The sequence below is a fragment of the Coregonus clupeaformis genome, chromosome 26 (assembly GCF_020615455.1).
Source record: "Coregonus clupeaformis isolate EN_2021a chromosome 26, ASM2061545v1, whole genome shotgun sequence".
Taxonomy (NCBI): domain Eukaryota; kingdom Metazoa; phylum Chordata; class Actinopteri; order Salmoniformes; family Salmonidae; genus Coregonus; species Coregonus clupeaformis.
In genome coordinates, this window is record NC_059217.1 from 50,676,157 (window position 1) to 50,743,925 (window position 67,769).

The 67,769-nt window shown below is 43.6% G+C and overlaps 8 protein-coding genes, 1 long non-coding RNA gene and 1 pseudogene across 16 annotated transcripts; 5 read left to right on the forward strand and 5 right to left on the reverse strand.

Moving 5' to 3' along the window:
* Positions 1-1,343: 1,343 nt before the first annotated feature.
* LOC121548269 lies at positions 1,344-6,468 on the reverse strand (annotated as a pseudogene).
* A 2,571-nt stretch (positions 6,469-9,039) lies between these two features.
* Positions 9,040-10,053, reverse strand: LOC121540913. 2 transcript variants are annotated; one of them, XR_006657480.1, is made up of 3 exons: positions 9,911-10,053; positions 9,385-9,499; positions 9,040-9,247 (listed from the first exon to the last, which is right to left on the reverse strand). It is a non-coding gene; the product is annotated as an uncharacterized LOC121540913 (long non-coding RNA). The 2 variants fall into 2 exon arrangements; XR_005995565.2 differs by having other exon boundaries at positions 9,385-9,555.
* A 10-nt stretch (positions 10,054-10,063) lies between these two features.
* Positions 10,064-14,013, forward strand: dnaaf1 (dynein axonemal assembly factor 1). Its single transcript, XM_045207653.1, is given in 11 exon segments — positions 10,064-10,582; positions 10,695-10,833; positions 10,930-11,021; positions 11,187-11,408; positions 11,504-11,670; positions 11,870-11,991; positions 12,111-12,277; positions 12,390-12,973; positions 12,975-13,196; positions 13,426-13,491; positions 13,780-14,013. Coding segments are annotated over 11 exon segments (2,142 nt in total). The 5' UTR covers positions 10,064-10,455.
* Positions 14,014-15,499: 1,486 nt separating this feature from the next.
* Positions 15,500-20,173, reverse strand: nrn1lb (neuritin 1-like b). 2 transcript variants are annotated; one of them, XM_045207930.1, is made up of 4 exons: positions 19,887-20,173; positions 18,783-18,930; positions 18,069-18,440; positions 15,500-16,463 (listed from the first exon to the last, which is right to left on the reverse strand). In XM_045207930.1, the coding sequence occupies exons 1-3, from the start codon at positions 19,939-19,941 to the stop codon at positions 18,131-18,133; spliced, it is 513 nt and encodes a 170-aa protein (XP_045063865.1). In that variant the 5' UTR covers positions 19,942-20,173; the 3' UTR covers positions 15,500-16,463; positions 18,069-18,130. The 2 variants fall into 2 exon arrangements, with proteins under 2 accessions (XP_045063865.1, XP_041705989.1); XM_041850055.2 differs by having other exon boundaries at positions 15,500-16,459; positions 18,065-18,440.
* Positions 20,174-24,432: 4,259 nt separating this feature from the next.
* thap11 (THAP domain containing 11) lies at positions 24,433-26,319 on the reverse strand. Its single transcript, XM_041850052.2, has one exon. The coding sequence runs from the start codon at positions 26,070-26,072 to the stop codon at positions 25,260-25,262; it is 813 nt and encodes a 270-aa protein (XP_041705986.2). The 5' UTR covers positions 26,073-26,319; the 3' UTR covers positions 24,433-25,259.
* On the forward strand, positions 25,970-31,801 carry LOC121540908 (centromere protein T). 3 transcript variants are annotated; one of them, XM_041850048.2, is made up of 9 exons: positions 25,970-26,058; positions 26,883-26,986; positions 27,151-27,280; positions 28,048-28,204; positions 28,339-28,432; positions 28,552-28,691; positions 31,161-31,227; positions 31,327-31,479; positions 31,710-31,801. In XM_041850048.2, the coding sequence occupies exons 2-8, from the start codon at positions 26,898-26,900 to the stop codon at positions 31,409-31,411; spliced, it is 762 nt and encodes a 253-aa protein (XP_041705982.2). In that variant the 5' UTR covers positions 25,970-26,058; positions 26,883-26,897; the 3' UTR covers positions 31,412-31,479; positions 31,710-31,801. The 3 variants fall into 3 exon arrangements, with proteins under 3 accessions (XP_041705982.2, XP_041705985.2, XP_041705983.2); XM_041850051.2 differs by lacking the exon at positions 25,970-26,058 and adding an exon at positions 26,417-26,506; XM_041850049.2 differs by lacking the exon at positions 25,970-26,058 and adding an exon at positions 26,529-26,614.
* A 732-nt stretch (positions 31,802-32,533) lies between these two features.
* On the forward strand, positions 32,534-34,771 carry LOC123481965 (centromere protein T-like). The gene is made up of 6 exons (XM_045207931.1): positions 32,534-32,750; positions 32,963-33,304; positions 33,570-33,669; positions 33,780-33,947; positions 34,187-34,291; positions 34,406-34,771. Exons 1-6 carry the CDS (start codon positions 32,534-32,536, stop codon positions 34,536-34,538), a joined length of 1,065 nt encoding a protein of 354 aa, XP_045063866.1. The 3' UTR covers positions 34,539-34,771.
* Positions 34,772-36,991: 2,220 nt separating this feature from the next.
* On the forward strand, positions 36,992-44,627 carry gfod2 (glucose-fructose oxidoreductase domain containing 2). 4 transcript variants are annotated; one of them, XM_045207932.1, is made up of 4 exons: positions 36,992-37,336; positions 41,000-41,144; positions 41,427-41,799; positions 42,680-44,627. In XM_045207932.1, exons 3-4 carry the CDS (start codon positions 41,547-41,549, stop codon positions 43,600-43,602), a joined length of 1,176 nt encoding a protein of 391 aa, XP_045063867.1. In that variant the 5' UTR covers positions 36,992-37,336; positions 41,000-41,144; positions 41,427-41,546; the 3' UTR covers positions 43,603-44,627. The 4 variants fall into 4 exon arrangements, with proteins under 4 accessions (XP_045063867.1, XP_041715626.2, XP_041715627.2 ...); XM_041859692.2 differs by lacking the exon at positions 41,000-41,144; XM_041859693.2 differs by lacking the exon at positions 41,000-41,144 and having other exon boundaries at positions 36,992-37,278.
* Positions 44,628-48,621: 3,994 nt separating this feature from the next.
* Positions 48,622-55,049, forward strand: LOC121540905 (zinc finger BED domain-containing protein). Its single transcript, XM_041850044.2, has 3 exons — positions 48,622-48,909; positions 53,818-54,282; positions 54,408-55,049. Exons 1-3 carry the CDS (start codon positions 48,666-48,668, stop codon positions 54,845-54,847), a joined length of 1,149 nt encoding a protein of 382 aa, XP_041705978.1. The 5' UTR covers positions 48,622-48,665; the 3' UTR covers positions 54,848-55,049.
* Positions 55,050-55,134: 85 nt separating this feature from the next.
* On the reverse strand, positions 55,135-57,073 carry LOC121548277 (adhesion G-protein coupled receptor G2-like). Its single transcript, XM_041859696.2, has 4 exons — positions 56,627-57,073; positions 56,440-56,509; positions 56,080-56,360; positions 55,135-55,752 (listed from the first exon to the last, which is right to left on the reverse strand). Exons 1-4 carry the CDS (start codon positions 56,883-56,885, stop codon positions 55,565-55,567), a joined length of 798 nt encoding a protein of 265 aa, XP_041715630.2. The 5' UTR covers positions 56,886-57,073; the 3' UTR covers positions 55,135-55,564.
* Positions 57,074-67,769: the final 10,696 nt, after the last annotated feature.

Sequence of the window (67,769 nt, forward strand, 5' to 3'; positions counted from 1 at the left end):
CTCTCAGTCACTCCCTGCCAGTAAAGATCTGGGGGGAAATGCACAAACCCCAATCTCCTCTCCCTCTGTTTGAGCCATAGTAATCATTACCATATTCTACCGTCAGCTTGCGAGCTATCAGAGCTGTGTGTGTGTGTGTGTGTGTGTGCGTGATCTTGTGCTGCCACTGTCACATTAAATAAATGCTTGAAGGTCAGTTCCATTGTCTTCCTGTTTAATTTACATAATAATATCCAGTAATTACTCAATTGTCTTCTAATAGTGCCAATTTATTGAATTTAAGGAATTTAATTTGCCAAGGGCAAATAAGGAGGCAGATATAATGATGTTACACTGTTGTGAATGTGTATAAGGTATAAAGGCTGTGTCTGTGTCTGTCTGTGTGTGTGTCTGTGTCTGTGTGTGTGTGTCTGTCTGTGTGTGTTGTCAGCAGCCTGATCTGTGGTTTCGGCCTATGTCTCTCTATGCATAGATACAGTATATCCCTCATTTCCCCACTCTGTCACATAACTCATTCACTCACCGACTCACACCTACTCACACACATGCTTCACACTCTGCTATAACTCCTGAGTCTGATGTTGGTTAACACTATAACAGTCAAATTCAGCATCTCCGCTGTCAGGCTCTACACCGCACCATAACTGATAGACTGCTACTCACAGTTGGGATAGAGGGAGGTCAGTGTGGAGGGAGAGCGGGAGAGAAGGAAAGATGCAGAGCAAAAAAATAGAAATACGGTACAGAGGGAGAGAAAACGGAAGTGTTTCCATATGTTCTGTCATTCTGAGGTGCAGTCTTTATTTACAATATTGTGGAAGAACTCATTGTGGAAGAAACTCATTGTGGAAGAACTCATTGTCTTCCTACCTTCATCCCTATGCAACACTGCCCCCTGCCACAGCTCTGCAACATGACACACTGCATGCTGACTGAACTGTAGCTGCATATCTGTTGTGATTAGTTGTGATGGCCATAAAGGAAGAATCATTTACGAATACACATACATGTCCATGCATACATAAATACATAGATCAATTTCCCTATCCAAACCTCCAAACATACTATAGATGCATTCATTTTGTGCTTTTACAGTTGCAGTAAAATCCATAAATAAGTGAAGTACTTCTTTCAAACTATTTCAGAAAACATAAAATCTGATAAACAAGGACATATATGCTCCATACTGCATACATTTGGGATACAAGCAAATAAAATATAATTAGGTTATGTGCCTCACATGCAGTGTTGATATAGCAGCACTACATCAATATGTTATTCTAGACTTCTGACTCCCATAAACCTCAAGTTTAAAAACATGATGAACCTCAAACAGAACCCAGGTACAATCATAATGATGTTGTTGTAATGATAATGATGCTGGTAAAGCTGATAGTGCTGGTGACTTTGGTGGTTCTGATGGTGATGATTATCAGAATTTGTGGAAGATCTCCATGATGGCAATGGTAGTGCTCTGTCCAAAAATGAAGGCTCCAACAATTACAGTAATCACACCCCCACACAGTGCACACCACCCTGCAGACAGGGAGAGAGAGGGAGAGAGAGACAGAGGAGAAAGAGATGGGTGCAATCAGGTCCATTCATGAATGTCTACAATAGTAATGCAATAGTATGCAATTTATTGGACCACAACTTCAGTTAACTCATGTTTTGTGGGCAGTTTGTGATTCAATTCAACACCACCAGGTGATCTCATAACTTCAAACTACTCCACTCACCTGACTATGGGCGACACAGGCTCTGACTGCATAGTGAATACCAGGCAAAGCCCTGCAACACACATCTCAATGTTAGTTGACACAAGTTTACACAAACACAGGATCAGCTCAACACAGGAACGCTTGTGATTCACAAACAACCTCAGACACACGCCTACATACACACACACACACACACACACACTTTGTTTCATACCAGGGAAGATAAAGATGAAGAAGGCACTGATTCCTCCAATAACGCTGATGACCTCACTCATGTCAGGGACAAACATGGCGATGAGGAGGGTGACTGTGATCCAGATGACAGTCAGAATCACTCTGCAGCGGTTCTCAAAAGAGCGTGTGACCCCACCGCGCCGGCGGCGACGAATACGCAACATCAGGTCCAGAATGACAGACCTGTGAAATTAACATAAATGTCCACACACAGACTCAGTTACATGGTAACACACAGAAACAACTGCCTGTATTGTCCAAGTGGGGCCCTACCTTCCCAACAGAAGTATAATTGGATAGATGGTGATGATTGAGATTCCAAATAGCAGTCTGGCAATGATCATGACCACATCATTTCCAGGATATGACATCAGAATATCAGCCGCCACTGTGCGCCCAAATGTCAGGAAGCCAAAGATGCCTGAGAACAGAGAAAGGGATATGACTGACAGCCTGCCTTGCCTGGAAGAGAATGCATGGCCAATAGCCAAGTGTCTAAACGCCATCTCCCACAATGCACTAAACAGCTGGACATCAGGTCCTGTTTGAATACTTCCTTGCATCCTTGTCATGCATACTTGAATATTTAAATCCATCCTTGTTTCTTGAGGTATTCACTGCTCAACGCTAAAACTATCCAACTGCTTTCACCAATCCAACCACTGATCAGTGATTACTTCAAGGAAGGAGGGATCATTCCATGGTTGACATGCCAGCTCACCTGTAAGGGTGTAGATGAGCAGGCAGAAGAACATAGAGATCACGGAGATGATCACCCAATGGGAGAGCTTCTTGTTCTCCATGCTGCTGTAGATGGCTATACAGGCCTCATGGCACTGCAACACACAAACACACATTCATATACATACTAATAATACACAAACACACATTCATATACATACTAATAATACACAAACACACATTCATATACATACTAATAATACACAAACACACATTCATATACATACTAATAATACACAAACACACATTCATATACATACTAATAATACAAAAACACACATTCATATACATACTAATAATACACAAACAGAGTATAGGTGTTGTGGCAGTGTAACACACACACACAAGCAAATGCATAACCCTATAGTACAGATACTAACTGCCTCCAGACTTCAAACAGTTAAAAGCTTGTTCTGTACCTGGAAGCCAAAACAGATGGTGGGGACGACGCTGAACATTGAAGCCCATGAATCTATTCTAGAAAACACAGAAGACAGAGAATAACAGATAATCACACACAACATATGCACAAGCATACTCATACTTGCCGAAGAAACACGTGCACACAAACACACATGCGCATACATACACATACTCACACAACCCAACTCACACACTCACTGACCCTTCACTGTGCTCTGGGGTAATGACGGCCGAATGTTCATCCATCATGTAGTATTTGACGATGACAGCCACACAGAGATATGTAGCAGCCAGAGTGCCCAGCACACTGAGTGATACAGAGAGAGACAAAGAGTCAAAGAAAGAGAGGGGAAATAGGGAGTATAAATAACCATGTAGTATCCCAATTTCAAACACACACACACATGCACAACACATACTACACAGGCAAACACCCGCGCTCCAACCGACACACCTGGTGTATTTCTGGATGCCAATCTCTTTGGGGATGGAGAGAGGGAGGATGAAGATGAGGCACATGATGAAGAGGTGGAAGCGTTGGTCTGTATACCAGTGGTACGGCATCTCGCCCTCAAAGGACCCCGTCACCGTCTCATACAGAGACACACACACTGGAACACACACAGGAAACAACAGGATGAAAACACCTAATGGAAAACCCTCATAGACGCACGTTAAAACATATTCAGGACGTTGGTGGTTCTATCGGTATACCAGATAACCGCATCCATTTATATCTGTGGCTACAGGGCCATTGTGGGAATGGCGTGATGCTGTGCCAATGCTGGCCGGGACGTTATCACTCACGTTTGTCCAGCTGGTCCTGCACCACCACCAGGAAGGCCACAGAGATCATGAAGAGGTTGAAGCAGAAGCAGACCTCACACAGCTGGCCGATGGCTCCCCCACACACCTCTCGCACCACGTCCTGATAGGTGTTCTTTCTGCTGATGGACGAGGCATAGCCCAGGATGATCAATCCGCTGATCAGGAACACCAGTGACACCTGGGGGTGGGGGTCGGGGTGAAAGAGAGTGTTTTGCAGTACAGATATCGTTATGTCTGAGCATGTAAATGGTTCCAGCGCTATTCTCCCTTCCTCCCTGAATTGAATCCCTAAAATTGTTTGGATAGGTGATAGAAGTTTGACAGGGAGCTCACACTTGGCAGTTTAAATGCAAAACATGTTCCCCATCAATGATACAGTGAGAAGGAAACCACTAGAATAATTGTGTGTCATAACCCTGATGGATTAAATCATCCACCAATCAGACACATACAGAAAGAAGCACACATGCACACAAACACACACACGCAGGCCTTCGTTGTGGGTCCTGCTGCTATTACAGTATACATGCATGGGCGCCTGCCCGGCTCTTGACCCATGAGCCCTTCATTAGAGTTAGCCTGTGAAAAGATGCATCTCATTCACACCAAGGAGAGGAAATTCAACAAAGCATGCCTAGGCCATGGGTGTATGCCGCCACACACAGGCAAACACACACAGGGGCAGACTGGGACCAGAAATCAGTCCTGGCATTTCTAACACACCAGATCATTATTTTCCTTGAGGCCCACACACTGGTCCATTTCTTTCCTTGAGGCCTCCACACCGGCCCATTTTTTCCTTGAGGCACCCATTATTAGTCAGTTAATTTTACGCAAAAGAAAAGTAAAACAGGCCCACTGGGCTAAAAATGGACCAGCCCATCTGGCATTTGCCTGATATGCCAGAAGACCAGTCCGCCACTGTGACACACACACACACACAAACTAATATGAGAACATTTCAGTATTTACAGGATGAAGTAAACTCATTTTGACTTTAATGAAGGGTGCAACATGGTGCAAGGGTGCTATGACTTCCACAGATTTCCCATAGTGTATGTTTGATTGAATTGACACCTAGTTACAGCACGTCTTGATTGTGTGGACAAAAAAAGTTTTCTGTTTTATTACTTTCCTTTTTTTTAGAACAATCCCACTATTTTGGTTCTCGATTTATTGATTGCGCTCACCATTTCAACGCTGATGGCTGTATTCACTCCTCCCGCCTTCTCGAAAAGCCCACGGGAAGTTAAGCAGTCCCGCGCCGAGGGCAGATTTGAGCATGATGAAGATGGCACCGAACGAACCGAGCCGTGGGGGATCCGCGTGCGACGCAGACCTCGCCAACAGGCTGATACTCTCACGGGCAAGTTCTTCCATGTTTGGCCACACAGGTCACCGTCCTTGTCCGTCTTTGCAGTACAGTTTGCTGGGGTCGGGATGGCAGATGTTACCGGTGCGCTCCAAAGCGCTTCTGCCTTCAAGCGCGTCGAGCCTCAAATAGCAATAGAGTGTGAGGAGATTAATTTAAATGAAGTGTCGCTGAAGTTTCCAGTCCCATCGAGTCCTCAGCGTTATGGCTTCAGAAAGAAAAAGTCGGCATTCATACATTTTTGCTACATAAACTGTATATATAGGCCTACCCTAGGTGACCGCTCTTTCTGTCCACGAGGCTTCCACGCGCCATAATTACACAAGAGAATCCGAGGTGGACTCAAATAAAACAGCCAACACATTTCACTCTGAGGTGACAAATATGATACCAGGCTGCGACCGTTAATGTGTGTGTGTGTGTGGACTGGGACACCTGACATCCCACTGGGTACAGACTTCAATTCAACGTATATTCCACGTTGGTTAAACGTAATTTCATTGAAATGACGTGGAACCAACGTTGATTCAACCAGTTTGCCTAGTGGGATAATATGTCCTGTTTAGTGGTTATCAGCTCTTTGTCCAGTTCTATGAAAAACGGTGGCTGGCAGCGGCACGTATAGGGAGAGGAGCGCGGTGCATAAAGGTGCATGTGCGTAAAAGTGATACTAGCGACATTCCTCTAGAATTCGGGTTAACTCAGACTACACAGAGGCCCACTGAGAGTAAAATATGCTCAAAGGAATTCGGCACGAGAGTGATTCGTGCCAACAGCAAACAGTATCACCGGAGCACATCATAATGGCCGGAACAGAGTAAATGGAATGTCATCAAACACCTGGAAACCATGTGTTTGATGTATTTGATACCATTCCAGTGATTCCGCTCCAGTCATTACCACGAGCCCGTTCTCCCCAATTAAGGTACCACCAACCTCCTGTGGGTGACGCATGCTGACAGCGCACCTGACAACTGCTTATTTGGATGATCTAGTCTCCCGAAGCTATCCTTGCTAAATGAAATTAGTTGTATGATCAGCAGGTAAAACCTTTGTGATTTACAAGTACAACTTGTCAGTTTTGACAGATGGAAAACCCTCCTTGTTTGTAATGTAAACTTTAGGATCAGGACCAGGTCAGGGGTCATAGGGTCATCTCTCAGGTGCAGCTGACAAATAGCATGCAGCAGAGGGCTGTAAGTCAATAGAGAATACATTATCTCAGGTTCTTCCTCTTTCCCTGTGTTTGGTATGTAATGTACCTGAGAGGAGAAGATGCAGGTGCGGTCTGGATCTTCAAAGTCCACATCCTCCAGGTCAGGGAGATCCTGTGGAGAGTCAGGTGACCATTAGTCAGGGGTCAAGGCTTTAGTGCTCTAAATTAAGGTTAGAGTCAAGAGCTAAATGATAAGAGTCTGAGGCAGTCTGAGTTTTTGGATAAGACGCTGATGGAGAGGGACTTGATAACAACAACAAAACGTTATTACAGTGTAATAATCACTCTATTATAGTGATAGTGACTGGTAATGCTTGGGTGTGGTGGTCGGTCTGACTCACATCAATACGAAGTGGTGGGCGTGGCTCCAGGTGGATGGTCTCCAGGTCCTCTGTCTCCTCTAGCTCGGTCACCATTGGTCCAGGATGGTGCTCTACGACAGGGCTGGGTAGGTTACTTTCTAAATGTAATCTGTAAATTACCTGTCCAAAATTGTAATCAATAACGTAACTTTTGGATTAACCAAACTCAGTAACGTAATCTGATTACTTAACTTTTTGGATTACTTTCCCTTTAAGAGGCATTAGAAGAAGACAGAAAGGATCCATCAAATGCATTTGGTGTGTCATCATTGTGGTCTCTGACTTGTGGTCAGACTCGCTCAGGTGGAACAAATTTAAACGTGTGCCTTTTTCAATGATGAGTTGAATGTCATTGAGAAATAAGAAAGGTGTCATAATGTATTTTTTCACACACATCCTTTCTAAATTTAAAAGTAAACCAAGAAGTAATCATAGAGTTTTTCAAAAGTATCTTCAATCTGATTACAATATTTTTGCTGGCTATGTAAATTATTCCATTTACAGTTGTTTTGTAATCAGATTATATGTAACTGATTACATGTAATTAGTTCCTCTCCAACTCTGCTCTATGATCACCTCAGCTGTCTGAGACTTTGGCTGGCCATGTACTGACCACTCTCTCTAACTTCTCTCTCTTTGTCTGCCTTTTTTGAAGATGCTCTCTCTCGCAATGCTACTGTACCTGTAGACTTCCAGTCATTGTGCCAACACTAGTTAGCATTGGCTCACGAAACTACGGCTACTTCCTTCATACTACATGCAGAGACATAAAAATGGTATCCATGAGTTCATCTGACTCTGGGTAAGTAGAACAAGGGCTTAAATGCCATTATCTCACAGTCTCAGTACTTTATTCTGCTGCTGTGCTTGTTCTCCCTCTGGCTGACCTCCAACCCTCTTGTTGCTAGCTCTCTAGCTGATCTCTGTCCGGATCCTCTCTTTCCGGTTGCAAATGTATAAGAGAGCGTGTGTGTGTGTGTGTGTGTGTGTGTGTGTGTGTGTGTGTTTGACATATACACTACCAGTCAAAAGTTTGGACACACCTACTCATTCAAGGGTTTTTCTTTATTGTAGAACAATAGTGAAGACATCAAAACTATGAAATAACACATATGGAATCATGTAGTAACCAAAAAGTTGTTAAACAAATCAAAATATATTTTATATTTCAGATTCTTCAAATAGCCACCCATTGCCTTGATGACAGCTTTGCAGACTCTTGGCATTCACTCAACCAGCTTCATGAGGTAGTCACCTGGAATGCATTTCAATTAACAGGTGTGCCTTCTTAAAAGTTAATTTGTGGAATTTCTTGCGTTTGAGCCAATCAGTTGTGTTGGAATGGAAGACCCAGAGTTACATCTGCTGCAGAGGATAAGTTCATTAGAGTTAACAGCCTCAGAAATTGCAGCCCAAATAAATGCTTCACAGAGTTTAAGTAACAGACACATCTCAACATCAACTGTTCAGAGGGGACTGTGTGAATCTCTGCATGTGTATTTCCCACCGTAAAGCATGGAGGAGGAGGTGTTATGGTGTGGGGGTGCTTTGCTGGTGACAGTGTCTGTGATTTATTTAGAATTCAAAGCACACTTAACCAGCATGGCTACCACAGCATTCTTCAGCGATACGCCATCCCATCTGGTTTGGGCTTAGTGGGACTATCATTTGTTTTTCAACAGGACAATGACCCAACACACCTCCAGGCTGTGTAAGGGCTATTGTACCTAGAAGGAGAGTGATGGAGTGCTGCATCAGATGACCAGGCCTCCACAATCCCCCGACCTCAACCCAATTGAGATGGTTTGGGATGAGTCGGACCACAGAGCGAAGGAAAAGCAGCCAACAAGTGCTCAGCATATGTGGGAACTCCTTCAAGACTGTTGGAAAAGCATTTCAGGTGAAGCTGGTTGAGAGAATGCCAAGAGTGTGCTAAGCTGTCATCAAGGCAAAGGGTGGCTATTTGAAGAATCTCAAATATAAAATATGGTTACTACATGATTCCATATGTGTTATTTCATAGTTTTGATGTCTTCACTATTATTCTACAATGTAGAAAATAGTCAAAATAAAGAAAATCCCTTGAATGAGTAGGTGTGTCCAAACTTTTGACTGGTACTGTATATCCTACAGTGCATAAAGTTTCACTTTGCATCTTTTATTAAGGTTTGCATTTTTCATTCAACTCTCCTATTTCTGTCTCCAGTGGGATGCAGGTCCCTCGGGATCGGAAGAACCCCTTGTTCACCATCTGCACGCGTGCGTTCTTCTTGTAGGGAGCCTCCAGGGGCTTGTCCACACGCCAGCCTTACATAGACGATGAGAGAACAGGCACCTGCCTACCCCTTTCCTGGTGCAGCAGGACAAAATGGTTCATCAATCATTGACATCAATAATGGCCAGGAGGAGTTCTAAGTGGACTGGCAAAAATGAAGGTACATCTTCAGAAAGATTATGGCCCAGAGAAGAGGCTTTGTAAATACTTACCTCCTTATTAATGTTCAGTGTAAGGTTCACAGCCTTGTCATCACGTAGACACTTTGGGCTCATACCCCTCCCTGAGGTGGAACGCTGCATCATAAACCCTTCCTTGGTCCTCACGCTGTGTATATAAAACACTGTGATTGGCTAATGCCATCATTGGCGGTAGTAGCGTCCCTGGAAGCATATTTTACGACATGATTACTGGTTCAAAACAAGCCCTACCCCGGATGTAGCCTACCACCTCAGTTGCTACATGGCAGCAGTGAGTGATGAGTGAGTCTCGTAGACCTTTGTTGGAAATGTGCTCCCTTTTACATTGGGTTTTGTATTTGGGCCATGTCTTTAGAGCAGGGGCAATAGACCAGCATCTGTTCGTTTAGCCTTTGACCTTTTTGGCACAGAGTTAAGGCTAAGGCACTGACTTTCCCATGTTTACTGCAACTCATATCAGATGAGAATAATACACTGTGGTGCAATTATGTAGGCCTAGGCGGATATTTGATGTCCCATAGCTATGCATTTGATTTACCTCCGGTAATATGCGCTGGAAATAAGAGGAACGGGACACCGCGTCCAGCTCGGTTTGAGTGAAGCTTCGCGTCCGCATGCTCGTGTTGCCCCCTTCTGTCTTGCTAATGTCACTGCACTAGCGTGGAACAACGTGTTGCAACGGTAAGCCAAGATCTAGATGTCTTCATAGAAAGCTAAGCTTTTCAAATAGACCTCTCAGTTAAAAAGGTTCGCGCAACTCTCACTATGACGTCAGTTGTTAAAAAAATATTTTTGTTCTTCAGTTGAACTTCAGGGCTCATCTGTAAAAGAGACCTTGTTCTCAGTATGACAGTATGACAGTATAAATAAAATATGGCTCTGGCTTGCACACCCAATCATGAGAGGAGGGCGGTCGTCTTTTGGTGTTTCACCGTTCCTATGGAAACAGAAAAGCTTTACCGGAAAATAGTTGATAGGGAGTTTATAACAAGTTATTTCAACTGGCTAATACGTAATCAAAAACTGTTAACTAAACAAGTAAAAGTAGTATATAGTAGTAGTAATAACTTAAAACTATCGACGATGCATCCTATACCCCTCGAATCCGGTGAGGTGGAAGAAGAGAGTGGCGGGGACTCCAGGACGACCCTGCAAGCTGGAGATGCAGAAATATTGCTGGACACGATGTCAACAACTTCCAGTAATCATGGTTAGACAGTTCACTAAAAATATAATTTAGCATAATAGTCAGCACGTGGCAACATGTTAAATCAACCCATGTGTCTAGCCATGTCTAAAGTTATCCTCCTCTCTCACTTCAGAGGAGGAGGCCTCCACGGCGAACTGCAGCCCCCTGGCAAACGTTATCGAAGGAGAACGTTCTGTGTCCTCACAGACAGAAGTTGACAAACTCATACAAGCCCAACAACAAGAGAAAAAGGAGAAGGACTCAGGTCCAAGGTCATCTTAAAAGCTAGGACTTGGCTATCAGTAGTCTACTAGCATTCTTGTTAATTCTGTCTAGCATTCTAACTAGTGACGCTTTATGTTCCTCAGAATGACAAAGACATTTCTGAAGGACCACTGCAAGCAAAATAAACTCTACATGACACCTCGATTGAATGACACACTGTATTTGCACTTCAAAGGTGTGTGTGGAACTATTGTTGTTGTTTATGGATGGTTTAGATATATTGTGCATGAATAATTTATAGAAATTCACATAGAATTGTAGGTGGAATACAACTGCACTGTTAGTGTTCTTGTAGTATTCTAATGTTATTTGTTTTATGTTTTGTGTTTTCCCCTCTTAGGCTTCTCCACCATAGAGAATCTGGAGGAGTACACAGGGCTGAAGTGTCTCTGGCTGGAGTGCAATGGGCTGCAGCGCATCCAGAACCTGCAGGCCCAAACAGACCTACGTTGCCTCTTCCTCCACCAGAACCTCATACACAATCTGGAGAACTTAGAACCACTCAGCAAGCTCTGCACCCTCAACGTCTGCAACAACTACATACGCACCATCAAAAACATTGGTGAGTCTGTCCTCACTCTATGTACCACACCTATCAGGCTATCTCAGTGCGTATAAATGTGTCTCCATCAATCTGATTTGTGAGTATTTTCCCAGCCTGCCTGCCTGATCTGGGCACCCTGCAGATAGCCCATAATAAGCTGCAGACAGTGGGAGACGTGGAGCATCTGAGTCAGTGCCTCTCCCTCAGTGTACTGGACATGTCCCACAACCTGCTGGATGACCCAGACATCCTCACTGTGCTGGAGAGAATGCCTGAACTGGTGAGAAGATATGCTCACAACCGGCTCACACAGATGAACGATACTGTATGCTAATGGAGATCATATCATCTTTATTCATTAGTATGCCCATGCTCATGACACACTGACTATAACATGCTAATACTCTTGCTTCATGCTGATAATATACCCAAGCCTGTGTATGTGTGTGATTACACCCTTGTTGTTCCCTCCTCCTCAGCGCGTGCTGAACCTGATGGGAAATGAAGTGATAAAGAAAATCCCATACTACAGGAAGACTATGATCATACGTCTAAAACAGCTCACGTACCTGGATGACCGACCTGTGTTCCCAAAGGACAGGTGCATTACCAGTTGGTCTCTATTTGCCTGTGCATGTCATACTTATGGTTGAATCATTGTGTCGTCTGTGATGTTGGTCTTTGGTTGCTGTATGATTATCATGTGGTTGCGGTATGAAGGGCGTGTGCGGAGGCGTGGGGGACAGCGGGTCCGGAGGGGGAGCGCAGGGAGAGGGAATCGTGGCAAACGCGAGAGAGAAGGAAGATCCAGGAGAGTCTGGACGCTATTGCAAACATCAGAGACCAAGCCAGAGAGAGACTGCGACTCAGAGAGCTGCAAGAGAGAGGTACGCACACACACACTCATATCCACACACACAGACACACACACACACACTTGCACACTCCTACACACACGACGTAGAGAAGGTTTGATAAGGGTGTGTTGACCTTTTCTAGGGGAGTGTGAGACCACCACAACTCCAGAACTTGAGAGCCCCAGTGAAGAGAACCAGAGCCAGAATCAGAGCCCGGGCTGGGAGGAGAGGATCCAGGCGTTTGTGGAGGACAGTCTGGAGGCCCATGAAGAGTTCCTACAGACACAGAGAGAACAGCCAGAAAAGGAGGAGCTATGGAATGAACAGCCACAGAAGGAGCAACAACTAGAAAGAGAGGATCCGAAGAGAGATCAGCTAGAGAGAGAGCACCAAGAGGGAGATCAGCTAGAGAGAGAGCACCAAGAGGGACATCAGCTAGAGAGAGAGCACCAAGAGGGACATCAGCTAGAGAGAGCGCACCAAGAGGGACATCAGCTAGAGAGAGCGCACCAAGAGGGACATCAGCTAGAGAGAGCGCACCAAGAGGGACATCAGCTAGAGAGAGAGCACCAAGAGGGAGATCAGCTAGAGAGAGCGCACCACGAGGGACATCAGCTAGAGAGAGAGCACCAAGAGGGAGATCAGCTAGAGAGAGCACCAAGAGGGAGATCAACTAGAGAGAGAGCACCAAGAGGGAGATCTGCCAGATGGAGAGCAAGCAGCAGAAGAAAGCTTAAAGGAAGAACTGTTAGATGTAAACCAGTCAAAGAGAGAACAACTACAAAGAAGGCAGAAGTTAGAGAGAGAGCAGTCAGTATGTGGCCAGCCACAGTCTCAGACAGCTGGGGTGATTGTAGAGCACGGTCCTGGACCAATGGTGACCGAGCTAGAGGAGACAGAGGACCTGGAGACCATCCACCTGGAGCCACGCCCACCACTTCGTATTGATGTGAGTCAGACTGACCACCACAGCCAAGCATTACCAGTCACTATCACTATAATAGAGTGATTATTACACTGTAATAACGTTTTGTTGTTGTTATCAAGTCCCTCTCCATCAGTGTCTTATCCAAAAGCTCAGACTGCCTCAGACTCTTATCATTTAGCACTTGACTCTAACCTTAATTTAGAGCACTAAAGCCTTGACCCCTGACTAATGGTCACCTGACTCTCCACAGGATCTCCCTGACCTGGAGGATGTGGACGTTGAAGATCCAGACAGCACCTGCATCTTCTCCTCTCAGGTACATTACATACCACACACTAGGCTGTAACTATGATTACCCAAAAGAAAGAATACCTTTAGCATTTATTGTACAATAGTCAGCAGGTATATTCCAAATACACACAATTAGTCTCTCAATTAGTCTCAAATACTAATATTTTATTAGGTCAGCACAGAAGTGTACAGAGTTATTTGGGTCAGCTGTGTTGTGTCTGAATTGACCACCTGTGTTTCCAGCGAGTATTCCGGCCAAAGATAGAGGTAATTTCAGCGGGACAACAACGATGAAGACCCAATCATACATCAGATTGGGACAGTGTGGACCACAAAGACCACACCCACCTCAGATCCATGCTCACATTCACTGTTCAGAGTCTGTGGCAACACGTTAAACAAATCGCCCACCAATCACCTAGTAGCATTGGACCCAGAGGCGGGGGATGCCCCAGAGCAGGTGATATCAGAACCTCAGGGAGAACCCAGACAGAGGCAGAGCCCTGAAGCCAGCAAACCACGTTGTCTCATTGAGGAGCTGGACTAACCCTGCAGAAGGTTGTGATAGCATTAACAACACTAGGTTTATGTGTTTAATCTGGGAAAGCCTTGTTTTGCTGAAGACAGGTACAATGTAAGCACAGAGAGCTGCTATGGAGCACAGAGATAACTGAGTTATTTCGCAGCCACTGGTTTACACCCAACACATTTTCCACTCAAAACAATGTTTTTGGGTTGGGTTTTTTGTTAGTTATTCGTAGCTGTTCTGTTACTGGTTATACTTTATATTCAGTATTCTCAGGCTCAGTGTTCTAAATGAAATGTTAATGAACTGCATTCAAGTCCATTCCAAGATAATCCCAGGCAGATTATAGCCAGGGTTCATAAAATAAAACGTTATAAATACAGTATGGTGAATTTGTCTCATTGCTTGTTACACAAATACTTAAAATATACCACTAGGTGGCACTTAAGTACCAAATGTGCACCTCAGATATGCAATAGACTGGCTCGTTCTTACAGAAAATAAAACATAAAAAAAACAAAAACAAGTTTAGAAAATAGAATAATTTTGTCATACTGGCCCCCCCAGTGGGAATCGAACCCACAACCCTGGCGTTGCAAGCGCCATGCTCTACCAACTGAGCTACACGGACTCTCTCCCGTATCATTTAATCTACCCGGGCCTGAGGGTGAGATAACATGGCCCAGTGCCCAGGTCAAATACTGGTGACAGGGAGACTAGATCATATATTCTAGTAGATTGGGTCTTTAAATAAAGGTACCAAAAAGAGGATTATCCAAAAATATATCCACCTGTCTCCTCATCTCTCTTGTCATACCCACACGCATGAACAAATGGGATTGTCTACTATTCTCTAAATATTTATTTCTGTTCATGACCATGTTCACATCCTAATTCACCATCTCTTCATGTTTCCATTCCTCCTCCCCCCTGCCCTCCCCTACTCTGACACATGGCTAGGATGTGGAGTGTGTGTGTCCTGGGCTGTCAGGAGGGCATGGAGGGATGCTGGGCAGGAACAAAGACAGATTAGATTGATCTGCTCATGACCTTCTGTTATGAAAGGGTTTAAGAGCAAAGATTACAAACACACACATGTACAGGACACACACACATTGCACGTTACATGCTACACCATACATATTCTTGTTAATATATTTTATTACAAATTAACACATGAATTAGCAAATCTCCCTGTCTGGATTAATCAGCTGTGTGTCTGATTTCACATTTTACAATTGAATGAAACAAAGCATGCACCCCTTAAAGCAACTGCTCTAAGCAACCTCACATTAAACTATGAAAACAAACATGTATCTAAGTGAAGTGCAGCTACTGTTATCATTTTTACATTATGATGAAACATAACATAATAAATCCACAGGCACACTGTGTAGTAGTGATGGCTATTCCATGCCCAGTGTCCACACAGGCAATGAAATAATCCATGATTGGGGAATAAAGGGATTTAGTCAGGTAGTGGGGTGAGTAAAATACATTTAACAGTTTTATAGCTCATATCAAAAACACATAAGTGGATATATGTGTAGGGTGGCCCAGCCCCTAGAGTTACTTATCAACTGTATACAAGGATTCCTCTGTGTTGATCTCACCAACCCCCGTTGTTGCACCTCTGGGTAGCAGACGTTCTGTTGTCTTTACAGGTCTGTAGGTCTGATATCTGATCTGAGGTAATTTTACAGTAATGCTTTTGGTCAACAACTCAGATTCTGTATCCAAACAACTCAGACATTATAAAATGTCTTAGATTCATTGTTCTTTCTATTTTTTGTTCCTGAACTGCTGTGGTGAGATACTCTATCTTTCTTTCTTTCTCCCTCTCTCATGAGCTATGTGCCATGGCTCAAGACATAGTTTCTTTGTCTCTCTCTCTCTCTGACCATGCCAACAATAATGCTTGTTAATGCTTTGTAACTTAAGCTTTATGCCTTGTATGTGAATCCATTCATTTTATAAAGTTATTAAATATTACTTGCTTTGATACTCGCTTCTCATAACCATTATTTGATCTTAGCATAATACTTGATTGCACATGGTTTAACTATAGTCTCTTGCATATTGCCATTTATCTTATGGAGTCCCCACTACACATGTTACATATAAAAACAGAGTTCACACAACATGTAGATTAAAGAGCAACTCTATCAGTAATGTCAGTTCTTCACTCTGATAAACGATAGGTGGTATTCAGAAAATTGCACAGAGAGGTTGACATAGAAATGTTATTTTACATAATATGCACAATAATGACGTCCATAACGCTTGGGAGTGTTTTCTTGCGTTTCTGTGTGTGTGTGTGTGTGTGTGTGTGTGTGTGTGTGTGTTTACATACATGTACATTCCTGTGTGTGTATGCATGTTGGAGGAGGTACGCATTTTGGAGTGAGGGGTTGTGTGCTTGCGTGTGTGTTGGAGTAAGGGGGTTTTACAGGTGTGTGTTGGTTAATACAGTGGGGGAAAAAAGTATTTAGTCAGCCACCAATTGTGCACGTTCTCCCACTTAAAAATATGAGAGAGGCCTGTAATTTTCATCATAGGTACACGTCAACTATGACAGACAAAATGAGAAAAAGAAATCCAGAAAATCACATTGTAGGATTTTTAATGAACGTATTTGCAAATTATGGTGGAAAATAAGTATTTGGTCAATAACAAAAGTTTCTCAATACTTTGTTATATACCCTTTGTTGGCAATGACACAGGTCAAACGTTTTCTGTAAGTCTTCACAAGGTTTTCACACACTGTTTCTGGTATTTTGGCCCATTCCTCCATGCAGATCTCCTCTAGAGCAGTGATGTTTTGGGGCTGTCGCTGGGCAACACGGACTTTCAACTCCCTCCAAAGATTTTCTATGGGGTTGAGATCTGGAGACTGGCTAGGCCACTCCAGGACCTTGAAATGCTTCTTACGAAGCCACTCCTTCGTTGCCCGGGTGGTGTGTTTGGGATCATTGTCATGCTGAAGGTCCCAGCCACGTTTCATCTTCAATGCCCTTGCTGATGGAAGGAGGTTTTCACTCAAAATCTCACGATACATGGCCCCATTCATTCTTTCCTTTACACGGATCAGTCGTCCTGGTCCCTTTGCAGAAAAACAGCCCCAAAGCATGATGTTTCCACCCCCATGCTTCACAGTAGGTATGGTGTTCTTTGGATGCAACTCAGCATTCTTTGTCCTCCAAACACGACGAGTTGAGTTTTTACCAAAAAGTTATATTTTGGTTTCATCTGACCATATGACATTCTCCCAATCCTCTTCTGGATCATCCAAATGCACTCTAGCAAACTTCAGACGGGCCTGGACATGTACTGGCTTAAGCAGGGGGGACACGTCTGGCACTGCAGGATTTGAGTCCCTGGCGGCGTAGTGTGTTACTGATAGTAGGCTTTGTTACTTTGGTCCCAGCTCTCTGCAGGTCATTCACTAGGTCCCCCCGTGTGGTTCTGGGATTTTGCTCACCGTTCTTGTGATCATTTTGACCCCACGGGGTGAGATCTTGCGTGGAGCCCCAGATCGAGTGAGATTATCAGTGGTCTTGTATGTCTTCCATTTCCTAATAATTGCTCCCACAGTTGATTTCTTCAAACCAAGATGCTTACCTATTTCAGATTCAGTCTTCCCAGCCTGGTGCAGGTCTACAATTTTGTTTCTGGTGTCCTTTGACAGCTCTTTGGTCTTGGCCATAGTGGAGTTTGGAGTGTGACTGTTTGAGGTTGTGGACAGGTGTCTTTTATACTGATAACAAGTTCAAACAGGTGCAATTAATACAGGTAACGAGTGGAGGACAGAGGAGCCTCTTAAAGAAGAAGTTACAGGTCTGTGAGAGCCAGAAATCTTGCTTGTTTGTAGGTGACCAAATACTTATTTTCCACCATCATTTGCAAATAAATTCATAAAAAATCCTACAATGTGATTTTCTGGATTTTATTTCCTCAATTTGTCTGTCATAGTTGACATGTACCTATGATGAAAATTACAGGCCTCTCTCATCTTTTTAAGTGGGAGAACTTGCACAATTGGTGGCTGACTAAATACTTTTTTCCCCCACTGTACATGCTCAGTCCAGTAAAACACAAGACTCACAGAGAGCCTATAGCAGTCTGAGGGAGATCAGGGCTACATCCTGAGCAGGAGCAGTAAAGAGATGCATGCTGAGAGCAGAAGCGTGGTGTAGGCGGGTCCAAGGTGATGCGTGTGCCCTTTTAGAGTTTCTTGATTGGTCTGGTCTGACGTTGGTGGGCTCTGTGAAGGTGGCACGGGCACTGTATTGGGTGCCAGTGTGGTGCGGCTGGCACACATGTCATAGAGGTTTCCAGAAAACTGTGTCTTCCTGGACTCTTGCCTCAGAGACTCCCACACAGCCGCTGCATCTCCAGGACAACCGGCAAGTGCCGCATTCGCACACACATGGAACGCGTCCCATGACCTGCAAGGGGGCAAATATGACAACATGAGAACTTGAGTGTGGTTTGTGAGGGAGTGTGTTTTTTGAAAGGAAATGAAAGGAAAACTAAGGAAATCTGAAGGTTGTGAATGAGGGACGTGTAAGGGAGTGTGACGTGTGTGTGTGTTTACAGGTGTTGGAGCACATGTTGGGTGACAGAAATGTCAGTCTGATTCTGTATGAGTGACTTGGTCTGAAAATGTGATTTAGTTAGATTCACATTTACAACAGTTATGTGTGTGAGGAGATGGGAGAATATGCGAGGAGAAAAAGCTGGAGTGATTCAGAGTAGGTGTGAAGTTGGAGTGGGAGAGAGAGACTCACCTGCAGACTGTGTCAATGTCCTGTGTGCTCTGCTCTTTCTGTGTGTCACCCAGACTGTCCCCCAGAGTGAGGAGACACTGAGCAAAGCTCTTGTAGATGACGCCACAGGAGCTAGGGAGCGCAGCAGCCCAACACACAGGTGCCAGACCTGATTGAGGGGATGGAGTGAAGAATATCAATGTGAATTACAATAGATAGATAAGCTTCGTTATCCACTGCTGTTAATAGATTACTTTTCTTTTTTTTATTGTCGTCTGGGGATTTTAGCATCGGAACAAGGTTGTTCATCAGCCTGCATTATGTATTACAGAGTTACATCACGTGTGTGTGTGTCTTTGTGTGTGTGTGTGTGTGTGTGTGTGTGTGTGTGTGTGTGTTGTGTGTGTGTGTGTGTGTGTGTGTGTGTGTGTGTGTGTGTGTGTGTGTATAATCAATATGTGTACACACATTGGCAAACATACAAACAAACAACCACATCATCACACACAAACACACACACATTAGCTCTGAGAGAGGGTGGAGAAGGAACATGAAGATTAGTATCACCACAGGGGGAAGGTTGGGGTGAATACAACACACTCTACACATGAATCTCTTGCTCTTGTCTCCTAGCACGACATGCATGATTTCTCTCTCTCTCAACGTAACATTCATATAGCCTTTAATCATATAACCCTCATCCTCAGCACAAACCTCAGTGGGATAGTATTCTCCAGCTGTCCCACAACTGGAGAGACGAGAGTGGGAGGGCACACACACACATAAACATACACACACTGCGCTGTTCGGAACAAGATAGAACAGCATGTATTTCATTAGGATAAGTGCTTCGTAAACACCTCTCTCCTTCATTTCCGATTGGATTCAGAAAGAAATACCTTTTCACCCATACCATTGCTCTCCTCTCCTGACCAACTTACCATTACTCCATACCAAACCCATCACTCCTGCCCTGCTATCTATGCCATCACTTCAGTTTAAACATATTCTTATTTTGAAGCATCACACTGCGCTCACCACACTAAAGTAACATCACTATAACACACACAGATAGAGACACACAGACATACAATACAAAAATAGATAAGGGAAAGGCATCCTTACAGAGGTAAAGAGCAACAGGCTGGAGGAAAGTCACGGTGCAGGCATGGGACCTCATACTCAACTGGCCCAACTGAGCCCAGTGGAGCCCCAGCACACAATTAATGGCTCTGATCTGATGACGTTCACAGCAGTGTTATAATCCTGGACAGAATGTTGGTGTCTTCTCAGAGTGAGGTGTCCTGTCATTCATTTGTTGGATCAGCAGAGCTCAAGAGTAGAGCAGAGCGTACAGGCAGATCGTAGTGAGTGTTCACTGGATTAACAGAGCAATGGGCCGACGTGCTGCATCCAGGGGATGTGTGTGTGTGTAGGGGAGGGGTGGAGGGCAAGCTGTGGAAAGCTTGGGGGCAACGGACCAGGGACGTCACATCATAGCACACTGGATTAGAGCATTCTCATTTCCGACCTCAGTATTAAGGGCATTTAGTGGAGGTTAAAAAAAACACATAGCACAAACTCACAATGCAGAGTGTTTGTCAATAGTTTGGTAGAGAGATAGAAGAGAGAGCGGAGTTTACAGAACATGCATTCTTACATGTAGGTAAAAAAGAGAGGGAAAATACTCCCTAACACAGACCCATACATTACTATTTCTCAATTAACAGAATTTATTCTGGGTTTATTGAGAATTACTCAGTAAATCTGTCCTATCCACCCGCACACACACATGCTGATACAGTTTATGCCTGTGTGGGGCTATGTCTTGTTTTCTAGGGCAGTGAGGTGGGCTGTGCTGTCCTAGGTTAAATAATCAGACGTTTGGGGAGAAGCGGGCAGATGGATGAGATCCCAGTGATGATTAGAGGATCCTGCCCACCTGGGAGAGACGAGCTCCGATTCACAGCATCCTCTGGGAAACTCAGCCCCCAGAGGACGGGGAGGGGGGGCAGGGTTCAGGCAACATTAGTTACTTACCACACACAGATCATGTATGGAGTTTCCCGCTGCCCCCCGTTCAATGCCAGCCCTTCCTGGTTGAGCCTTTGTATTATATTTTACAGATAGTGTTAACAACACACTTCCCACTGTATGCCTCCTGCTCCACCCTCCCTGCCCCACAGATGGCTGGCGCTGGGTGCATTAGTAGATAAGTCCTGTTTCACATCTGTAGACAGCAGGAACGATATCTCAACAGTAATCTACGGCTTAATACAACCATTAACTTCTGAATAATCTGACTGCCTGTCTGCCTCTGGAGATACCTGCTATGCCCCTCTCTCTCTGTGTGTGTGTGTGTGTGTGTGTGTGTGTGTGTGTGTGTGTGTGTGTGTGTGTGTGTGTGTGTGTGTGTGTGTGTGTGTGTGTCGTACCATCAGAATGACAATCAGAATGACAACCGGAAGCAGGGATTGAGATTAGGACACATGAAATGTATTTTTTGTTCTAAAGACATGCAATCCCATACTGGTCCTATACACAATATCCCTGACTATCTGATTGCAGAATAAGGGTCTCAGCATGGCAGGAAGCTGAGAGAGCCACAATCGTCACACTGCTGTTTAATCTCCCACAGTTCAATGGATGGCATCTTTATATAGATTTGAGGGTTGGTTTAGGTAGGTAGGGACACTATGGTTAGATAAAGCATATGTGCTTTATCTCTATGGTTGTTCCGAGAATAGAGAAGAACAATGGCTAACAATGAAAGGCAAGGACAATAGAATATATAGCACCAGAGAACACAGGGGCTAACCAAATCAACAGGGGCAAACAAGGCTAAACAGGCTTAACATAACCAAAAGGAAGAAATGTGCCACAAAAGCGAATGTAATATCCTTACAAATAGAGGCAAATCCACTTGGAACGATGCATGGCAGTGTGGTCACTTACACAAGTCACGCGATGACCACTGAGAGCTTTGGCACGGGATTGTCTGATAGAGGATTTCATGAATTGTTTGTTTTGTAAAAAATATATAATTCACAGACATTCACGTCAAAACACAGTGTTATACTTTAATCTTGTTATACTCTTTAATGACATAGGGTTTCCTCTTGCAAGTACCATGATATGAGAGGCAGCTGAGTCATGCACATCGTTTTTTGGAATTTGATTAATATTATAGAATTAAGAGGCAGTAAGGAAGAGACAGTGAAATTATTAGACATGAGTGGCTACACTACGTAGATACTGTGTGTGGTGAAAGCGAGAGAGAAAGACAGGATAGGGAAAGGGAGAGAGAGTTGTGTAAGTTTGATTGACAGGCCTAGATTAAGTCATTACATAACTCTACTGGGACTGGGAGTAGAGAATAAATCCAGATTGACTCTCTCTCTCTCTCTCTCTCTCTCTCTCTCTCTCTCTCTCTCTCACATAATTTCTGTACCCATGTCAGCTAAAAAGGTACATTATTTCGGTGGCAAACATTTGAAAAATATACATATATACACAAACTGCATAGTCAGTCATCCAGTTTACACACATCATTGATCTTAAAACTCCAAAATAACTAGCAATGCAATGTACACAGAATATTCACACACACCCGTTATACAAACTCTCTAACAAACATACACACATACAGGTTGCCTATCCTGGGAAACAGCTCTGAGCTCTCATGTGAGCCGTGTAAACCCTCAGACAAACCCTTTGCTAACCAGCAGTGGAGCCTCAGAGTGGTCTGGTCAGAAGACTGAGGGTGCATATCAATACTCTTACTTCTCTTACTTGGCCTCCTCGTCTCCTTTCCTCTACACTGTTATAATTTGACATCCCTCATAGTGTTTTTGACTGTCCGGTGCTTTTTAATCCATACCAATTAAGGAGGTGTCCATTAAACCTTTTTATGCTAGTAAAGTATATGTCGGATAAAACATTTAATGACCAGCCTGATGGAAACAGAGCATTTTTCGGGAAACTTTCCAAATGTTGACAAAACTCAATACGCTAGACATAGTGGGATCTTTTTGTGTCGGTAAAATGAATTGTGCGGGATATGTCGATGGAAACTTGGAGTCACGCGATGACATGTTGTGAGGTCCTCCCACTACGATTTGGGAAACCATGCAGTTTATTAGGCTACAGATTAAATAAATTATGAAGAACTTCACAGGGTGGTGAAAGTGCAAGGTGATGAGCTTGATGCGCCTTTCCAATAAATATCGAGGGTCTTGTTACTGTGACATGATAATCGCTGTTTGGCTGCCGTTTGACAAATAATAATAATCTCACCATGTAGGCTATACGTGAGCTCTAACCAACAGCGCTAAAAGCACATAAAGCTATCGCTATATAACGCAACGTAGTTTGTGAGAAAACCATCAGTAGTACGTTGCAAAGCTAATCACATCTCTATGATAAATGGATTTGAATTAGTCTTTGCTAAAGATAAGTCACTCACTAATAGATAGAATCTACCACAAAAGAATACAATAGAAAGTAACAATAAAGATTCTTAGAAATGTGCAGTTTACTGATGCTAAGTGACTCAGGGCTGGGGCGAGAATGCATAAGGTCCCATATAACAGAGGAAGGTAAGATAGTGGACCATGATCGGCCAAGGGAGATGCAGAAAAGGTGACCGATAGGGATGGACACTAGACAGAATGGGAAGGGGAAAGTCCAGTGATATTGATGTCCAAGCTGTATTGTAGTGCCATCTACAGTCTCTGTATAGTGCTGCAGGTCTGGTGAGAGGATTAAAACTTTATTTTGAAAATGAACTCCCCATACCAGATATTCCTTAATGTGAGCTAGTCATTTGATTTGATTTATTAGGATCCCCATTAGCAGACACCAATGGCGACAGTTAGTCTTACTGGGGTCCGACGCATAACGAAAAATACATTTCAGACAAAATACTTTACAATTTACATTTCAAAACATTAACATGTAGTGTGTGTGTGCATCTATCAGTTACACATACCTCAGTACAAACACACAACAAGTAGGTCACATGGGGGAGAGGCATTGTGACATCAGGTGTTGCTTTATTTGTGTTTTGAAACCAGGTTTGCTGTTCACTTGCGCTATATAAGATGGAAGAGAGCTCCATGCACTCATGGCTCTTTATAATACTGTAAGTTTACTTGAATTTGTTCTGGACCTGGGGACTGTGAAAAGACCCCTGGTGGCATAAGTGTGTGTGTCAGTGCTGTGTGTAAGTTCACTATGCAAACAATTTGGAATTTCCAACACGTTTCTTATAAAAACAAGAAGTGATGCAGTCAGTCTTTCCTCAACACTTAGCCAAGAGAGACTGGCATTCATAGTATTAATATTAGCCCTCTGATTACAATGAAGAGCAAGACGTGCAGCTCTGTTCTGGGCCAGCTGCAGCTTAACTAGGTATTTTTTTGCAGCACTTGACCATATATGTTAGGCCAATAATCAAGATAAGATTAAGCCATGAGTCTAGATCCTTATGGTGTTCGCTTTAGTGGATTTCTCTAAGAGAATGTCAGTTTCAATTGAAAAGGTAAATATAAATTATAGACATCAACTACATGATATGATCCAACCTACTGAGCTATACCCAAGAAATGAGTGGATAACTGATATAACACTCATGCATCAATTTAAACAGATAAAGAAACAACTCAGGATATATTATTTCATAATGAAATTTACTTCAAATTGATATGGTTTAAGTTTCAGAACAGTCATCACATGACAGTAATTGCTGTCAGGTCAAAGTTCAACAGTCAGAGGTTAACATAACATCCATGCTTGAGTAGCAACTCTGCAGATACTGTATCAAACCATTTGTGAGGAGAAGGTTGAGACACGCAAGGTCACAGTGAACATTTAGGTGGTGTAAAAGCCTTACAATCAGATGGAGCCATGGATCAAGACAGGTCTCTGGTGGGAAATAGGCACCTCATAAGCACACATACTTCCATGATGCCAAGCACATCTTTCCCACAGTCAGAGTCACAGAGCAACCTTGTTTTGGAGGATGGCCTCTGAACTGAAAAGCTGGTGTTCAATATTCTGCAAGGAGAATTCAACTGCAGACTGACATACAAACACAAACAGCTTAACAACAAAACAATGGCCTAATAATTCCCCCATCCCCCATTTAAAATGTTCTATGTCGAAAGTAGGCTACAGAGTTGCAGCCAGGAGATCCACAAGTACGCATTCGCCAATGTTTTTACACTCCCCTAAAAGGCTGCTTGCACTTAGCAAACACATGGGTGGACTAAATTGGGTAATGTTTTATAGGCAACTATGGGATTTTTACTATCAACTAACTAGCCAAAAATAGCATTAGTAGACGAAAAAGTAGCTATCTCCTCTATTGAAAATAAATTGTCATCGCTTTCGTACAAAAGAGGGTTTGCTCTGTTCTCCACGGACCCGATTCATCTCACGTTAGAGTCTTAGGTCGCGACGGTCTTTAGCTATCCATCCTTTGGGTGGGAATTATTGTCATATTTTCTTTACCGCTGCTCCAGCGCACAGCAAACGGTCCCGCTCGCGCACCTCCTCCTGTAGCTTGGCCTCCGTCACGCGCAGCTGGCGGATGGTTGCGTTCATCTCCTTCATCTTAACTTCCATGAGTGCGATGATGTCCCGCTGCTCGTTCAGCTTCCGAAGCAGTTCGGCCGAGGTGGTCCCGGTGGTCAGCGAGTACGCGTGGTCCAGCGGGTTGCTGACAACGCTGTAGTACTGCTGGACAGCGGCCGCGGCGTCCGCAGGGGTTTCGTCGCCCCCGGCCAGGTCAGTGGAGCTGGAGACGACTGCAGTAAAACAGGTCGCGTCACCCTGCGCGGGTGGATTTACAGGTCCGAGGTATTCGCCGTCCGGGCCGATCTGCACCACGATAGGGCCACCAGTAGCAGCTGTGTCGGTGACTGCATCGCTCTGAGCGTTCTCAGCGGCTATCGAAACAACGTTGGTGATGACAATGCTGCCTGGACTAGGGGCTGGAACAGGAGCCGCCACAGACGCTTTCCTGTTCCTGCCCCTTCGGTTCTTGCGTTCATTCACTCCTCTCAGCGGGAAGAGCGTCGGTACTCGAACGGTATAGGTCTTTCTGCCACCGGGAAAGTGTACGCTACAGACGCGGTGTCCCGTAGTGGGTTGGAAGGTACTAAAACAGCCGCTCACCCCGGCCCGGGAGATGTTCTTGAGCCAAATCTCCCTTTGCGTGGTATCCTTTGGAAATGTGTAGAACCGCAGCGCTCTGTCCCGATGAGAGTTGTTGTAGCAGCCAGGGACACAGCAGGTGAATCCAGGCATGTTTATTACAACGAAAATCTGATGACAAGTTTATCTATTGAAGTTGTATCTAATTTATTTTTGTTTCGTTCTTCCTCGCGTTGTTATCAAGCCGATCGGCCTCGAAAGCGGAACTACACGTCCCGCAATGCTTACAACTTCCTGTTTTGTGTCCTAAGCAGGCAGCCCTCAAAAGATGACATTTTGTTTAGTGTTGCGCACATTTAATATATTTTTTAGACGTATTTGTGTATAATGTCTCAGAAGTGTATTATTTTGATGGATGTTTAACTATTGTATCAATTATTACTTCTTTCCAAGCAAGCGTGAATCGGAACTAAGAACAAATAAACTACAAGTCCCAAAATGCATACCGAATATATTTTCCGCTTCGCAAAAATATCATCTCGCGAGTTTTCACTTGAATTTTAAACGCGGGAGCCAACCGCTAAAAGGTAAACACTAGCTAGCAAGCTTAGGATACTATCATACAATAGCACATTAAAACATTGTTTTTCCACATAAAAAGGCGACACTAATCTAACGTATCATGACACCACTCGGTAAAATTGCTTGATTGTGTCAGTCAGTGTATGATATAGCTAACTTTAGCTTAGCTTGGATAGCTTGCTAGGCTAACTCGTTAGCGAAGTTAACTTTAAACACGTTAGTCGCCTCGCTTACTTACTTTCAGAAGTAGTAAGCTATGTGTTTATTTGCATTAACGCTAGCTAGTAAGTACTAAGCCAGTAGTTAGCTAGCTAGTTAATTGACATGCTGACAGCTTTATTTCCAGAATATCGATGACGTTGACTTCTTCTGTTTCGACAGACTGAACGTTATGCCATGGATTCTGTAGATGAGGACGTGTCTGCTCGGATTCTCCTGCAAAATGTAATTCATACGGAGTCCTCCAGGTCCCCAATTACCCGCAGGTAAATCAACACTGTCGAAAAGTGTCACCCACGGTACCTACTACTATATCAACTAAACTTGCTTTGGCTAGCGGTTGTCTACTGTTAGGTTGACAGGCTCTCGCTTGTCGACTGTGATATCTCAATTTTAGTGGAATAAGCCATGTGTGTTATGTCCTCTCTAGTGCCTCCCAGGCTCAGTTCCAGTCCCCGGGGTCCAGAGTCAGACGTAGTATCAGACTAAGGAGGAGTGATGTTGGGGCCCTTACCCCACAGGAGGCCCTCAAACAGAGCATCAAAAAGAAGCTTCGTGAGGTCAGGTTAAGCCGGGTGTATACTACGTGATTTTGGCCCCAATTTGAGCTGTGCCAGACACGTTTTTGAGATCGGAGACAAAATCCCCATGTCCTTGCCTACTCTGGGCGCGCGGACATTACCTACGATCGTTTAATGTGAACGGGTCAGAGACGCAATATGAGGGCTACCGATCCTGTCTTTGAACAGTCCCAGACGTCCCGATATTTTCAAACATGTTTGATTTTATCTGCACAAACTCTGTGTGTAGTGTGACATATGCAACGAGAATATTTGAGAACTGTGATCAGCAAGATGATGACGTTGTATCGCATCACCCAGAACTCTCGAGCAGGAGCGATGACTACTACTAGTATGCGTTTGTACTTGCTAAAGTGTCAATTTGTTACAGCTCTGACAAGCGCTTTACACACAATGTTATTCAATAAAAATGTATTGGCTAGATATTTCAACTCTGTATGGCAAGTGTGAATCCTCACGTCCAAGTGAATAATCTTACGTCCAAGTGAATAATATTGTAGTGTGTGACCCCCCCCCCATCTTTAGTTTGTGCACCACTATGTTGGCAAGACAAACAACTACAGGAAAGACGGTAGTTTAATGTGTGAGGCTCAGTGATGTTAGGATTTTTAAAGTAATGTAGTGTCCGCCCGGCATTACTTTGGATGTCATTCTTTCTGTCCGTTTGTCTGTGTAGGGCAGAGGGACTGTTTTAAACAAGGCTTGTGTTGTGTTGAGTTCATCAGCATTTGTCTTTTTTCTTACAGAGCACTTCCAGGTCTTCCCTGCCAGTGCCACCCAGTAAGAGGCGGACTATATCAGAGGGAGTCAGGAAGATAAACACGCCTGCACCAGCCACAGCCTCACTTCTCTATGACGATGACATCACACCTAGATACCTACTCAGGGGGATCCTGCAGACAGGTGAGTGTTGTCATGTCACAGTGAGAGAGTGGGGTAATATGTATGTTTATTATATGCTCATCATGGGCACATTATGGCCTGTTGTTCAGTGATCTTTGTCTTGTTGCTTTTCTGTCACCTCTCTGATTGGTCAGAGCCGGAGACATCCCTGCTGGTTCAGGACTGGCCAGTCAGGAAGGAGCCAGAGCTGCCCTCCACAAACTCCGGTCTTCACAGCAACCGCCCAAGGTATGCTGACAGAGATGGACGATATCCTCAGAGGTGCACTCAGGACACACAGCCCTCTGCATTATTGGTGTGGTGATGTGTTTGTGCGTTCACACCTTGTTTTTGTGTGTGTCTACTAGTACAGGGCTGTCTGAGTTGGATCTCCCTGACATGACCACCACAGTAAACCTGTCAAATACGGTGAAGGGACTAAGCAGGAAGCGACCACGTCGGAGTCTCAACATAACAGCATTCAACAGGCAGCTTGAACATGGTGAAGGTAAGGTCAAGGTCGGCACTGTACAGTTTGTGCGCATGGTTAAGTTTGTGTGATATCTGTAACTGGAGCATGTTCTGAACGTGTTAGAGAGGGCGTGATTAAGCATACTGGTTAACTGCTCTATATGAGAAGATATTTTCTGTTCGGCTCATTTTGCCCCACTGACAATCCCACTTTTCATGGTTTCAGGTTTAAATCAAATACAATTTTATTTGTCACATGCGGCAAATACAACGGGTGTAGACTTTACCGTGAAATGTTTGCTTACGAGCCCTTCCCAACGATGCAGAGTTAAAAAAGAATAATGCAAATAGTAACACAAGAGGAATAAAATACACAACAATGGAACTACAGTTGAAGTCGGAAGTTTACATACACTTAGGTTGGAGTCATTAAAACTAGTTTTTCAACCACTCCACAAATTGCTTGTTAACAAACTATCGTTTTGGCAAGTTGGTTAGGACATCTACTTTGTGCATGACACAAGTAATTTTTCCAACAATTGTTTACAGACAGATTATTTCACTTATAATTCACTGTATCACAATTCCAGTTGGTCAGAAGTTTACATACACTAAGTTGACTGTGCCTTTAAACAGCTTAGAAAATTCCAGAAAAGGATGCCATGGCTTTAGAAGCTTCTGATAGGCTAATTGACATCATTTGAGTCAATTGGAGGTGTACCTGTGGATGTATTTCAAGGCCTACCTTCAAACTCAGTGCCTCTTTGCTTGACATCATGGGAAAATCAAAATAAATCAGCCAAGACCTCAGATTTTTTTTTTTGGACTTCCACAAGTCTGGTCATCCTTGGGAGCAATTTCCAAACGCCTGAAGGTACCACGTTCATCTGTACAAACAATAGTACGTAAGTATAAACACCATGGGACCACGCAGCCGTCATACCGCTCAGGAAGGAGGACGCGTTCTGTCTCCTAGAGATTAACGTACTTGGTGCGAAAAATGCAAATCAATCCCAGAACAACAGCAAAATACCTTGTGAAGATGCTGGAGGAAACAGGTACAAAAGTATCTATATCCACAGTAAAACAAGTCCTATATCGACATTACCTGAAAGGCCGCTCAGCAAGGAAGAAGCCACTGCTCCAAAACCGCCTTAAAAAAGCCAGACTACGGTTTGCAACTGCACATGGGGACAAAGATCGTACTTTTTGGAGAAATGTCCTCTGGTCTGATGAAACAAAAATAGAACTGTTTGGCCATAGTGACCATTGTTATGTATGGAGGAAAAGGGGAGTAACTTGCAAGCCGAAGAACACCATCCCAACCGTGAAGCACGGGGGTGGTTTGCTGCAGGAGGGACTGGTACACTTCACAAAATAGATGGCATCATGAGGAAGGAAAATGATGTGGATATATTGAAGCAACATCTCAAGACATCAGTCAGGAAGTTAAAGCTTGGTCGCAAATGGGTCTTCCAAATGGACAATGACCCCAAGCATACTTCCAAAGTTGTGGCAAAATGGCATAAGGACAACAAAGTCAAGGTATTGGAGTGGCCATCACAAAGCCCTGACCTCAATCCTATAGAAAATCTGTGGGCAGAACTGAAAAAGCGTGTGCGAGCAAGGAGGCCTACAAACCTGACTCAGTTACACAAGCTCTGTCAGGAGGAATGGGCCAAAATTCACCCAACTTATTGTGGGAAGCTTGTGGAAGGCTACCCAAAACGTTTGACCCAAGTTAAACAATTTAAAGGCAATGCTACCAAATACTAATTGAGTGTATGTAAACTTCTGACCCACTGGGAATGTGATGAAAGAAATAAAAGCTGAAATAAATCATTCTCTCTACTATTATTCTGACATTTCACATTCTTAAAATAGTGGTGATCATAACTGACCTAAGACAGGGAATTTTTACTAGGATTAAATGTCAGGAATTGTGAAAAACTGAGTTTAAATGTATTTGGCTAAGGTGTATGTAAACTTCTCACTTCAACTGTATATACAGGGAGTACCAGTACCAGATCAATGTGCAGGGGTATGAGGTATTTTAGGTAGATACTGTATGTACATGAATAATAATAATATGCCATTTAGCAGACGCTTTTATCCAAAGCGACTTAGTCATGCGTGCATACATATGGGAAACCCACACCTTAGACAAGCGCCGTGCTCTACCAGCTGAGCTACAGAGGACCAGGCAGGGTAAAATGACTAGGCATCATAATAGATAATAATAATAATAAGAGTAAAATAAAGAACAGAGTAGCAGCAGCATATGATGTGTGTGTGTAGTATTGTGAGTGCATATAGTCACTGCAAGAAAGGATCAATGCAGATAGTCTGTGTAACCATTAATTAACTATTTAGCAGTCTAATGGCTATTTTAGCAGTATTATGGCTTGGGGGTAGAAGCTGTCTTGGAGCATGTTGGTTAAGAGTCTGATTATGGATGTATTCGCTTTCTGATAGAATTTTATGTTTGTGGATTCCTTATTTGCAGACGGAGAGGGTGAAGGTGGCACTGCAACAGAAAAATACCTCTCATCCCAGTCTTCTGCCTCTCCAAGGTAAAGAGCTGCAAATGGGAAACATTTATGCTCTCTCATTGAATTTCAGTAGTGAATGTCAGAAATGTAACTGAGGGTGTTTTCTCACACATTTTGTAGCTCTATCACCCTCTCTCTGAAAACACCCTTTGTGGACGTTCGGACTGAGAAAATGGGGATTTCAAAGGAAGGTAGCAAATCGTAAAAAAATTAGCATTGAGGAGTTTGACAAGGCCCTACAGAATCGACAGGTGGCGATGGGTGGAAACACTGGTAAGCCCCTTCCTCTGCATCCTCTCATCCTATCCCATTTATTCCCCCTTATATCTCTGCTTGTCTTTTGTTCTGTGTATTATATTGTTTGATATGTACTTAAATTATCTGGAACAATATGAGATTGAGACTCTTATTTAAGACCACATTTTGTGTGAATAGTAGAACTTAAACCTAGTTCTTCCACCTATTTCTCTTCCCACGCCCACCTCTCTCTCCCTGTTTTTCAGAGCTGAGTGTTAGGGAGGATCAGCAGGGTCTCAGTGAGACTGTTCGGTCCGAGGGGTTCACCTTGGGACTCAGTGACCTCACCGCCCCTGACATCACCCATGACATAATCACCAGCAACACGGCGCTCTACGCCCTGCCTGTTGACACAGCGACAACCTTCACTATCGCCACGCAGGACAAAGACACCATCACAGGAACACAGATCCAGCGAGAAATGGGAGGAATGAAGGATGAGGAGGAGAATGATATGGAGGAGGTTGGGGAACAAAAGGAGTATGAGATGGAAGTAGACAACAAAGATGGAGAGGATTTGGCTGGAGATGCTGGGCAGAGAGAGGAGTCCAAATCACAGACAGAAGAAGTAGACGAGGTAGCTGACTCCCGGACAGAAGAAGTAGAAAAGGTAGCTGACTCCTGGACAGAAGAGGAAGCGGTAGCTGAATCTCGGACAGAAGAAGAAGGATAGCTGAATCTCAGACAGAAGAAGAGGTAGCTGAATCTCAGACAGAAGAAGAGGTGGCTGAATCTCAGACAGAAGAAGATGTAGCTGAATCTCAGACAGAAGAAGAAGAAGAGATGGTTAAATCTCAGACAGAAGAAGAGGTAGTTGAATCTCAGACAGAAGAGAGGAGATGGCTGAATCTCAGACAGAAGATGTAGCTGAATCTCAGACAGAAGAAGAAGAAGAAGAAGAAGAAGAAGAAGAAGAAATGGTTAAATCTCAGACAGAAGAAGAGGTAGCTGCATCTCAGACAGAAGAAGAGATGGCTGAATCTCAGGCCGAAGAAGAGGTATCTGAATCTCAGACAGAGAAGAAGAAGAGATGGCTGAACCTCAGACAGAAGATGTAGCAGATGATGGGGAGCAGGTATTTGAAGAAGGGCAGGAAAAAGGTTTGACATCACAGAGTTTAGCACACGATGCGATGCACATCAGTCGGAGAGCTTATTGCTCAGAGGGTGGAGTCAAGGTTGCTGGAGTGATGGAAGGAGGGAGGGGCTACAAGAGCATGGGAGCAGAGCTCCATCCTACAGAGACTGGTGAGTCAGGATGGTGATGAGAGCGCGATGTGATAATGAAATATGTGACATTGGCCGACGTGGACAGTATTCCACTTGGCTCAAATACTGCTTGTCAACAAGACTGTTCAGTGTTTTTGAAGTTTGAAAAATAATCTTAGTGGGTCTATTCTATTATTTAATATAGTATTTGTGAGACTGTTTTATTGATGTCTTTGTGTGTGTGTTTGTAGGGTGGGCAGGCAGAAGGTCAGAGGGGGACACTGCTGGTGAGTGGCACAGCGGGCCGGAGGTGGGAGCTAGTGAGAGCGCCAATCCCCGCACAGTAACCCTTAGCAGTGCCCCTCCCTCCCCGTTGCCCCAGGAAGATGAGCTGGAAGGTTTCAGTAGAACAGGCACCAGCCCTGGCAATGAGGAGATGGAGAACTCCATGCCTCCCTTAGAGATTACCCTTGAACCTGAGAACAACGCCCCTCACAGCAGCACGTCATCCCTGCACCCCATCACTGCCCAGAGCCCAGCTGACCATGAGGACTGGGATGATGTGGAAGAGGAGGATGGTATCCAGTGTGAAGGTTAGATCCACAATTGCGCACAATTGGCCCAGCGTCGTCCAGGGTAGGGGAGGGAATGGCCGGCAGGGATGTAGCTCAGTTGGTAGAGCATGGCGTTTGCAACGCCAGGGTTGTGGGTTCGATTCCCATGGGGGGCCAGTATGAAAAAAATATATATAAAAAATAATGTATGCACTCACTAACTGTAAGTCGCTCTGGATAAGAGCGTCTGCTAAATGACTTAAATGTAAATATGCTGTGATGACTAACCCTTTCTTTCCTACAGAGCTGTCTATGAAGACACCTGCGTTTGTCAGAGAGAAGAGGAATGCTCTGCCCATTGACCCCCTGGCCACACCCACTGTTCTCAAAAACCTTCAACCAAGGCAAGTCGCACACAAAGACATGCAATCATTTTAGTAGTAGTACTGTGTGTTTATACGTGTGCTAGCTTGTGCAAGCTTGTGACCTAATCTGTTGTGTTTTGGGGCCTCAGTGTTTCAGCTGGTGCTGCAGCTGCGTTGAAGCCCAAAGCGGTGAGGGGAAAGCGGGCTGGATCAGCCAAGAAGGACCCTGGTCTCCCTAAGAGCTACATCATGAGCGTGTTCAAACACTTCGCCAAGACCAAGGTGTCTACAGATGTCTACCCTGTCCTAAAGGAGATGTAAGAGACTAGACCCATCTTAGGAAAAAGTGCTTATGTTCATTCACTTACACATTAAGTGATATATACATTTAGTGATGTAACTGTCTGTTTTCAGACAGGAAAACATCAGAATGCAACTGTTATTTTATAATTGATGTTAAATTAATTGACGTACGTATTAGTGACAGAATAGAGGACTTACTTAAAGATAATGTATTGATTGATGAATGCATGTATGTATAAAATGGATTTGCCAGAATGGAGCGCTACTTTGACCGACTAGCTGATGACTTGGAGACGTTTGCTGCTCACGCCAAGAGGAAGACCATTGAGGTGGAGGACGTAGAGCTGCTGATGCGGAGGTTTGTGTATAGCTCTGGTTTCATCAGCTGTTTAAGTGTACAGTATGTACTATAATCTCCTTGTCGTGTGTGTGCGGTGCATTCGTCTTTCTCTAACTCTGTTTTTCTCTCCAGACAGGGGTTTGTGACTGATAGCATGCCGGTGAATGTGTTGATAGAGAAATATCTCCCAATGGAATCCCGAAAGCTCCTCATTCCTGTGGCAACAAGTGGTAACTACGTCATTCCCAAACCGAGGAGAAAATGATTGGCCTATATTGAGAATGATCAGCCCAAATCATACTGTTGTGGGCTGATGTTGTATATTTGATTGAATATCTATTAACAGCTGTTCATTTATTATTTGTAGACGCTCATTCAAACACATCCAGGACAAGACCATGTAACCTGGTGTAAATGTGTTGTATTTGTTTGAAGATGGCATTGTGTCTTTTGTTTGTCAAATATCACTGCAATAAAATTGATTTGATTTAATCAGTAGTCTGGTCTAGCGTTGCGTTGGCATTTGTAAGGGCCTTTGGATGAGAAAGGAGACTGGAGTTGAAGCCCTGAGGTTAGCAAGTGCACTTTCTAACCATCAGAGAAACCTGAAAGACACAACCAATACAAGCACTATAGTTTGTAGACACTAATCTAATGCCCTCTGTCCTCATGCTGACCCCCAGTTTTCACAATCGACCCAGCTAATCACATTACAGTCTGAATAAAAAAATAACATTCAAACGGTCGCATTCGATACTCTGTGGTGTAATCATTACGCCGATTCTGTTGCAAAACGTTTAGTAACAAACCCTTTACTCCAAACGGAAAATGCAAACGGACGTTTCTATTGGAAAAATGCAGGTAGGCCCGTTTCGTTCGTTCTGTTTGGTTCTTGGTAAACGGTCAGCTTTCGGGCAGTAGCTCAGTAATCCGTTTGTAGCCCCCCACCGCAGTAAACATAAATATTATTTCGGGGAAGCTCCCAAGCCATCAAGACTCACGCCGTTCGATAGGCAATGGGCTCTCCGCAACACTTCCACCGCCGCGTCTGATGAGAAGCAGTCTGCCTTGTCCAAAGCGGAAAAGTAGCTAGCTAGCTACCGTCGGAGTCTTACAGTGAGCTAAATACCACGCTATATGTAAATTGAGCAAATTTGCTAACGAATTAGATAGGATTACGAGTAGAATCAGGTTTTTAGATACAGAAACTACAGTTATGCTGATGGACTGCCTCTTCTCATTTTGTCTGTATAACGTTAGTTGCATTGTGTCCTGCTACCATGTACCCTAAGGCAAGGAGTCGATAACAATGATGTACATATGTCTATGTTTAATAAAGCTGAATTGCTGATTGTCAGTTGATAAAAATAAAAATAAACTTGAGTTGTCTCTTACCACTAAACTTCCTGGTTTTGAATATATGAAAACATTAATTATCAGCCAATCAGCTGTCCCCTCTGTCTTCCTCTCAGAAGGGCACTTGTTAGACTTGTGTGAGAATAAACTTATTGGAGAGGGGAGGTGAAGGCTCAGTGATTTATGAAAATATTTAGAAAATGATTGTCTAGGATTTATGACTCATCATTACAATTGACTTGTATATAATGTAAAATATTACAATAGCTTTTGGTTGATAGACAAGTCTGAGAGCGCTCACTTGTACATCATCTCAGAGGTAATTCACCTCCGAGAGAGTGCTCTCAATAGGCCTACTTGCAGGGGACTTAGCGAATTGGGGGCCCGTTTAAAAAATGCTGTTGAGGGGCCCCACTAACCCCAAATTGGAGAAGAAAAAAATGATTGTGGGGGGTAGAGGCAGTTTATAAGGTAAAGGTAGAGGAGTGAAAGTATATGCTGTATTTGTTCTTTAATTCCAGAATGGCAATTTAGCTAGCGAGCTTACTGTTCCTAACTAATTTGTCCTGGGATATAAACATTGGGTTGTTGTTTTACCTGAAATGCACAAGGTCCTCTACTCCGACAATTAATCCACAGATAAAAGTGTAAATTGATCTCCTTTCTAGTAATCGCTCCTCCTTCAGGCTTCTTCTTCTTGTTTGGATTTTATATTTCGGTTGGCAACCAACTTTAAGGTGCATTACCACCACCAACTGGACTGGAGTGTGGACCTCAGTTCAACTTTCAATCACCCACGTGGGTACATGCTCCTAAAAACCAATGAGGAGATGGGAGAGGCGGGACCTGCAAAGCGTTAAGCGTCACAAATTGAACCAAGTTCTATTTTAGCGCCTGGCTACGCAGACGCGCGCCAGCGGTGTGGGTGCAATGATTGAATAACATGAATGTGTACATTTACTTTGCAACGCGGGCGGTGTGGTCAGCATGAAGGTTACTGCTCAGTCTGTCAAAGTCGACAGTTTTTTCTTGATTTCATGAAGTGCAATGCGGCATACCAATGAGGCAACTTTAGCTCTATTTTTGTATCTGAAAACAAGCAATTCTACTCGTAAACCATATCTAATTCGTTAGCTACCTTGCTTAATTTACATGTAGCGTGGCATTTAACTCGCTGTCAGTCAATCGTGCTAGCTGGTTGGACGCGGCACTGCTGTAGGCAGACTGCTTCTCCTCAAACGCGGCGGTGAACGCATTGCTGAGAGCCCATTGGCTATCGAACGGCCAATGGCGTGGGTCTTGATGGCTTGGGAGATTCGGCTCCTCCTAGAAACCAGTCCGGGCGTTGCTCAGATGGGCGTGACTGGAATTTTGTCTCTCGGACAACACTGCGCAGACGCATCAGGACAACTTCGTGTAGAAAGACGGATGCTGGGCGAACGCGAATACCTAATTTGAAACCTCGAAAAGTATACTGAAGACAGAATACAGAAGTATGAATAAATTGAGAATACAGAAGTGTGAATAAATTGAGAGTCTTGCTCTGATACCATGAAGTTTTGACCTGAATGTGAATGGTGAGTCTCGCTGCCACGGATTAAACGGCACCGGGAGTCCGACGGAGGCGGGGGACGTCATCACATCAGCAGGTACACGGACATCGCCTCCTAGCACTCGGCGGATCAAAAGTCATCGAGCTAAGCGAAGGTACTGTAGCTGACCACCAAAATATATCCTAGTCACAATAGTGGTTATAAAGAGCTCATCGATTTTCAAAATCCTTATCCAGGACCCCTGGGCTTCTGCCTCCCCAGCCACTGGTTAGTTCATGTTAGCTAACAAGCTAACCTATCTATACTGAACAAAAATAAACGCTACTTTTTCACAGAGTTACAGTTAATATAAGGAAATCAGTCAATTAAAATAAAAGAGGACCTAATCTATGAATTTCACATGACTGGGAATACAGATATGCATCTGTTGGTCACAGATACTTTAAAGAAAAAGGTAGCGGTGTGGATCAGAAAACCAGTCAGTATCTGGTGTGACCACCATTTCCCTCATGCAGCACGACACATCTCCTTCACATAGAGTTGATAAGGCTGGTGATTGTGGCCTGTGGAATGTTGTCCCACTCCTCTTCAATGGCTGTGCGAAGTTGCTGGATATTGGCGGGAACTGGAATACGCTGTCGTACACATCGTTCCAGAGCATCCCAAACATGCTCAATGGGTGACATGTCTGGTGAGTATGTAGGCCATAGAAGAACTGGGACATTTTCAGCTTCCAGGAATTGTGTACAGTTCCTTGCCATTATCATGCTGAAACATGAGGTGATGTCGGCGGATGAATGGCACGACAATGGGCCTCAGGATCTCGTCACGATATCTCTGTGCATTCAAATTGCCATCGATAAAATGCTATTGCGTTTGTTGTCCGTAGTCTATGCCTGCCCATACCATAACCCCATCGCCACCATGGGGCACTCTGTTCACAACGTTGATATCACCAACCCGCTTGCCCACACAACGCCTTACACGTACGGCCAAATTCTCTAAAATGACTTTGGAGGCGGCTTATGGTAGAGAAATGAACATTACATTTTCTGGCAACAGCTCTGGTGGACATTCCTGCAGTCAGCATGCCAATTGCATGCTCCCTCAACTTGAGACATCTGTGGCATTGTTGTGACAACAGAACATTTTAAGTGGCCTTTTATTGTCCCCAGCACAAGGTGCACCTGTGTAATGATCGTGCTGTTTGATCAGCTTCTTGATATGCCACACCTGTCAGGTGGATGGATTATCTTGGAAAAGGATAAATCCTCACTAACAGGGATTTAAACAAATTTGTGCCCAGAATTTGAGAGAAATATGCTTTTTGTGCGTATGAAAGATTTCTGGGATCTTCTATTTCAGCTCATGAAACATGGGACCAACACTTACAAGTTGCGTTTATATTTTTGTTCAGTGTATATATTGTTCTGCCTAGCCCTTGATCATGACTCTCAGTTCCATTACACATAATAAGAGTCATTGGACGAAGGCGTCTTCTGTAGGGGGGAGTTTTGTTAAGATCCCCGTCGCTCGGTCTGAACATTAACATGCATCGCTTGCGGTAAGGTTTTGGAAGCATATGAACCTTATCTTTCATATCAGCGAGAAATAATTTTCAGAAAACAAAAGGTTACATTTATACAGACCTTGATAGGGTTAGTGTTCCCACACTGCCATATCTCCATGTTACAGCGCTTGTTTACGGAAAACAAACTGAAGACAAAAGGCGACCACCTGTGCTAATTAACAATCTAGCATGCTCCGGACACCTGTGTGTAAGCATAACTTGAAGTGTAGTGGAAGTGTAGGATGGAAGCACCCATACAGTGGGGGAAAAAAGTATTTAGTCAGCCACCAATTGTGCATGTTCTCCAACTTAAAAAGATGAGAGAGGCCTGTAATTTTCATCATAGGTACACGTCAACTATGACAGACAAAACGAGAAAAAAAAATCCAGAAAATCACATTGTAGGATTTTTAATGAATTTATTTGCAAATTATGGTGGAAAATAAGTATTTGGTCAATAACAAAAGTTTCTCAATACTTTGTTATATACCCTTTGTTGGCAATGACACAGGTCAAACGTTTTCTGTAAGTCTTCACAAGGTTTTCACACACTGTTGCTGGTATTTTGGCCCATTCCTCCATGCAGATCTCCTCTAGAGCAGTGATGTTTTGGGGCTGTCGCTGGGCAACACGGACTTTCAACTCCCTCCAAAGATTTTCTATGGGGTTGAGATCTGGAGACTGGCTAGGCCACTCCAGGACCTTGAAATGCTTCTTACGAAGCCACTCCTTCGTTGCCCGGGTGGTGTGTTTGGGATCATTGTCATGCTGAAAGACCCAGCCACGTTTCATCTTCAATGCCCTTGCTGATGGAAGGAGGTTTTTCACTCAAAATCTCACGATACATGGCCCCATTCATTCTTTCCTTTACACGGATCAGTCGTCCTGGTCCCTTTGCAGAAAAACAGGCCCAAAGCATGATGTTTCCACACCCCATGCTTCACAGTAGGTATGGTGTTCTTTGGATGCAACTCAGCATTCTTTGTCCTCCAAACACGACGAGTTGAGTTTTTACCAAAAAGTTCAATTTTGGTTTCATCTGACCATATGACATTCTCCCAATCCTCTTCTGGATCATCCAAATGCACTCTAGCAAACTTCAGACGGGCCTGGACATGTACTGGCTTAAGCAGGGGGCAACGGCTTGCACTGCAGGATTTGAGTCCCTGGCGGCGTAGTGTGTTACTGATGGTAGGCTTTGTTACTTTGGTCCCAGCTCTCTGCAGGTCATTCACTAGGTCCCCCCCTGTGGTTCTGGGATTTTTGCTCACCGTTCTTGTGATCATTTTGACCCCACGGGTGTGAGATCTTGCGTGGGAGCCCCAGATCGAGGGAGATTATCAGTGGTCTTGTATGTCTTCCATTTCCTAATAATTGCTCCCACAGTTGATTTCTTCAAACCAAGCTGCTTACCTATTGCAGATTCAGTCTTCCCAGCCTGGTGCAGGTCTACAATTTTGTTTCTGGTGTCCTTTGACAGCTCTTTGGTCTTGGCCATAGTGGAGTTTGGAGTGTGACTGTTTGAGGTTGTGGACAGGTGTCTTTTATACTGATAACAAGTTCAAACAGGTGCCATTAATACAGGTAACGAGTGGAGGACAGAGGAGCCTCTTAAAGAAGAAGTTACAGGTCTGTGAGAGCCAGAAATCTTGCTTGTTTGTAGGTGACCAAATACTTATTTTCCACCATAATTTGCAAATAAATTCATAAAAAATCCTACAATGTGATTTTCTGGATTTTCTTTCCTCAATTCGTCTGTCATAGTTGTTATGTACCTATGATGAAAATTACAGGCCTCTCTCATCTTTTTAAGTGGGAGAAATTGCACAATTGGTGGCTGACTAAATACTTTTTTTCCCCACTGTAGCTGTATGGAACTGTGCAAAACTGCTACAGTAAGTGTATCTTCTTTATTTGAAGGATTGTTTCTCGCTGATGAGAGATAATGGCCATATCGCAAGTGATGATTTGATGTTTCTAAATGGTAAAACACAGCGTCGGGGTTGTAGTTCATACGAAGCAGTCATGGGGGAAGCTAATGGCTGAGAACTGTAGGGAGTTAGAGAGCTATGGTTCTGCTTATCTCACACGTCTTTGCTGTTCTGTTGTGTAAACTACTCGGCTATCAGCCATAAAACCATAGGTATGAATATCGTATTGTTTTCAAGAATAAGTTTAAACTAACCTGATATTGGCGACACTATCTTCGTTCTGGATTCGGCCAAACTTATCTTTTAAAATGTCCAGTTGCAGGTGGTGCGTTTTGAAGTAATCCAACAATGTGTATGCCGCCATCTTGTCTATTTCAAATCTTCTCTCATTGATCGAAACATGAGTGTCATCATGACATGCGACACTTTGGAGTGGACCCATCTGTCTCAATCATAACCAGGTTCGTTGAAAAATCTCTGGCAACGTTTTGTATAGGCAAACCTGTAACTCCCAGTAATGGATACCAAAAATCTTTGGTTAAATCACATCTGGTGTAACAACCTGTAGCTAATGTGTAGATAGTTGGACAGAGGAGCAGCTAGTTGTGGACGTTACTGGTTATATAACAAGTTCATAATCGAGCAATACATGTAAAATTAAAACAACGCTTAGTCTCTTCAATGTATATAATAATAATAATAATAATAATAATAATTCTAAAACATTTTCTCTGTGTTGCCAGGCAACAGCATACAGCAGACGCTCCCTCTGTGAGAGAAGAGTGGTGGGAGTAGGACGACGTTGGGATGCTTGCGTGTCTGTGTGGTGCAGACCAGACATACAGTGGAGAGGAGTGGCAGCAATGTTGCCTGGTGTTGGTGTGTTTGGCACAGGGAGTACGGCACGGGTGCTAGTTCCATTGCTGCGGGGGGAAGGGTTTGAGGTACGCGCGCTCTGGGGGAGGAGCGAGGAGGAGGCATGCGCCCTGGCGCAGGAGCTGGGCATTCCGTTTCACACCAGCCAATCGGACGATGTCTTATTGCACCCTGATGTTGACCTTGTCTGCATCTACATCTCACCCCCACTCACACGGCAGATTGCAGTCAAAGCCCTGGGTAAGACAACACAAATACATGCATGCACGCTTGTACACACACACAGTTGGGTTTTCCTGCCCTGTGGGAGAGCGTGGGTAATCAATCCCAGTGTTTACACCACAAACGTTGGCACAATGCCTACACAACACTCAGGCAACATACAGAATACTCATAGCACACAAACACTTGACGAGGCCATAGGGAAGCAATGCTTCCACAAACTTACATAAACAGTACAGTCTCTGATGAACACTGATAATCGGTGCATTCCTCTTCTAATCTGTCTGGACTCATACCTCCCATACATCCCTCCCCCCATCTCTCTCTCTCCATGGCTGAGGCTCTCTCTTTTCCTCTTTCTCACTACCTCCCTTCTCTTAGTCTCTATTGAGCCCTCTCTGTCTATCACTGTATTCTGATTGATTTACAATAGTTGGCTATACGCTTTAACTGAATCGTGAGTTTTGAGGTACTGGTAGGTTATGATGTCAGAGGAGGTGAATTGACTGTCTTATCTGGGTGAATTCCTGAGCGTTGACCTCATCTTCCTGCTTTAGTTCCTGCTTCCTGAGAGTGTCTCCACCAACCGGAAGGTCCCTCCCTGCTCTGGGGGAGGGACGTGCTGTTTGCGTGTGTGTGTGCGTGCGGCAGAGGGGTCTGGACAGTATGTACTTCCTCCTGTGTCCGGTCGAATAGTGGACTCCCTGTGTTGGGTGGGGCTTTAAGGTCAGGGCTGAGGTTATATTTGCATAGAGACACACACACACACACACACAGTTAATAGATGGTGCCAAAACCTACATACACACATGGTGGTTGTTGAAGCATAGAGGCATTTTCAGGAACACCTCTTTCCTCTCTCTCTCTCTCTCTCTCTCTCTCTCTCTCTCTCTCGTAGGGATAGGTAAGAATGTGGTATGTGAGAAGGCTGCTACCGCTGTGGACGCGTTCAAGATGGTGACTGCGGCGCGGTACTACCCCCAGTTGCTGAGCATTGTGGGTAATGCTCTGCGCTTCCTCCCAGCGTTCGTAGCAATGCGGCAGCTGCTGGCGGAGGGATACGTGGGTGAGCTGCAGGTGTGTGACGCCCGTGTCTATGGCCCCAGTCTGCTCGACCAATCATACGGCTGGACCTGCGAGGAGCTAATGGGGGGTGGCGGGCTCCACACGGTTGGCTCTACCCTCGTGGACCTGCTGAGTCACCTGACGGGAGCACGGGCGATGCGGGTGCACGGCCTTCTCCGGACGTTCGTGCGGCAGAATGGAGCGATCCGCGGGATCCGCCGCGTCACCAGCGATGACTTCTGTTTCTTCCAGATGCTGATGGGAGGGTCTCATTCTGGTAGCGGGGCGGGGACTGGGACTGGGTCAGGAGTGTGCTGCACTGTGACTCTGAACTTCAACATGCCGGGGGCCTTCGTCCACGAGGTGATGGTTGTTGGTTCAGCAGGGAGGCTGATTGCCAGGGGGACAGAGCTGTACGGGCAGCGCAATGGAGGGAACGGGGAGGAGCTGCTGCTAGGGGACAGCGGAGGGACGGGACAAGAGGTCAAGGATGTCCCCCTGCCACACCTGCGGGGGCTAGGCTCCATGGTTACAGCTCTAAAATATGCTTTCCAGGCACAGGAGGAGCGTCGGTCATGGGCGCAGGGGCCGGTTGCCATGGCGTCAACGTTTGAGGATGGGCTGTACGTGCAGACGGTGGTGGAGGCGGTGAAACGGTCAAGCCGCAGCGGAGAGTGGGAAAGTGTGGAGGTCATGACACAGGAACCAGATCCCAACCAAAACCTGTGTGAGGCGCTGCAGAGAAACAAGAACTGAGTACTCATATTTATATACACACACACACCTACACATACTAATATAAATGACCTACAGACAGCCTCTATGGCCTGTCCTGAGGAGACTGTCCCCTATCAACCACTACCCTCCCCTGCAAGAACCCACAGCCAGGCAGACTGGTGGGCACACCTTCTACTGGAACAGAACTACTGGATGTGAACTCTTCTCAGCAGAGTTGTTGTGTGTGTGCATGCCTGTGTGCGTTTTGAAATATTCCCAGCCAATCCGGCCCTAGTTCACCACATTCCTGTCAAATCAGTGATCACCTTGAAGGAGGACGTGTTAAGTATTCACACTATAGTTTCTCACTGTGCCTCACTACTTCTGCTGATGTAAGAAATGTTTGTTGGAGTTTACATACATGTCATAGATTAAATGTAGGATTATCTCTTACACAAATGTGTATTATGCACATAAACATATATAGTTATTTTTAAAGAGTAACTTACTAACTCAAGAATTTCATTTTAAAAAACTAACTTTTTACGAGAAGATGCGTATCATCATCAGACTGCCCTCACAGCAGAGTTACTCATGCAAACCCCCTTGACTTTCAGTTAGTTCTTATTTGATGTATGTCTTCTTTTTTTTTATCAGTAAGATATTGATTGTTGATCCCATTTTCCATATCAGCATTTCCTGCACTGATAAAATGCTACTACACCCGCTGTGTCTGTGGTAACCGGACAGCTTGTGTGCAAGCCTGTGAATAGAATGTGTCTGACTATATGGTGGAAAGACTGTACTGTATTTATTTCATTTTTACTTTTGTGTTTTACTAAGAAAAGGCTGTATGTTTTTTATTTCAGTAGTATGTGTTCAGCAAGTGGAAATGTGTCTGATAAGCTATAAGAGGTTTGTTGATGGATATTTATAGTTTGTGTTTTAAGTTTTTATAATTTCAGTTTTACTTGGTGTTATCACTGTTACCCGTGTAGCTCAGTTGGTAGAGCATGGCGCTTGCAATGCCAGGGTTGTGGGTTCGATTCCCACAGGGGACCAGTATGAAAATGTATGCACTCACTAACAGTAAGTCGCTCTGGATAAGAGCGTCTGCTAAATGAGTAAAATGTCAAATGTACACACTACCTATGATTTTGTTTTCAGTGGAGGGGACAGAGGCTGTGAAAACGTACCGCACTCACGTTACTTCCCAAGTTAATAAATATCTCACTGTCATATTGCTGCCTCTCCTTGAGTGTGTTTAAATTGACTCAGAATTTAGGCTTTTCAAAAATTACAGGTAAAATGTAAATGTCTTCCAGTTGTGTAAAGTCATCCATACAACATAATGTTAATTGAATGATAGCTCCAATCTTCCCCTAGGAATTGGGGTCTCGTTCAAATGTTGGATGTACAATTAAAGACAGCCCAAAAGTGCACTGCATCACTATGTAGCTAATTTAGACGGGATAGGGGTTTCAATCCTCTGCTTCAGCCTTTCGATGAAGAGCGCCAATACAATAGGTGGCAGCAAAACGCATGTTAGTGTGTCCTTTTCCAGCGGTCAAGCAACTTGCAACCACTGAGGTATAATGCCAGGCATACGCTAGACGATTTTGTCAGGAATTCGCCATGTTTTCGCCGTCCCAGACACATTTTCATGATTGGGGTCAAATCCTCTGAACTTCGGCTAGGATCAGTACATCTGGGACTCGCGTAGTTTGAGCGGGTCAAGGACGCACCGATGATAGCTGTTCTGTTCTCCAGACCCCTGTCAGATGTCCCGAAAATGTTCTGACATGTAAGAAATGTTGGTTGTGCATCTTGTAGCATAAGCAGTGCTATGACGCGATTGGGCAAGGATTGCTGCCAATACGCATTCAGCATGTGACACCAAAATCAAAGACAAGAGTATGAAGATAGGCTAAAACTGCGTATCCAATAGAAATCCCTGATCACACTTGTAGGCGATGTCATGGCGACGTCGGCTAGCTAAGCGCATGTGCAGAAATACGTCATCGGGTCTAACCGTCGTCTCGCGCCGAACTGCGTCAAATAAAAAAAAATGTCAAATCAAAGGCACTCCTTCGATATAAAGTGTTTTTTGACGAAAATGAAAACGTTTCATTTAGTTACTTTCACGAGTTTGGAGTAATAACATGTTCAACTACTTAAGACATTGGCTCGAATCTAGTTTGTGCCTATAGATTTCGAGAAAATTAACAACTAAGGAATAATTTTTCACTTATTTCATTGACTTCTCAAACCCCGTACCCGGCCTGGTCTACCTAGTCTGCTTCGCAAGAGTTCCCGGAAGTCTCACGTTGCGTCTCTGGGTTTAGAAACTGTGCCAAAATGATGGCAAAGATGACAGCAACAACAACATGGACCGAGATAAATCGTAGACAAATTGCTGGAGCAGTGGCGTGAATGCAGCTGTCTTTTCAATGGGCGAGTTCGTTTTACATTGCCCGGTGCCCTGGTTGTGCGGGCATTTGAATATGTTAGACCTGCCCAACCCTGTTGCTGGAGACTACCGTCCTGTAGGTTTTTGCGCCAACCCTAATCTAGCACACCTGATTCTAATAATTAGCAGGTTGATGAGATGAATCAGGTTAGTAACACCTGGGGTTGGAGCGAAAACCTGCAGGAGGGTATCTCTCCAGGAACACGGTTGGGCAACCCTGTGTTAGACCATACCATTGGTCCTTAAGTGAAATCTCCACTCACCTGGGCACCGGGCCATGCAAAATGAACTCCACCAATATTACATATGCGTCCTACCATGACACAAACCCAAAATATAATTTCATATTGTCATTATTATTTAATATCAAGTCCATATTCTGCACTTCCGTCTCTTTTTTGATGTTTCTGCACATAATAATGTGCACACTAATAAAGCAGCTCACTGTTTGTGTGTCAGCATTTTTCCCCTACACAACTGAGAAAAGCAGGGCAGGATCAACAAGTTGTTAAGATTTTAGAAGTGGTGTAGTGTCATAGCCAGGAAGATGTTTGGGGGTGGGGAGTGCTGTGATTTTCTTTGCATATATACAGTATCAGTCAAAAGTTTGGACACACCTACTCATTCCAGGGTTATTCTTTATTTTTACTATTTTCTACATTGTAGAATAATAGTGAAGACATCAACTATGAAATAACACATATGGAATCATGTAGTAACCAAAAAAGTTTTAAACAAATCAACATTTATTTTATATTTGAGATTCTTCAAATAGTCACCCTATGCCTTGGCAAGAACAGCTCAAATAAGCAAAGAGAAAGAGAGTCCATCAGTACTTTAAGACATGAAGGTCAGTCAATACGGAAAATGTCAAGAACTTTGAAAGTTTCTTCAAGTGCAGTCGCAAAAACCATCAAGCACTATGATGAAACTGGCTTTCATGAGGACCACCACAGGAATGGAAACCCACAGTTACCTCTGCTGCAGAGGATAAGTTCACTAGAGTTACCAGCCTCAGAAATTGCAGCCCAAATAAATGCTTCACAGAGTTCAAGTAACAGACACATATCAACATCAACTGTTCAGAGGGGACTGTGAATCAGGCCTTCATGGTCGAATTGCTGCAAAGAAACCACTACTAAAGGACACCAATAAGAAGAAGAGACCTGCTTGGGCCAAGAAACACGAGCAATGGACATTAGACCGGTGGAAATGTGTCCTTTGGTCTGGAGCCCAAATTTGAGATTTTTGGTTCTAACCGCCGTGTCTTTGTGAGACGCGGTGTTGGTGAACGGATGATCTCCACATGTGTATTTCCCACCGTAAAGCATGGAGGAGGAGGTGTTATGGTGTGGGGGTGCTTTGCTGATGACACTGTATGTGATTTATTTAGAATTGGCACACTTAACCAGTATGGCTACCATAGCATTCTACAGCGATACGCCATCCCATCTGTTTTGGGCTTAGTGGGACTATCATTTGTTTTTCAACAGGACAATGACCCAACACACCTCCAGGCTGTGTAAGGGCTATTTTACCAAGAAGGAGCGTGATGGAGTGCTGCATCAGATGACCTGGCCTCCACAAAATAAAAATAAAACCTTGAATGAGTAGGTGTGTCCAAACTTTTGACTGGTAGTGTATATAAATGCCAAGAGTGTGCAAAGCTGTCATCAAGGCAAAGGGTGGCTACTTTGAAGAATCTCAAATATGAAATATATTTTGATTTGTTTAACACTTTTTTGGTTACTACATGATTCCATATGTGTTATTTCATAGTGTTATTCTACAATGTAGAAAATAGTGAAAATAAAGAAAAACCCTGGAATTAGTAGGTGTGTCCAAACTTTTGACTGGTACTGTATACAGTAGGTGTGAGTATGTGTGCTGTAGGTGTGCTGTATACAGTACCAGTCAAAAGTTTGGACACACCTATTCATTCTAGGGTTTTTCTTTATTTTCTACTTTGTAGTGAAGACATCAAAACTATGAAACAACACATATGGAATCAGTAGGTGTGTCCAAACTTTTGAGGTGTTGTGTCCAAACGTTTGACTGGTAGTGTATATATACATATATATACAGACATTACTGAATACATTCTACAGACCCTACTGAATATTCCCTACAATAATTTTACTGCGGCACCTAGAATAGTTTTTGCTCTGTAAGCCAACATTTATTCAATTCGCATTGGGGGCATTTATTTGACCATAGAACATGTTTTAAAACCCACATTGAATGGAAATGTCACTTAAATATGAACATATGAATCACTTAATGTTTAGACAATTATTTTTCATATATCAATAATAAATACGGGTTATTTAAATTTTCTACTATAACGTGGGGGACTTAATTTAGAAGAGTTCAGAAATTCCGTGACCCGGAAGTACCTTTTTGGTGTTGCTGACGAGACGTCTATTAGTTACCACAACCACAAAGTCAAAATGGGCTATATCGTAAAAAAGAATTGGTCTTCATTTAAGGTTAGGCACAAGGTTAGCAGTGTGCTTACAGTTATGGTTAGGTTTAAAATCACATTTTAATAAGATACATTTTAGAAATAGGCGGCCTTTATTACTTTGTGGCTGTGGTAACTAGTGACGACCGACGAGACGCTTATGGGAAGATGGCTCCTAGAAAGCGAAGTGTCGTTTGGTCTTTTTTCAGAGCCGTAGACGAGAAGAAAGTGACTTGTCTGCTGTGTTTGGAGACCGTCCTTCATTGCGGCCACACCACGAACATGCTAAGGCATTTGCGTAGTAAACACCTGAATGAGTATAGTAGCGCAGCAGCATCAAAAGATAGGCGGTCTGGGGCGGCGGACGACAACAGTCAACCAATGATGATTAGCAATGAAGACTATTGTGATGGTATGATTTATATTATGGAGACGTTATCATACTCGAATATCTGGTTATGCGAAAGTAAAGCGTATCAGACTTTCATTCGTCAACCCACGCTTGATGCACAGACGGTGTTTCGCTATTACGTCAAATGTTTCCATTGTGTTAGGCCAGATGCTAACTTAACTAGCTAGCACACATTTGTACCACATAGCATAGACCGGGAGAAACATGCTGATCTACGAACTGATTTGTGATAACATTCCCACTTACTTTTCGGGCAGCATGTCTACAACTTTAGGGTAATTATACAAGCCAAGCAGTGTTGCCAGGTCGAGCTAAAATGTCTAACCTAATGACCTCTGAAAACCTGCCCACAAAATAAATTTGTTTTGCAGCAACAGAGGAGTTGCCACATTTTCCCATGAAAACCTTTTTCATAACTTTATCGAGCGAATTAAGAAGGAATATCTACGTAATTTTGTAAGAAGTAGGTTAAGAAGCGAAATTCGGTTTTCCATCTCCAAGTTTAAGAATGTTGCAAGAGAAAAGATAAATCGCCCTTATTAAACTCTCCAGATCATTTTCCATCAATGGATGTCGATTTAAATTGTTTTGACTGCTATGATTAAAACAATAAGGCCTTTATAGCAATTATAGCTGTGAGTCTTTCTGGGTAAGTCTCTACGAGCTTTCATTTTCCACACCTGGATTGTGCTATGGCCAATATACCACGGCTAAGGGCTGTTCTTTGGACATGGCCCTTAGCAGTGGTATATTGGCCGTATACCACAAACCCCTGAGGAGCCTGATTGCTATTATAAACTGGTTAACAATGTAAAAAGTAATTTTTTTGTCATTCCCATGGTGCACATTCTAATATACCATGGCTTTCAACCAATCAGCATTCAGGGCTCAAACCACACAGTTTATAATTGGAAATAAATCCTGTTTGCGCATGTGCATAACTATAGATACATCTGACAGGAGAGGAGAGTTTGAGTGATGAAGTTGGATAGAGGATCTCAATATTTGTGCAAGAAACACTTGGACAAACGTAAAAAAAACGAATGTTAGGCTTTCTGGCAATTGTGCCTTCATTATGTGCCAGATGGTAAGGCTACAAACTGGTATAAATGGCCTATTTGCGAGATTGACTTGTTATTTCAATAGGCATAGGCTACTGACTAAAATCTGGATTCATAATTGCACTTCAACTTTGCCATGGTTTGCTGATCTAGATGCAGGTAGCCTATAGCCCCTGAAAGGCCAACATCTAATTTCAGGGAATAGTCCACAATGAAACTGACTTTAAATGTGGAGAATGATACATTTGCTATAGAGCTGTGACCATGATCACAACTGATAACTTCCAATTTAATTAACTAACATGGCCATTGACAATTGCATAATACACAAGGCTACAACAAAAAACGGAGTTATAGGCTATTTATTAAATCTGTTTGCCAACTCCAGGTAGGCTACACAAGTGGCACAAATTTATTTGCCATGACTCCAGTGATATTGTAATTTCAACATATTTATTGTATAAAATGCTTGTGGCTTGAATAATAGTGACTTGGTCCCATCTCTGGAGCTAGGTAGCTACAGTCGCTTCAGAAAGTATTCATACACCTTGACTTATTCCACATTTTGTTACAGCCTGAATTCAAAATGGATTAAATAAAACAAATTCTCACCCATCTACACACAATACCCCATAATGACAATGTGATAACATGTTTCTAGAAATTTTAGCACAGTTATACAAAATGTAATAATGCAATATCTCATTTACATAAGTATTCACACCCCTGATTCACGACTTTGCAAAGCACTTTTGGCAGCAATTATAGCTGTGAGTCTTTCTGGGTAAGTCTCTAAGAGCTTTCCACACCTGGATTGTGCTATATTTGCCCAGTTTTATTATTTTCAAAATTCTTCAAGCTCTGTCAAATCGGTTGTTGATCATTGCTAGACAACCAGGTCTTGCCATACAGATTCAAGTAAATTTAAGTCGACTGTAACTCGGCCACTCGAGAACATTCACTGTCTTCTTGGTAAAAAAACTCGTGTAGATTTAGCCTTGGGTTTTAGGTTATTGTTCTGTTGAAATGTGAATTCATCTCCCAGTGTCTTGTGGAAAGCAGACTGAACCAGGTTTTCCTTTAGGATTTTGCCTGTACTGGTTTCTTTTTTATCCTGAAAAACTCCCCTGTCCTTAACAATTACAAGCATACCCATAACATGATGCAGCCACCACTATACTTGAAAATAGTGAGTGGTACTCAGTAATGTATTGGATTTGCCCCAAACATAACACTTTGTATTCAGGACAAAAACATAATAGCTATGCCACATTTTTTGCAGTATTACATTAGTGCCTTGTTTGCAAACAGGATGCATGTTTTGGAATAGTTTATTCTGTACATGCTTCCTTTTCCCCGCTGTCAATTAGGTTAGTATTGTGGAGTAACTACAATGAAAGTTGATCTATCCTCAGTTTTCTCCTATCACAGTCATTAAACTCTGTAACTGTTTTGAAGTCACCATTGGCCTCATGGTGAAATCCCTGAGTAGTTACCTTCCTCCCTGGCAAATGAGTTAGGAAGGACGCCTGTATCTATGTAGTGACTGGGTGTATTGGTACACCATCCAAAGTGAAAGTAATAACCTCACCATGGTCTGCTTTTTATTTTATTTTTACCCATCTACCAATAGGCGCCCTTCTTTGCGAGGCATTGGAAAACCTCCCTGGTCTTTTGTGGTTGAATCTGTTTGAAATTCACTGCTCGACTGATGGACCTTTACAATAGTCTGTATGTGTGCGGTACAGAGATGAGGTAGTCATTCAAAAATCATGTTAAACACTATTATTGCAACTTTATTATGTGACTTGTTAAGCACATTTTAATTCCTCAACTTATTTAGGCTTGCCATAACATAGGGTTTGAATACTTATTGACTTAAGACATTTGTAAAAACATAATTTCACTTTGACATTATGGGGTGTTGTGTGTAGGCCAGTGACAAAAAAATCTAAATGTAATATATTTTAAATTCAGGCTGTAACTCAACAACATTTTGAAAAAGTCAATTGGTGTGAATACTTTCTGAAGGCACTTCATGTAAAATACTCTACATGACCAAAAGTATGTGGACACCTACTTGTCGAACATGTCATTCCAAAATATTGTCCATTAATATGTAGTTGGTCCTCCCTTTGCTGCTATAACAGCCTCCACTCTTCTGGGAAGGCTTTCCACTAGATGTTGGAACATTGCTGCGGGGACTTGCTTCCATTCAGCCATGAGCATTAGTGAGGTCGGGCACTGATGTTGGGCGATTAGGCCTTGCTCGCAGTTGGCGTTCCAATTCATCCCAAAGGTGTTCAATGGGGTTGAGGTCAGGGCTCTGTGCAGGCCAGTCAAGTTCTTCCACACCGATCTCAACAAACCATTTCTGTATGGACCTCGTTTTGTGCATGGGGACATGCTGAAACAAGAAAGGGCCTTCCCCAAACAGTTGCCACAAAGTTGGAAGCACAGAATTGTCTGGAATGTCATTGTATGCTGTAGCGTTAAGATTTCCCTTTCACTGGAAGTAAGGGGCCTAGCCCGAACCATGAAAATCAGCCCCAGACCATTATTGCTCCTTTACAGTTGGCACTATGCATTGGGGCAGGTAAACATTCTCCTGGCATACACCAAACCCAGATTTGTCCAGACTGCCAGATGGTGAAGTGTGGTTCATCACTCCAGAGAATGCGTTTCCACTGCTCCAGAGTCCGATGGCGGTGAGCTTACACCACTCCAGCTGACGCTTGTGTTGTGGAAATTAATCACTATACTTTAGTTCTTCCAGAGTTTTTGTAGAATCAAGATTTGACTTTATTTCAATTCAAGAAAGCCCGTGCTGGTCTGCAGAGTAGCCCCCTCTTCTCTCTCTCTCTTCCCCAGCTATATAGTCCCATTCACATCTCTTCTAGCTCAAAATCCCTCCCTCTTCAGTTTCCAGCTCTCTATCGCTCCGCCCACTTCTTTTGTCTATGATGGCGGCTAAATTCGACTTTCATTCAGTTCAGAATCAATATTAATACAATCAATCAATCCCTTATCTTGCAAAAACACTCATGTTTAGTTTAAACTCTGTTCAACCCCGGCTCTCCCGGGCTTGACCTGAAGACTGATTGTTGGACATGACAGGTCCATACTTAATCTTTCAAACATACACAAACCCCACCCCATCATGCTGTAATCAATCAAGAAGATAGCCAAGGAGAGACAAAGGTTTAGCCTGAACTCTGTCCAACCCTGGCCGCTATTTCACTTTGTTTGAGGAGAGAGGCAAAAGGCCACAGTCTGGTTTCAGTCTCTGATAAAGTAGGACGGCCATGGATTTAAGTAGGAGCGAGCAATTCGACCCTAGGTCAGATTCCCACTTCACCCACACATACACACAGTGAAATTACCCAATTAAGTTATTGTCTAGCAGCAGAGAATTCTAACTATATGTTCGTGATTAACTCAGTTTTATCTCATAGTCCACTAAAAAATCTCCCTCACTTGGCATTGCACATGATGAACTTAGGCCATGGAAACTCATTTCATGAAGCTCCCGATGAACAATTCTTGTGCTGACGTTGCTTCCAGAGGCAGTTTGGAACTCGGTAGTGAGTGTTGCAACCAAGGACAGACAATTTTTATGAGCTACGAGCTTCAGCACTTGGCAGTCCCATTCTGTGAGCTTGTGTTGCCTACCACTTCGTGGCTGAGCAGTTGTTGCACCTAAAGGGGTGTGGCTGAAATAGCAGAATCCAATAATTTGAAGGGATGTCCACATACTTTTGGCCATGTAGTTAGCTGTAAGATAAGGTAGCTAGTCAGACAGTCCTCAGTGGAGTAACTTTTTTTTGCTGGTCTGTTTGTGTTTCAGTGGAGGTAGCACTAGAGGAGCAGCCCCCAGAGCAGGCAGCCTCGGTGAGTGACGCAGACATCGCAAGCGCCATCAACGGCATCCTGAAGGCAGCAGAGGATCATGCTGTGGTCAGAGACAGCGGGGCTGGGATTGTGGGCCAGGGCGGTGCAGGGGCCGCACCATCCGGCCGGAAGTGGAGCTCCGTGTGGACGCACTACGAGCGGTTGGAGGAGCAGAACCGTGCGCTGTGTCTGATCTGCAATGAGAAGATCCAGCACCAGAGCAGCACCAGCAACCTGCTGCGCCACTTGTCCAAGAGACATCCAGAGGCCTTTGCTCGCCTGGAGGGCCACATCAAGAAACAGAAGACCAGCGGCATCCATAAAACATTGCGCAAAGACGGTGACTCAGGCCCCAAACACACCAACCTGACAAGGAGAATTGGAGGGGTTGCACTGAAACAAAGCCCAGGGAAATTTCCAGGTAAGTCTGATGACTGTATGTATGTGTGCATGTCAGTGTTGCTCAAATTGATCCCAAAATACTGTATTCTGTATAACCTGAGCTCTTGATTTCATGCGGTCTTTCCTGTCTCTCTCTCTCTGTAGATGCATTTGATGTGATGGGAGCATGTGAGGGGGAGGTGCGTGTGTTGGAGCGTGAGCGTGAGCTGACGGAGGCCTTGAGGAGGGCTCAGCAGCAGGAGGCGCGGGCGCTGGAGCAGCAGAGGGAGCTCCTGGAGACTCTACGTCGGGCCAACACCAGAGAGGCATCTGCAGAGAAGGAGGCCCTAGAGACCCTGAGGAGAAGCCAGGAGCAGGAGGCCCGCTCCCTACAGAGGCAGAGGGAAGACCTGCAGAGAGAGAGAGTGGAGCTGCAGATGGAGAAGGAAAGAATGCAAAGGGAGAGGGAGGAGCTGGAGTGCTTACGAAGGGAGTCTGGGCAAGAGAGGAGTCCGGTGCAGACAGTGGACCGAACCACTGGGTTGTTCCAGGGGGACGTGGTACAGGAACAGGAGGTGACTATGAGGGAAGAGGTTCTTGGTTAGGGGATGTTTCAGTAAGCCAACAGGACGATACTGTGATGTTCAGAAGTTGACCACCTATCCTATCACCATGCATTCAGACTAACTCAAACACCTCTCTCTTAAAGGTGGGAGATGGTGGTGAATGCACTCAGGAGGGGGTTTAGTGATATAAATACTTTTGTATCTTTTTTTTAATGAAAATAAACCTGTACCATGTCATTAAGTTGTGGAGTTTTTAGTTCAGGAGTATAGTAAGTCCTTGTGCAGAAGACCACCAACCATTAAACCATTGTAATATAGAACAAAGTGACACATTTGAGTTAGGAGTGTAACATATTTAGTCTTTTTTTAAATATATGTATATTTATTACAGAATTCAAGTGTACAATCATTACAATTCATACTTTATTTTCATCTCTGGGAACAGTCCCAACCCCCGACCCCAATCCAACCCCCCTTTCCATCCCAGGGAAATAATAATAGAAGGCTTTAGGTGAAAGGTGCATACATCATGGCATAGAAAACCGCATCTCATTTTAACAGGAAGAAATTAAACGATAGGAGTACAACGCGCGCGTTCTTTCTTAGTGATTATCTGCTTTAAAATTAATTGAACTATTATGTGATGTACTGTATAGGACTGAAGCAAAACATTTCCTTCACAGTACTTCATTTCCATTAGTAGACTTCCATTCATCTCAGTGAGCTAAAGCGTCGCAAACTAAAGTGAGCTTTTGGTCAGAACTTCGATGTATTTGCAGCAATTTCTCCCTCTGGAGGCACTGACTGCCTCATTCTTCCAGAAGAGGGCCAGACCTCGCTTCCATCGGAGAGAATGTGGGTGCTAAAGCTCTGTCCAGTTGTCATGGCACTCGGCTCTGCCCCCCGCAGTCTCTTAACACAGATCCACAGGAACAGGAAGAACCCTGTGGAAAACAGGAAGCAGTGTCATATTAACGAGCAGAGGTGTATCCGGAGAGCGCAACATTACTGAATGTTCAGAAAGAAATACTCTGTGTAGAACAGCCATACTTGTCTGTGGAGCTTGAAACCATGTCAGCAGTTCTCAGCAGTACATTATTGCTATCTGCAGTGTTAGAAATGTAAAATTGCAATGTTCCTGAATAAGCATTATTTAGATTGTTCATCTGTATGTACAGGATATCTTTCACCCCTATGTTACTTGCTTGTTTTCTCACTCTTACGAAAATAAAGTATGCCATTGGCTCCCTCCGATAAGGATGATAGGTTACCCTGCAGTGAGTTGAGGATGGTGAAGATGTATAGGATGACGTGGTTGGTGTAGCCCATGGAGAAGAAGCCCAGCCCCCAGGTGAGGCCCAGGGCACAGGTCAGCCCCAGAACGCTGCAGGTGATGTTGCAGCTCCGCCTCTTCTGCTGCGGCAACATCACAGAGCGCAGCTGGAGCGTCGTTGTGATGACGATGATAAAGATGGTGCCGTTGAAGAGCAAGCCCACTATCAGGTAAGCCACAACAGAGCCGTACTGCACATTAGAGTCTTTGATCCAGCACCTGTGTATCAGAGGGAGAAAGTCATTCTGAGGGCTGGTATGCAAAGCACCAATATGATGTGTTTTGTTAATAAACTCACATTCCGTTATTCAGCCCATAGAAATCTGTACTGACAGCGGCGACTATGGATACAACCAAAGCAGGAACACCTGAGAGGAGACCGATTGTTGAGGCTTTTGATTTTCAGTTTACTGCTGGTCTGTACATATGAACTGTTGTTGACTGTTTAACTGTGGCGTTATCTGTTCTGACAGTGCTGTTCTTACCCCAGCCCAGCAGGCTCAGCTTCAGCAGGTAGTGTCTCATGTAGGTGTTGTAGACCAGGACCAGCAGCCTGTACAGATGCAGGGCCTCCAGGCCCATCCAGGTGAAGCAGCAGAGCAGTGAGTAGTGCAGCAGGGCGGCCACGGCAGGACACAGGCCAGGGGCCATAGAGGCAGGGCCCACAAAGGCCAAACCCATACTGCTCATCAGAAGCAGGTTGAGCAACAGCAGAGATGCCACCAACTGGAGATGGATCAGCATGGCATGGTCAGTAGATTTCCGTCTGAAAGAGAGAAAGATTGTGTGCGTCTGTATGTGTGTACGTTTGCTTTAGAGGTGTTACGCATGCTGCAGGCAGTGACTCAGTAAGGTGATGGTGCAGAAGAACACAGAGATGGCTCCACCTATACAGGTGAGCACACTCAGCGTCCTGACATGGTCCTCACTCAGGTTCACAGCAGGGATCTGTGGGAGCAGGGACATCATGTTGCACATAAAATGTATGATGATTTTAGTATCCTAAGACTATCTGCATACCATTTGCATATTACACTGAACAAAAATATAAACGCAACATGTAAGTGTTGGTCCTATGTTTCATGAGCTGAAATAAAAGGTCCCAGAAATGTTCCATATTCACAAAAAGTGCAGTGGCAATTTTAGCATGTGAATCTTGGTGGGGATTTTGGGGATGCATGCCAGCAAAGCCACTACATAACACAACACTAAACAATACATTAATTGGACTATAACGGTGACAAACGGTGCTCAGAAACTGTTAGGGCCAGCATGGCTACCACAGCATTCTGCAGCGATACGCCATCCCATCTGGTTTGGGCTTAGTGGGACTATCATTTGTTTTTCAACAGGACAATGACCCAACACACCTCCAGGCTGTGTAAGGGCCATTTGACCAAGAAGGAGAGTGATTGGGTGCTGCATCAGATAACCTGGCCTCCACAATCACCTGACCTCAACCCAATTGAGATGGTTTGGGATGAGTTGGACCGCAGAGTGAAGGAAAAGCAGCCAACAAGTGCTCAGCATATGTGGGAACTGTTGGAAAATCATTCCAGGTGAAGCTTGTTGAGTGCCAAGAGTATGCAAAGCTGTCATCAAGGCAAACGGTGGCTACTTTGAAGAATCTCAAATATACAATATATTTGGATTTGTTTAATACCTTTTTGGTTGCTACATGATTCCAAATGTGTTATTTCATAGTTTTGACGTATTCACTATTATTCTACAATGTAGAAAAATAAAGAAGAACCCTTGAATGAGTAGGTGTGTCCAAACTTTTGACTGGTACTGTATATATTTTTTATTTTTTAATCCCAGCCCCTGTCCCCGCAGGAGGCCTTTTGCCTTTTGGTAGGCCGTCATTGTAAATAAGAATTTGTTCTTAAATGTCTTGCCTAGTTAAGTAAAGGTTAAATAAATAAATAAACTTTGGCATCAAAGTCTGGCATTCTCTTGATTTATGGTGCTTTCAAGACAACTGGGAACTTTGAAAAAAAACAAGGTTGAATCATGACGTTAGTGATCTTCAGGTCGGAGCTCTAGAAAGAGGATGGAGTTCCCGACTTGAAATTCTGAGTTGGATGACCGCTCAAAACGTATTTACCCAGTCGGAGCTCGTTCCCAGTTGTCTTGAACTCACTGAAGTCTGAGATTTCCCAGTTCCGAGTTTCCAGTTGTTTTGAAAGCGGCAGAAGTCATGCTAGATTGACAGCATGGCCAATGTTAAATGTTTATCCTTTTAAGCTTGGAAAATAGACCCTTAAACCCCGACTTGGACGACACATCCACTCCGTGGTGAACACTTGTGACTGTGGACGGCTTGGACGAACTACACAAACAAGTGGCCACTGAAAAAAAGGTAAGCAAAGTTCTTACTTAATAGTATAAAGTTTGTGGTTCGCTCCGGGGCCCGGCCTCAGCTGCAGTACACCAAGTAGGTCTCTCCAAATTTAAGAATTAGAAAACCAGAAACTATGGAATATCCGGCGAGAATTTATCCCAAGTCACTAAAAGGGGGAACACTGGGGGAAACGGAGAATCCAGCTGCCTATCTACACGAACAGATGAAACGATGGAGACTGGAACGAGATCCAGAAGGGGATCCACTGATGACAACTTTGTTCCGAAACTCAGTGATAGAGGCCATGCCCCAGCCGGTGAAAAGCAGGCTGGAGGATGTGGTAGGACCAACCTCAAAATCACACAAAGGATTCTGTGACTGTGATACATGCAGGACGAACAAAGACTCATGGAACAGGGGAGAGACATTCAAAGAAAGCTGACTCAACTCCAGCTGGAAGAACTGACAAACAGAGCAAAATGGTATAATGTTTCTGGTGCTGCCCCACACATTACTTTACTAGTAAACAAGGGAATGGAGGCCAAGGATTTGGGCCCCATGATGAAGCGAGCAAAAACAAGTCAATGGAACCCTCAAGGCTAAATTGAATAAAATCTGTACCAGTGCAAAGCTCAATTGGGTGGATGCACTACCACTAGCTTTAATGAGCTATCGCATGCAAACTAACAGAAATACACACCTAAACCCGCATGAAATGCTTACGGGTCGACCCATGCCAGTGCCAGTTCTGAGAGGGCCCTACAAAGGACCCTCATTGGAACAATTAGAGATGGCGCTTATGTAAGACAACCAACTGCTATACATAAAGTGATCTATTTCCAGGAAAAAAGAAGCAGATACTATCACTGCCACTGATCTCTCCTTATGAGGAGCAATCGGTAGCAGTGGCAGATTTATTTTGGGTATGTGGAGAAGAAAGAATTAGAGCCACTTTGCCTATAGGATGGATGGGTGTATGTGCTACAGTACAAATGCTTCAGGAAGTAGTTATATCAGAATGGGAGGTTGTAGAAACATCAAACCAGGGTGCACAGAATAATAATAAAAGGGTAAAAAGAGCGTATGAACATGACCCCAATGTATATTTGGATTCAATAGGTCAACCCAGAGGAATTCCAAATGAATATAAGGCAAGAGATGAAATTAAAGCAGGATTTGAATCAATATTCGTCTGGATATCACCCAACAAAAACCTAGAATGGATCAATTATATTTACTATAATCAACAGAGGTTTATTAATTACACAGACTCTGCGTTAACAGCTCTGGGAGAACAAGTACAGGCTACAAGTAGAATGACATGGCAGAATAGGCAGGCCTTAAACTGGCTGTTGGCAGAAAAAGGTGGAGTTTGTGTTATGTTTGGGGATGAATGTTGTACCTTCATTCCCAATAATACTGCTCCGGATGGTTCATTCACTGAAGCAATGACTAAGCTCAAAGGACTACGAAAGGAAGTTAAGGACAATGCTGGGCATGAGGCTCACACTTGGGATTGAATGGACTTAACATTGGGAAAGTGGGGAGCAATGTTTACAAAAATGGCAATCATGATAGGCATAGCACTTGTAGTAATGGGAATGTTTTTTGCTGTATACTGCCCCTGTTGAAGTCACTTTTGATCCAAACGACAGTAAATTAAATTACTGTACAGACAATTGTTAATAATTCAACCAAAGAAATACAGCCTGTTCAGGGAGCTCCAGGACAGTTTGTTAATGAATATGGAAAGCCCTGTAGTATTAAAGGAGGACCAATGGACTGCCCATTTGGGAATCCTGAATGTCTGTATGGTGTTGTCCCTGGGGGTGGATGGGCCTGTCATGGTTACAAAGCTCAACAGCAGCAATTGGAGGTTAGCTTAGAGGGAAACCTTCCGGACTTGTACCCAGTACCTGACTGGGCCCCTCGTCCTCATCGTGATGGGTCAGACAATGAGGAAGATACATTGGTCTGAATATTTTCTTATACAATGTAGCCACAGATGGCAAGGCTAAGAATAAGTATATGCACATGCTTACCCTCATTTTATGTTAACTTTTGTTTTATTGGGATTTTGAAAGTCCCAAAGGGGGGAATATATAGATAATTTTCTAATACAAATGTTGTGAAATTGTCACGCCCTGACTCAGGGGACGCTTATATGTTGAGTCAGGGTGTGTATATTCCTTGTTGTGCGTTTTCTATGTTTGTGTTCTAGTATGTGTATTTCTATGTTGGCCGGTGTAGTTCCCAATCAGAGGCAGCTGTCGCTCGTTGTCTCTGATTGGGGACCGTACTTAAGCAGCCTATTGGCACTGTCTAGTTGTGGGATCTTGTTCCTTGTAAGGTATGTTGTGTGTTCTACCTTGGACTTCACGTTTCGTTTCCTTTGTTGTTTTGTAGTGTGTTTAATAGTTAAAATAAACATGTACGCATATCACGCTGCGCCTTGGTCTGACCTGTCATTCAACAAACGTGACAGAAATGATAAAGGTAAAACATAGTAAACATGATTGATACTTTGTAATCCAGATGCATTCCTGAATAGTGAATATAGTCAATGCAGTGTGTAACTGTTCTTTTAATGTGTGTATGTATATTTTTTTAAAGAAAGTGTCTGAGTCACGCCACCAGTATGATAGGATAAGAGACAGAGGCCCAACCTAGAGAAGCGCACGTAGCCCTTGTAAGGAAACATGTGTGGCACTTGGATTTTGGAAGATGGTGGTGGCCTGGCACTGAAATATGTTAATAATGTACATATAAGGTAGTAACTGTGTAGGTTGTATAAACATGACTATGCATTGATTCTGTGTAAAAGGAGAGCTCAGAGTCAGGGCAGGCAGTTGCTCCATGGACCAGCTCGGCTTTGTTGCGCTTTACATTTACATTTACGTCATTTAGCAGACGCTCTTATCCAGAGCGACTTACAGTTAGTGCATACATTATTCTTTTTTATTTTCATAATGGCCCCCCGTGGGATTCAAACCCACAACCCTGGCGTTGCAAACGCCATGCTCTACCAACTGAGCTACCTCCTTGCCGGCCATTCCCTCCCCTACACGACGCTGGGCCAATTGTGCGCCGCCCCATTGGTCTCCCGGTTGCGGCCGGCTACAGCAGAAACTGGATACGAACCAGGATCTCTAGTGGCACAGCTAGCACTGCGATGCAGTGCCTTAGACCACTGCGCCACTCGGGAGACCACAATAAAGTGGTCACAATATATTCTGAATTCACAAGCTCCGTTTTTTTTTTTTGATTCCTTCCAAACCACTCATTGTTGAATTTGCGATCTCCAACTTGTTGTGTAATGTTTATGTCCAATGGCCGATGAGCACCAATACGTTTTATCTATAATTTCTCTTCATATGACAAGGATTGAAAAGGATTTCCCAGTAGATTGTAGACTTGATTCATGATGATGACTGCTAGCTTGCTAGCTAAGATTTTGAAAGTATGATGTTGACATGATCATTCCAATCAAAGCTACTGTAGATATAACGTGATTTGACATCGTTTTATCTGTGGCCAATGACCTTGAGCCTTCTTGGATGGGCACTTCTAATGTAACTCTGGCAGCACCCAAGGGGCTTGAATTTTCGAGCTCTCCCCATAGATTTTGTGGCGACGTAGTGTCCCCATGAGTGACAGAACACTGAGCCAATCACGGCGCAACTAGAGAACTTTACCAACCCCTACGCTCCGTATTTTCCGCTGGCTGCCCCACCACCACAGAAAGCACTGAGCTAGGCTGAAACACCTGCATTTTGGAGCTGCCTTACTCAAGAAAGCAAAAAAATAGTGTATGGGCGAATGGTTTGCTGATGTCAACGTTGTGAACAGAGTGCCCAATGGTGGCGGTGGGGCTATGGTATGAGCAGGCATAATCTACGGACAACAAACTAATTGCATTTTATCGATGGCAATTTGAATGCACAGAGTTACTGTGATAAGATCCTGAGGCCCATTGTCGTGCCATTGATCCGACGCCATCACCTCATGTTTCAGCATGATAATTCACGGCCCCATGTCGCAAGGATCTGTACACAATTCCTGGAAGCTGAAATTGTCCCAGTTCTTCCATGGCCTACATACTCACCAGACATGTCACCCTTTGAGCATGTTTGGGATGCTCTGGATCGACATGTACGACAGCGTGTTCCAGTTCCCGCCAATATTCAGCAACTTCACACAGCCATTGAAGAGGGGTGGGACAACATTCCACAGACCACAATCAACAGCTTGATCAACTCTATGCAAAGGAGATGTCACGCTGCATGATGCAAATAAGGTCACACCAGATAATAACTGGTTTTCTGATCAACTCCCCTACCTTTTTTTTAAGGTATCTTTGACCAACAGATGCATATCTGTATTCCCAGTCATGTGAAATCCATAGATTAGGGTCTAATGAATTTATTTCAATTGACTGATTTCCTTAAATGAACTGTAACTCAGTATAATTGTTGAAATTGTTTCATGTTGTGTTTTATATTCTTGTTCAGTATAATATGGAGAGGAGGAAATGGAGGATAATCTCACCATGAGGGCAAAAAAGGAGAAGTGGTCACAGCTACAGATGGTCTCGTTAGTGAACCTCCGGGTGTGGCAGCCATCAGTGACCCATTTACCTCCTTCAACAGTAAGAAACAGACGTTCATATAAAACAGATCAACCTAGCCATTCTTGAAAAGTAGTTCTGCTTTTTATCATGCTATAACAATTGTAAGCTTTAGCCCATATACAGTACTGTATATTGATTTTATGCTAACTATTGTCCATTAGTTGAAAGATATGCAGTCCATATTTACGATTCTGGTTGAGGTAGACACACGTATACTCCTTCTCCTGAAGAATAGAAAACAGTGATGTAAAAATACTTGAAAATACTACTTAAGTCGTTTTTTGGGGGTATCTGTACTTTATTTACTTTACTATTTATATTTTTGACTACTTTTACTTCACTACATTCCTAAAGAAAAAATTTACTTTGTACTCCATACATTTTCCCTGACACCCAAAAGTACTCGTTACATTTTGAATGCTTAGCAGGACAGGAAAATGGTCCAATCCACGCACTTATCAAGAGAACATCCCTTGTCATCCCTACTGCCTCTGATCTGGTGGACTCACTAAACATACATGCTTCGTTTGTAAATTGAGTCTGAGTGTTGGAGTGTGCCCCTGGCTATCCGTAAATAAATACAAAACAAGAAAATGGTGCTGTCTGGTTTGCTTAATGTAAGGAATTTATATTTACTTTTGATACTTAAGTATCTTTAAAACCAAATACTTTTAGACTTTTACTCAAGTAGTATTTTACTGGATGACTTTCACTTTTAATTGAGTCATTTTCTATTAAGATATCTTTACTTTTACTCAAGTATGACAATTGGGGACTTTTTCCACCACTGATGGAAATTGACAATGTAAGCAGCTTGTTTAAATCTTACCACATTGTGCTGGTAAGTTGTTGTTGACGGTAGTTACCTGTAGTTCCAATTTGTGTTTGAAAGTCATGGTGAAAGGTGTTGACAGGTTAGAGATGGTTATGTTCTCAACTTGGATACCAAAGAGAATCTCACCAAGTTGTCCCTCTACAGTCTACACACAGACACACACACAGCCATACATAAACAGGCCAGTATTATTCCTGACAAAAGTTTCAGAGCTGCTGTATTAGGCATGTGATGTGTGGCATGCAAGTGCATATTAACTCACCCAATTAGCTGGTGGGGTTTTAGACACAGAGAAGATTAACTTCACCCTGTCAGGGGTATATCTAAACTTTAGCCCTGAGAGAAGGTCAGAGGGCAGGTTCACCTGGAGTTCAGGGTTCAACACCTCTGCAATTTTGATTGAGATCTAGGGAGTGATGCAAATATATACACATACACTCATTCAAACACACTCATACTAATACATACATATATACTAATGCACGTACACCGTACCATTGAAAACTCCTACTCAGATACATAGGACTGTATACAGTACATTACTCACACCCAGATACAGTGGGGAGAACAAGTATTTGATACACTGCCAATTTTGCAGGTTTTCCTACTTACAAAGCATGTAGAGGTCTGTAATTTTTATCATAGGTACACTTCAACTGTGAGAGACGGAATCTAAAACAAAAATCCAGAAAATCACATTGTATGATTTTTAAGTAATTCATTTGCATTTTATTGCATGACATAAATATTTGATCACCTACCAACCAGTAAGAATTCCGGCTCTCACAGACCTGTTAGTTTTTCTTTAAGAAGCCCTCCTGTTCTCCACTCATTACCTGTATTAACTGCACCTGTTTGAACTCGTTACCTGTATAAAAGACACCTGTCCACACACTTAATCAAACAGACTCCAACCTCTCCACAATGGCCAAGACCAGAGAGCTGTGTAAGGACATCAGGGATAAAATTGTAGACCTGCACAAGGCTGGGATGGGCTACAGGACAATTGGCAAGCAGCTTGGTGAGAAGGCAACAACTGTTGGCGCAATTATTAGAAAATGGAAGAAGTTCAAGATGACGGTCAATCACCCTCGGTCTGGGGCTCCATGCAATATCTCACCTTGTGGGGCATCAATGATCATGAGGAAGGTGAGGGATCAGCCCAGAACTACACGGCTGGACCTGGTCAATGACCTGAAGAGAGCTGGGACCACAGTCTCAAAGAAAACTATTAGTAACACACTATGCCGTCATGGATTAAAATCCTGCAGCACACACAAGGTCCCCCTGCTCAAGCCAGCGCATGTCCAGGCCCATCTGAAGTTTGCCAATGACCATCTGGATGATCCAGAGGAGGAATGGGAGAAGGTCATGTGGTCTGATGAGACAAAAATAGAGCTTTTGGTCTAAACTCCACTCGCCGTGTTTGGAGGAAGAAGAAGGATGAGTACAACCCCAAGAACACCATCCCAACCGTGAAGCATGGAGGTGGAAACATCATTCTTTGGGGATGCTTTTCTGCAAAGGGGACAGGACGACTGCACCGTATTGAGGGGAGGATGGATGGGGCCATGTATCGCGAGATCTTGGCCAACAACCTCCTTCCCTCAGTAAGAGCATTGAAGATGGGTCGTGGCTGGGTCTTCCAGCATGACAACGACCCGAAACACACAGCCAGGGCAACTAAGGAGTGGCTCCGTAAGAAGCATCTCAAGGTCCTGGAGTGGCCTAGCCAGTCTCCAGACCTGAACCCAATAGAAAATCTTTGGAGGGAGCTGAAAGTCTGTATTGCCCAGCGACAGCCCCGAAACCTGAAGGATCTGGAGAAGGTCTGTATGGAGGAGTGGTGCCAAAATCCCTGCTGCAGTGTGTGCAAACCTGGTCAAGACCTACAGGAAACGTATGATCTCTGTAATTGCAAACAAAGGTTTCTGTACCAAATATTAAGTTCTGCTTTTCTGATGTATCAAATACTTATGTCATGCAGTAAAATGCAAATTAATTACTTAAAAATCATACAATGTGATTTTCTGGATTTTAGTTTTAGATTCCGTCTCTCACAGTTGAAGTGTACCTATGATAAAAATTATCAAATACTTGTTCTCCCCACTGTATGTTGAAATTCTTCATGAACATTTACTATATGTGTTTTGTTTGAGCTGTATAGAACAATGCTGTGTTGAGATGTTATGTTGTTGATTTAGTATATAATCAGGAGGTAGTTTGTATGGTTTATCAGTGAGTCGTTGGATTTGGTTTGAGGTGACGGTCGTTTGGTGCTGGTAAGTATTAGAAGGTAGAGGTTGTGTATGTCTATGTGAAGGGCAGAACTGATTATACTCACCTTGGTTGCAGATATATAGAGTTTCATCTCAGTGTAGTCTGTCAGATTAATCTCCACAACAAGACTAACTCCCTGATCAGGAGAGGTAGCTGAAGGAGGGGCTGAAGTAGTGAGAGTTGTGGTACTGGTGCTAGTGGTAGAAGAGGTTGGGGTAGAGCTGGTTGGATTATTTGGAGGAGAGATGGGAGTGGTCGAGGGTAGTTGGTGTGTGGTAGTTGAAGAAAAAGTAGTTTGAGGTGGGGTAGTCTTAAGGGTAGTTTGAATGGATGTAGGGGTTGTTCTCATAGTTGTTGCTGTTGTAGTAGCTGCAGCAGTAGTGGTAGTGTCACAGATACTCACTAGAAAATAACATAAGAATATGTGATGTCTATGTGATGGTGGGATCAGAGCCCCCTTAGTCCTTAACATTTATTTACTGTAACACAAGACCTCACATGGCAATTTTGTCTCGACAATAGAAGGTTGTGCAGAATATTGTTCTACCCCAGCACTAATACATCTGATTTAAGTCATCTATTATATGTGCACCACATTTAGCCTAGTTAATTATGTGTGTTAGAACTAGGCTGGAACAAAAGCCTTCACAACATGCAACTGAGTTCTCCACCCCAGGTCTCAAAAGCAAGACACCAAAAAATACAAAACCATCCTACCTTGAATGATGCAAAATGTTTTCTTAATTGCATATGTGCAATTACATAACTCGTATCCTGCCCCACATGTTGTGATTCTTTCAGGACACTTCCATAGGCATTGTTTTTCACTGATATTGCAGTTCTGAATGTTCGGGACTGGAAAAAGAAACAGAGGAAAACCGGATCCCAATCCCCAACTCTGCTCTTAGGTTATGTTTTAATTTACTGTATACTCTGAACATCCCAAATTAGAATGCTCCAATGGGGAAATTTCAACACTTTTCAACATATTTATCATCTCCAGCACCACCCCAACATCAACATGTGGAAACGACAGGTTTCAATGTTTTGTAGTCAAAAAGATAGATAGGTGTTTCTGACGACATCATCCGGAACCACTAATGACCTCATCTGGTGTGCATTATGTAATAATAACCAACTGAGCAGACAAAGATGACTTTATTAACCTTTACCTGCTCCAGAGATGTTAGTACTGTATATACACTACATGACCAAAAGTATATGAAAATCTCATTCCAAAATCATGGGCATTAATATGGAGTTGGTCCCCCCTTTGCTGCTATAACAGCCTCCACTCTTCTGGGAAGGCTTTCCACTAGATGTTGGAACATTGCTGCGGGGACTTGCTTCCATTCAGCCACGAGCATTAGTAAGGTCGGGCACTGATGTTAGGCGATTAGGCCTAGCTCGCAGTTGGCGTTCCAATTCATCCCAAAGGTGTTCGATGGGGTTGAGGTCAGAGCTCTGTGCAGGCTAGTGAAGTTCTTCCACACCGATCTCGACAAACCATTTCTGTATGGACCTCGCTTTGTGCACAGG

Bases quoted from the DNA above. Each gene is read 5' to 3' on its own strand.
- gfod2 (XM_045207932.1), top strand. From the start codon at position 41,547: ATGTTGCCTGGTGTTGGTGTGTTTGGCACAGGGAGTACGGCACGGGTG. The intron at 41,800-42,679 runs GTAAGACAACAC...TCTCTCTCGTAG, and splicing joins GATTGCAGTCAAAGCCCTGG to GGATAGGTAAGAATGTGGTA.
- LOC121548277 (XM_041859696.2), bottom strand. From the start codon at position 56,885: ATGCTGATCCATCTCCAGTTGGTGGCATCTCTGCTGTTGCTCAACCTG. The intron at 56,361-56,439 runs GTGAGTTTATTA...TCTGATACACAG, and splicing joins TATGGGCTGAATAACGGAAT to GTGCTGGATCAAAGACTCTA. The intron at 55,753-56,079 runs GTAACCTATCAT...TGTTTTCCACAG, and splicing joins CATCCTCAACTCACTGCAGG to GGTTCTTCCTGTTCCTGTGG.
- thap11 (XM_041850052.2), bottom strand. From the start codon at position 26,072: ATGCCTGGATTCACCTGCTGTGTCCCTGGCTGCTACAACAACTCTCAT.
- LOC123481965 (XM_045207931.1), top strand. From the start codon at position 32,534: ATGGCTGAACCTCAGACAGAAGATGTAGCAGATGATGGGGAGCAGGTA. The intron at 33,305-33,569 runs GTTAGATCCACA...TCTTTCCTACAG, and splicing joins GGATGGTATCCAGTGTGAAG to AGCTGTCTATGAAGACACCT. The intron at 33,670-33,779 runs GCAAGTCGCACA...TTGGGGCCTCAG, and splicing joins CTCAAAAACCTTCAACCAAG to TGTTTCAGCTGGTGCTGCAG.
- LOC121540905 (XM_041850044.2), top strand. From the start codon at position 48,666: ATGGCTCCTAGAAAGCGAAGTGTCGTTTGGTCTTTTTTCAGAGCCGTA. The intron at 48,910-53,817 runs GTATGATTTATA...TTTGTGTTTCAG, and splicing joins CAATGAAGACTATTGTGATG to TGGAGGTAGCACTAGAGGAG. The intron at 54,283-54,407 runs GTAAGTCTGATG...CTCTCTCTGTAG, and splicing joins AAGCCCAGGGAAATTTCCAG to ATGCATTTGATGTGATGGGA.
- nrn1lb (XM_045207930.1), bottom strand. From the start codon at position 19,941: ATGAGGTCCCATGCCTGCACCGTGACTTTCCTCCAGCCTGTTGCTCTT. The intron at 18,931-19,886 runs GTAAGGATGCCT...CCCCTCAATCAG, and splicing joins GCCTGTTGCTCTTTACCTCT to GTCTGGCACCTGTGTGTTGG. The intron at 18,441-18,782 runs GTGAGTCTCTCT...GCCCCCTTGCAG, and splicing joins GACATTGACACAGTCTGCAG to GTCATGGGACGCGTTCCATG.
- LOC121540908 (XM_041850048.2), top strand. From the start codon at position 26,898: ATGGATTCTGTAGATGAGGACGTGTCTGCTCGGATTCTCCTGCAAAAT. The intron at 27,281-28,047 runs GTCAGGTTAAGC...TTTTTCTTACAG, and splicing joins TCAAAAAGAAGCTTCGTGAG to AGCACTTCCAGGTCTTCCCT. The intron at 28,205-28,338 runs GTGAGTGTTGTC...CTGATTGGTCAG, and splicing joins CAGGGGGATCCTGCAGACAG to AGCCGGAGACATCCCTGCTG.